This window comes from Mercenaria mercenaria, chromosome 12 (assembly GCF_021730395.1).
Source record: "Mercenaria mercenaria strain notata chromosome 12, MADL_Memer_1, whole genome shotgun sequence".
Lineage (NCBI taxonomy): Eukaryota > Metazoa > Mollusca > Bivalvia > Venerida > Veneridae > Mercenaria > Mercenaria mercenaria.
Genome location: NC_069372.1, coordinates 77,146,752 through 77,218,840, shown reverse-complemented (window position 1 = coordinate 77,218,840; position 72,089 = coordinate 77,146,752). Strand labels below are relative to the sequence as shown.

The following is a 72,089-nucleotide window of genomic DNA, read 5'->3' as shown; positions in this document are numbered from 1 at the left end:
TAAAAACAAAAAGCTTTGTGTTCCAAGTACTTCCATATTTGTATTTATTCTTACACTTTTTGGACCTTTTTATGTAAGTCGGGTCTCTATGCAAACTGTAATCATCCTACCATTTGCTTGCAGCAGACATCTAAATAACTAGATATTGATACCAACAACAAATGGTTAACACCAGTTTAAATGATAAATGTGATACGTAAAGATGTTCATAAGCAGTTGTATTTCGTTAATGACTCATTGTTTTTAAGAAAAAAACTTAAATCAACATAACAGTTACTAGTAACTCCTTTACTGTGGCTTTACTTTAAATGCAGGAATGTTGCATTCATTTGTCAATAACGAGTGTGTCCACCTCTAGCAAGACTCACCACCCGGCATCTGTTCGTAAAGCTGTTAATCAGCTTCGTGATGTCTGTGCGGGGAATCTGTCGCCGTTCGCCAATCAGCTTGTCTGCAAGCTCATCAAGCGCTGGTGGCTGATGAGTCCGAGAGGAAACGGCGCTGCAGCATGTCCAAGGCATGTTTTACTGGGCTGATGCCTGGTGACCTTGCCGGCTAGTTCTTGCGCTAAATGGTGTACACAATACGGCACACAATGGGCTCAAGTATCTTGTCTCTGTAACGTAGACCAGTCAGTGCTCCATTCCCGATGACGTTGAGGTCTGTGCGGTCGTCATAAGATATGCCCGCCCGGACCAGAATTGACCCCCCTCCAAAACAGTCGTGTCCTGCCACACAACAGTCACGGAAGCGCTCGTTCTTTTGCCTCCACACTCGCCTGCGGACGTCATAAATATCCAAACTGAAACGTTGTGCAATAGCCGACGTCCAAACCAAACATTTTGACGGACAAACTCTAGGCTGCATCTTCGATGGTGTGGGTTCAAGCGTGGCCTTACCACTGGTCTGCGAGCACGCAAGTTGGCAGAGTGGAGCCTATTCTTGATAGTCTGTGTTGAAATCCGGAGTCTATAGATACGTTCGAAGACTCTTTTAAACGCTATAGTCGAATCAAAACGGTGACGTTGCGCCATCAGTGATATCTGGTGGTCCTGTGCTGCCATAGTAACGTGGGAACGACCTTGACCTGGTCAGTGCGGCATATCCCCGTTGTCGAGATACAGTTGCTATAATCTTCCCAAGATGCTGTTGCTAACGTGAAATTACGCGGCGACGTAACGTTGTGTCTGTCCGGCAGAAGATATCACAATGCGCATTGTCGCTCATTTTGGGTCAAACGTCGTCTATGAGACATATTTCACGTGAACAGTGGATGTTTTCACGGAAAACCCAAAACTGAAACTGATTTCTTTAAAATGCTTATGATTAGATTACTCAAACATTACAGCAAAATGCCTTACTAAAATAATCACCAGAATGCCACGACCCAGGCTTCTATGACCAATAAAGACACAGAATGCCCTTATCTGTTCTTTGTAGAAATATCAGCTTAAAGTCCTGGTGCAACTAGTAAAATAAGCCAAAAAGGACACTTAAAATGCCACTAGAGTACTACGACCCGGGCTTTCAATGCCTTTCAATATATCTAGCTAAAGAATGCCTTCCTTTTGCTTTAAAATTGTTTACTTGGCACTGTCGTCCCAAAGTCCCAGCTTGACTAGTGCAACAAATAATTAATTAAATAATTAATTATTTTCGATGTGTCTCCTTCGAATACCAACAGCGAACTGAGAGTCATCTAAAGCGAAGCCAAGTCCTTTGACTTGCTTCTTGAACTGCGCATGCGCCAACTTACTTATCCAGTGGAGGTTCCTCTAGGAAATGCGTAGGGCTACTGAATATAACTATGTAAAATGTCAACTGATTGGATAAAATACTTACATTCATTTCAAAGAACACCGTCCTGACATTGACTGATTATACGTATACATATATATGCAAACAATAAGCGTTTATTGATACCTATAAAATAAAGCTTTCAACAACGAAAGTGCATCATAAACAGAAGAATTATAAATGATATAAATGCATCAATGCTTTAATTTACTTCAAATACGTATGACAAGTAATTGAACAGTATAATAAAGGGGAAAGAACTACATAGCACCTATCGAAGGCAGTTTTGTTAAAAGGCAGTAATTGTAAGGAACGATCTAATTAGAGTATCAGGGGCATTTTCTCATACTGAGAAAAGCAAAACAGCTTTTACATTGTACTTTTTCATTGACCCTAAACAAATCTGCTAAAGCGACAAATACTTTTTCTCTTGAAATTCGGGAAACGTAAAACATTTCTTGCAGATGTCATACAGAAATTTCAATAAGGTAAATTATATTAAATGAGAACTTTAATTTGTTTTATTATTTATTAATTTATATGTTGTAACTTTAGACAAAATGCGTTCCAAGGCGGTGCCCCTATTTTCAACTGGTTTTCCGTCAGTCTTGCATTGTCTGTTGCGTATATTGTCTTGTTTGTTGTAAGTTTTTTTCCTCCTCCTCACTCCCCCTATCGCCCCGCCCCACCCCCCCCCCCCCCCCACCCCCAACGTCCTTTCCCCTTGCATTTGCGCTCCTTTTTGCATCCCTCTCCCCCTTTACTTTGAGTTAGTTTTCGTGGCTCCCTTTTATTTTGGCTGCCGGAATCCTAAGGTGGTACACGATTGCTTTTTCCTGCTTATAGGGGTGCGTTTGTGTGCTTGTGAGTCTAAAGCGGTGCCCTACTGTGTTCTTGTATCTTACTTGTCTTATTTTCTATGTTAGTTAGTTGGGTGTGGTTGTGTGGTAATCTTTGGTACATGAATGTCTGCGCTATTTAGGTTTACGTTGTAGTGTAACTGTGATTAAGGATCGTAGCATTCCCTTTGTATATTCATCCTTGTTCTACTTTCCCCTTCAACTTCCTCCCTACCTCACTACCTTTTTAACCCTTACCACTTCCTCCCTCTCTATCTATATTTGGCATAAATTTATATGTACTTGTTAGATTTTTGAAACAACCCGTCTGTAATATTTTTCCATTACGGTTTCTTTTTGTTCTGGGCCTACTTTGCAAACGCGTTGCTATAAGGCTGTGTTTTTGGTGCTCTGTGCTTCCGAGAAATCTAGCCTTACCTAGTATCTTTTAGTGTATAAAAATAAATAAACCTTTGTGATTTAATAAGTCAGACTTGTTTTAATTTCTATGTAATTAGCAATAATCTTTTCTAAGCACGTAAATCATAAGTCAAATATGTTTTCATTATAATTAATTGAAAAGATATTGGCAAAAAGTATTGCGTTAGATGTTTTGTTCAAGATATTTTCATCAGGGAATAAGAATATTTTCCAAATAGTATGTACACAAAATGCATCAAAGATAAAGTAAGAGAATGTCTTAACTTTTAGTCTATATCACGGTCATTATTTGTTATTAGTCTTGATTTAATGAAAATAAAAGGTGACATCCGACTAACTTTATGCTAGAGGCTGGTGTATATGTAACCTGCTAGGTAAAACTGACAAGTCAATTCAGACTCTATTATTAGAAGAGGTAGGTGCTTTCCAATTCTGTTTTCGAGATTCATCTGCTTATGTTTGGAACGACAAAGCATAATTCAGTATTAAAATTGCAAGGTGTACATGTACGAGATATCTAAAAAGTTTATTTACATTAGTGTTTTTTACTTGGCTAAAACCCACTAAAAATCCAGTTGTTCTTATGCCATTTATAAGTGGCATGTGACAAGAACATGCAGACTTAGACAAAATACTGCATATACATACTGAACCCCAAATAGTGCGAAATGAAACAAGATGCTATTGCGAAAGGGAAGGAAAGAAGAAAGATGAGGACTATCTATATTTGGGCAACTTGTAATATACATGCACAAGCTTGCTTATGTTTGATTCGGTAGTGATCACCAAATATGAAAAATGCTTGAATGTTATTCTCAATGTTCATCCATTCTCACTATATGCCTATTTCATAATGTGTTTCTTGGTTTCTTCACAAAATAGTGAGAACATCTCAAGAAGTGAACATTTAATGCATGTCAACTCATTTGACTAAAATATGTAAAATATAGCCCTGGGTAAGCAACATCTTGCTATTTATTATTATCTATTATTCATGCATTTTTTATTCAGGAGCCATTTTATCGTCAAAATATTTGTTATTTCCAATCAAAACCATGCTAATTTCAATAACATCAAGTCATTGGCGATGCTAAAACGTGAGAAAAAGCACTTGTCACATTCTAAAATCTACAAAAGTAGGTCCATCTGGTTGAATATTGAGCCTTTATTTAAAAAAATGAATATAAGAGTTTTAAGCCATTAAATATAAGCCATTTAGCATCATTTCATACTATCCGAAATAGATTAGTGGCTCTTTGATTGATTTCCGAGGATTAAAACAAAACAAAACAAACAAACAAAAAAAAAAATAAATAAATAAAAAAAATAAAAAACAACAGTAGCGCTCCTTATGAATACATTGCATTCAAAGAGAATGTAGAGGACCTTCCGCCAACAGGCGAATGTCTAATTGTATAACGCAGACAGCTTCTCGGAAGGAACATACAGCTATTGTTCCGTGATAACAGAAGTGACTGCATACTCATATTTACCATGATTAATATTGAAATTGAAAGGTTCCCACATGGATAGTAATCGAGGTCATTAACCGAAATTAATATCTGTTTTGTGAACCCGGATATTTTAACTAAGACCATGATAAAAATGATAACGAACTAGTTTACATTAGTTTTCACTGTAATTTAAGTATTCATTCCGCGTTTGAACACTAGGAGAATGTTACTACTCAAGAGTCAAACGTATTTATGTTCAGATTGAAGACATGCATTTTGTTGAAAGTAACATCTCCATTTTATAATAATTATTATTCATCAAAACAATTTCATAACGGGGCATCCGTAGCCGAGTGGTTAAGGCCGCTGACTTCAAATCACTTGCCTCTCATCAATGTGGGTTCGAGCCTCACTCTGGGCGTTGAATTCTTCATGTGAGGAAGCTATCCAGATGACTTACGGAAGGTCGGTGGTTCTACCCAGGTGCCCGCTCGTGATGAAATAATGCACGGAGGGGCACCTGGGGGTCTTCCTCCACCATTAAAGCTGGAAAGTCGCCATATAACCTATCATGTGTCGGTGCGACGTTAACTCCAACAATTTCATAACTATAGTCAAAGCAGTGATAAGGATCACATGTGAACAGGGACCACAAGGATCTAAAAACCATAGGACCATTTCCATATTAACACATATCATTTTATTTTAATCAGTTTTCCCAAGCATGGTTAACTGGTGTCATTTTGTTAATGTTCATTATATTTTTAACTTTTCAATACATGTATTAGTCATAAAAAATAACAACAGGAACGTATGTTACTTCAGTATAATTGCCTATTAACTAGCATATTCTGGTGTCTTTAAATACGCAGCATAAACAATATATTATATTGCTAAAATGTCGAATAAGAGTAATGATGTATGCAAAACAGTTTTGCTACATATGAACACAGTGATCCTTGGTTCAAGCCTATTCTAATAAATGGCAACTTCACCGCATGAATTAGAGGTAGGAGACGAATGATTTTATGCACAGTGCCTTTTATTAAATCGCCATTAAGAACATACGCATCACCCGGGGATCGAACTTACAACCCCAGGATCCGTAGTTAAATGCTTTGCCTATTGAGCAGGGACGTGCTATAAAAAATTAAGAAGGGAGATAAGGGTATTAATATAATAACATACAAAATACGATGCAAAATATATACAGCTATTTAGTATAAACACTTGAAACAGTATTTAAGGACATCAATGTGCACACAAAAACAAGCCTAAGTGTCATTTTGATATTTACCCTATTTTGACATTTACTATCAGCGTTTCAATATAATTAATTCTCTAATCACTATAGTACGTACCTGACCCTAAAATTAGCCTGTCAAGAATACAATCAGCTGTTTAATACATGTACAAAGACTGATCTGTTACTAAGTATAAATAAGAGAAAATAGGTTATCTGGTGTTAATTGAGAAAGGGGAAGTTAAATTTTGCTACACGTCATAATTGATAGCCCAATCAGCTTACTTCTGAACTGTGATACAGACTACATAAAGTATAGATAACGATATGTGAACAATAACCGAGTTTTAGATAAAAGCTAATGGTAGATTTCCCGGAAGCACTGAGCACCCCAAACACAGCTATAGAGTCACGAATATGCAAAGTAGGCCCACAACAAAAACGGAACAGAAAAAATAATATAGACGGGTTGCTCTAAAAAATCCTACAATTACATTTTTATTTCATGCAAAATACAGAAAAAGGAGGGGGGCTAGGTGTAGAAAAAGGGAGGAGAGTGGAGGGGGAAAGGGGAAAAGTTGAACAAGGATGAACGGCATACGCCACACAAAATACAAGACGAACGGAAAACAAGTTGAAAATAGGGGCATCGCCTTGGAACGGTCTGTAACCTATATAAAAGAAACTAGGAGCTTAAACGCGTTTAGGACATGCCAACCTCGCACTTACCTTATATTCAACAAGTTAGAAAACACAATGTAAATAAAATCAAACCCCGCTGAGAAAGGTTCTAACTTTAGTGACATAACACCAGATCATATAAAGTAAAACATAAATTAGGGTCAATCTAATGTATAATTACACCAATGTACGCAACAACTTGTCTGAAGTCAGAGCACCAAGAGCCTAACGTAGGGACACGACTAAGAAAGCTACAAGACAAAATTCCACTACGTCCGTCCGTTTTATTTTTGTAGGATTTAGAGAAAAAAAAACATCAAGGAATCTTGAACTTTATTAGTCAGCGCAACATCAAATAGGTAAGCGTAGCGATTAACTGTAGAGGGGTCAATCACCAAACATGCACTGTGCTTCACGATTTTCGCATTGTATCCTCTTTTGATAAACTTTTTTAACACAATTTACAAATATCTGATTAAAATAAGGACTTTTTTTTAATTTTCCGAATTTTATAAACTACATCTCTATAGTATTCCGGGTGTGGCAGGCCAAGTTTTAAAAGTGTTTTAAGGTTAGTATTGTATTTCTTAACAGTTCGGACGATCTATAGTAAAATTAAGTGTAAGTCTTTTGTAGTTTATGATAATGGTAACCCTGTTTTAATAATTTATTGGTGATATGAAAAGTTCTATTATTAAAATCCTCTAACTTTGAGCAAGCTCTTGCAAAACAAATAATTGTGAAATATAGACACCGTATGATGAAGCTCGAGGGACATCTCCATCAAGGTGGGAGAAGTTGACAATTTCAAATTTAAATCGCCTCTTCGTTCCTAGATTGTTATTCACAATTATTAAATTTAAGTCCAAAAATTACGCTTCTCTATCTGAAGATTAACCGTGTTAAGCTGTAATTCTTTGGATAAATATCTTTCACCATTTCTGTAAAATATAGGTTGTCCATATTCAAAATATCACCAATGTACCTCGAGGTTCCATTAAACGCTTCAATATTTTCAAAGTGAGTCTCAGTGGACAAACTAAGCATAAAAATCCCGTTCATAACAGTACATCAGTAAATCAGCAATGCATGTGGCGCAGTTAGTCCTCATCGGGATACCAATTACTTGTCTGTAAGTTTTATTGCCAAATTTGATAAATATGTTATCAAATAGAAACCTTAGAGCTTCAAAAGCCAGATCACAACTCCATAGGGTGTATCTCCTAAATTTACTGTTAAAAAAGAATGATATAGTTTCATTACATGCCAGATGATTAACGTTTTCTCTTGCAAATGTTTTCTCATTTAAAGCTACCAGTTTTTCTTTTATGAGATTATGCGGTAAATTAGTATAAAGAGTAGAAAACATCATAAGTACTTATAGTCGAACATTTGAAGTGTTTGTTAATTAGCTTTCTGATATATCAAAGCTTGAGAGAAATGCTCTTAAGAATTTGATGCACGATGATGTCATAATGATAAAGGAGGAGTCGCTGACTTCAAATCACTTGCCCCTCACCGATGTGGGTTTGAGCCACACTCGGGGCGTTGTATTCTTCATATGAAGAAACCACCCAGCTGGCTTACGGATGGTCTGTGGTTCTACCCGGGTGACCAATCGTGATGAAATAATGCACGGAGGGGCACCTGGGATCTTCCTCCATTATCAAGGCTGGAAAGTCGCTATATGACCGTTAATTGAGTCGGTGCGATGTTAAACATAACAAAAAGGATGATGATAAAAGAGGTGCTTCTGCAATAATGGACAAAGGTCACTATGAACAAATGATTATAAAAACTACTAAATTATTTAGCTTATTATGAGAAATTTAATGGTGATCTTTCAAAATCTGACAGAATGAAATACAGTAAACTGATCATCGAATTTTAAGACTGGCTGCCTTGCAGATTAGGAAATAGATTATCTCTAAAACTTTAAAATGAAGACTTTTACGGTCTACCAAAGGTCCATAAAAGTATATAAGTAAGTGAGTTGTGTACAAAGTTCGCAACTGAATATATTGGAGTCACAAATGGTACAGGCTTGAAATTAGGACCAATTGTTTCTGGTCCAGCGTACCAAACACAGAGACTCAGTAATATTTTAGATATTTTACTAAGACCATCTACAAAATTTGTTCCTAGCTATTTACGTGATGGTACAGATTTTATAATTTTCCTTTCAGAAAGGATTACAGCAGGAACACTTTTAGTGACTTTTCATGTTGAACCTCTGTATTCTAATACACCGCAAGTGTAAGGAACAGAGGCAATACACTCCTGTTTAAATCTACATCCAGAAAAAATGCCTATACGAAAGCAGCAAAATTAATACCACACTTATGAACAATATATTCTACCTTAACGAGGTATTAGGCAAATAAAAGGTACGGCCATGGGGACACTATGTGACTCAGTCTATGCCACACTAGTTATTGGTTATCTTGAAAACAAATTATGTAACAACATTTCTTCTGAATTTGGTGAATAATTCAAAGAAATATTTCAAAGCTCGCTGGAAACGATTTTTGGATGATATCTTCATTTTATGGACCCAGAAATTCAGGAAAAGCTGTTAAACAATCTTGATGAAAATCTAAAACTTGCGATGGAGAAAAGCACCACAGAATTACCCTTTTTTGATGTTCTTGCAATAAGACCAGGCACTTGCTTAGAAATAGATGTTTACTATAAACCAGAACTGTTACATGTCTTCGTTCTGGTGCATTTGCAATAATGTCCCAGTGCTGAAATCTCGCCGCATAACTGGGTTTAACATCGTTTTAAACAGTTTTGAAAATTGTTTATTTTTATTTCGTTACATATGGCATTCGTTTTAAAGGAGGGACATCTTTTTGAGTAAATTTTAAGTATTGATTAGTACGGAAAAAAGGACAGCACGGTAAAACATGTAATGGACAGGTACATTTTAATAAAGATGTGGCTTGTTTACCAGCAATTGTTGGAAGTTCATTTTACGATTAATATTCGTTTTTATTAATGAATCATGTCGAGTTCATATAAGTTATCATTTTAATTTCTTTATACTAGATGTTTCCGTTAGATTTTACTACAATTTATCAAAAATGCATAAAAAGGACGCATTGAAACGATGTCTTGAAGCGTAAGGAGTAGCTGGCTTTCGGTTAAACTCTTCTTCCAGAACCTATACTATTATTGTGACAGAAAGTGGTGGGTAGCTAGATGTTCATTATCTATTACTTGACTGTGAATGATGTGCTTAGTCATCTTAATGCGATCTGATGTAACTGTGATGTGTTTGTATTTTGCAGGATTGTTGTGGTTATCATTTTCGAATATAGTGTTAACTTCGGCTCCCCTCCATTCTGGTGCCTATTTGTACCAGAGTTACGGCGTCTGTGTAGTCATTCAGATATCTTGTTTTAATGTTACCTGGGCCAGCAACTTTGTGTGTCTCAGTTCTTTACTCCATGTACAATGTATAAAGGTAGTGCATGTCAGGTCTTGAGGTACAATGCATGGACGGAATGCAGGGTGGTGTACTCTTTTGTATCTCTCTAAACTGATTGCTTAGGATGTTTGCATTCAGTCGTTATTGACTGTGTGCTATACTTTCTGCTGTTATACCGTTTTCCCTTAACGTAAGAGTGATCAGAAATGTAGACTTCGCCACATATTCGACTTCAGAAGGCTCATATAGAAGCTGTATCATTAGCGTTTGACAATACAAATTTTCGGATAACAGCTAGCGTCAGGTAATATTTTCCTGTTCATTTTAGAGATATAAAATGTAACCGTATAAAGTGTCACTTTAGTAGTAGTTGAAATAGTGCCTCTCACAAAATTGAAAATTTACTTTGTGTTTAACTTGTTACAATTCAGATATAGCATTTATTTTGGTGTTGTTTGATTCCAGAATTTTCGGCACTATGGCAACCGAAGAACAAAAAAGTTTCAAAGTAACATTCAACGACCGAAAAGTATTGATACGATTTCTTTCAGCTGAGCAGTTTATTAAGAAATGTAAGTATTTAATTTGTAGGAAATTAATCTCTCTGGTACGGAGTTCCGTGCATTAACAATCATCAATGCGTTTAAGGTAAGTCGGGAAGGGGAACACAGACAAAGATTAGGATTAAAAGCCAGTTACTCTATAAATATGTATTCAATTCAGTGATTATTTTTGTTATACTGTAATCTTAACTGAATAGAGCATAGTCGGTTATTATGGCCAAGGGGTATTGAAGGCAATATACAGACTGTTTACTTTTTTTGTGTGTGTTCGGGTTGTGCGTCTCTTTTAACAATTTTTCAGTTATATAAACGACGGTGTCTACTTGTCGCAGTGAGCACAATGTCCAACTTTATAGTGCTGCCTCACAGGAGTATCACGCTGATACTGAGCGCCAAGTGAGGAAGCTACTAGTACCATTTTTTACGTCTTTGGTATGGCGCGGCCAGGGATCGAACCCACGACCTCCCAGACTCGAAGCGGACGCTCTATCACTAGTCTACCGAGGCGGTCTGTTTACTCTGAAACGAAAGAATAAACAGACTGTGATGTTAGAAATTCAACACATGTTGAACCAAACAGTATTAGATCTATATAATATTGAATTATGAATAATCAGCATATCTCTTGGACATAAAATGCATTTTTGTAAAAGTCTGTATTTCCTCTGCAGAATACAAACAAAAAATAGTGCTTTAAACATTTATGTAGTAACCTTTTCAAGTAACCAGACATTTTATATTTCTAACAGGTAGGGAAAAATTTAAGATACAGAATGCTACTGGAGTTATTTTCCTGGATAGTGACGGTACTGAAGTAGACGAAGATTGTTTAAGCATATATTCAGACAAAACAGAGTTCAAATTAATCGTACATGAAGGTACTCAATAATTGTCTTTCCTTACAGGGGCCACTCGATAAAATACTGTTTTATAACAGGTTTTTTAGTAAATCAATGAAATATACAAGTTTGGTAGTTTCAGAGTTGAAAAATATCAAGTACCCTTTCTCAGTGGTTCGGAATGACAAATTTTGTAAAAATCAGTTATGAACATTATGAAAAGAAATAAACATGAAATATGTTTGTTGACATGCAAAGTAAAAAAAAATGTCTTGAAGTTATAAACACAAGATTGAAATTTTCACTCCATTCCCAATGTTTCGTTTGTTTGATTAAAAAAATATTTCGATCTTGCACTGAAACAAATAAAGGTACAATATATCTTTTGATATCATATGAAATATCTTTTTCTAAAATCTAAACTTCTAGAACAATTTTATTTCATGAGCAAATACAAAGTCCTGTATCTTTTTACATAGGCCTTATTTTAATGGACATCCGGCTTCTTTCCATGTGCCATATTTATGTCATATTGGCGAATAATACAGTTTATACTAGATGACAAACCGTATCAGTTCATACGAATTTCTATCTATCGTAAAGAACTGTAACTTGGTTTTCATTTTGTTGAAACCTTGTTTAAATAATGATCTTCCAAAGGCATTTTCTCTCGTGTAGTGCATCGTCAGACGCAATTAATAGACACTGGAGAACTTAAAGTTTCTGTTGAGAAAACTCAAAGTTGTACATGTATATATTACAGGGAAATGTAAAAATAATCACAATTGCATATCAAAATCGTATATATTCTAACGGTGTTTTACAAAAAAAGTTTATCTATGAAATATGTTATATTTTCCCATCCTTGATTACCATATTTTTCAGAAAACATGATTATCGCAGATTCAGAGACTGAAGTTGCCACAATTGATGCTGGAACAGCAAACAAGCACTGTAAACCATACAGTTTTTACTACTTTTATATTTCAGATACTTATTTTAATATGCCTTTAATACAAGATAAATACCCTTAATACAAAAAATTACAAGTTTATATCTAATGTCAGTTATGTGAATAGACCTTTATAATATTAAATACATGAGCTTGATGAACAGTGAATCTATTTAGGTACGAACCTGGTCCAGGACTTGATGGACACCATCAGTATCAAAGACGGTAAGAAAATGAAGTATTCTAGTTTCTCTTTAAATACTTAACATATACATATACTATCGGCAATATTCATTATTCTTAAGAACTCCGACGGTTATGGGAACATTTTTAATTTAAAAGTATCTTTATTCTTCTGAGTTAATCGTCAAACAAGTTTGACGGGGGCATACGCAAAATTTTCAAGGAAATATTTTTGAAATTCAAATTTTGTTTTGGAGAAAATAATGTTGTTTGTCTAAGTTAAGTTTTTTATGTAAGGTAGTATCATTTGTGAAAATGGATTAAAAATTCACACACACTTATTCACTATGATAATCTGACTTATACTGCACAGGATCCATAACTCTATTTTACGTTCTTAAGCGTTCTTTAACAAAATTATGCTCCTTTTCTACTTTTGGTTAAGGTTGTGTATGTAGTCATACACGTGTCCACTGTTATGAGCTGATATGCACCGCCCCTTTTTCTACTTTTGGTTAAGTTTTTGTATATATGCTGGTATCTCAGTACCCACTAATAGTGGGAATGGATTAAAAGGATTAAATCTAAAAAAACAATTGTCTACTGTAATGAGCTGTAATGGACTGTACAAGGTCCATAACTGTGTTTTATAATTTTGCAAAACTAAGTCTAATATTCAATTTTATACTCATTCGATTGTTGATGTCCTCCGACTGCTCTTGTTTGTGCAACTAGTAAACGTTTAAAACATTCATGTCTTTTGCTGTCACCATACAGAAAAGACATTTCTTTTACGATAGGTGACATGCAATACATGAATTAACAAAGGACCTCGGACATTTTCCTATTCAGATTGCCTATCCGATTAAGGAAAACGTGACATAGGGATAGACTTCTGAAACTGCATAGTTCTGATAGTTGAAGACCATTTCTTGATAAATGCGACTTCATTTTACAAGTTTATGAACAAAAAAGAAGACTTTGTAGCCATTTCTCATTCTCTTTTCTATTAAAATATGAACATAAATCCTTTTTATGTTTTAAACATCTTTCCCACCAGTGACGCAACAAAATAGTTCACATGCCTTTGTAAATAATTATTATATACGTATGCTGCAAAAATGGCACTTGGTCACAGGTGGGAAAGTGTTTAAAATTGAAAAAAACTATGTACAGGGTGTCAGCAAATAAATTTTTACATAAATATTTGACACTTATTGCATGTGTTTCCTAAACCTTACATATATACAGCTTTATTCATTTTTGTAAATATTTCAAGCACAGAAAACACTACACTAAATAAATAGGGGACACAGAGTGAAGCTAGAAAGCAGACAGATCCTTATAAGTATATCTTATGAATTTTTCAATCAGATCTGTTACCTCTTAACACTCTAAGTCCGTCGATTGAGTGTTATCAGGATTGAGACAACTGCATCTGTCATAAGCCAAGAACCAAGCAAGTGGCTTCGACATATTACATATGTGTCTTCAACGTAAACATGACAAAGAAATACAGACGCACTTCTATGGGAATAGTGCCACTTAGGTGCAATTTTTTACCGTTTGTAGGACACAGTTGAAGCGAACCTAGAATGCATTTTAAGAGCAACATTTGCTTTTATTCGATCCAGCATCCTATACCCTAACAGAACTACACCAGACACCATCTCATTAACTAACCTAATTGCTTCCAGAACTTACACTGACACCCATAGAACTAATACTGACTCGCACATAACTAACACTGACACCCCCAGAATTAACATCAATTCGCTCACACGTCTGAAACTTATTTCGAAGCCAACCGAAATACTAGTAAGGACCTCAAAGAACTAACACAGACACCCCAAGAATATCTATATAAATGTTGATACTAGCTAGTGAAGTTCCACTGATATAAAATGCTAAAAGTAAGGCATCCCTGAACCCGCAGTGGAATAGGCAGTCTCCTGCACCCCTCCGTTTCAACTGAAAAAGGCCAACTACGCCAATGTATGGCTAACTACACCACTGCATGTATTCAATTATAATCCTCCACATAATGCCCGGTCAGTATTGTACATGTGTATAAATACAGTATAGCAATAGATGTATAGAAAACAAACAATAGGATATGATCAATGCATCAGTGTTATCATGGGCACTCGGGTGGAAATAACTGAAGTACAGTTAGGGACCAAATGTTTTGTTCCACTTTTATTTTTTCCGTTTCGTTTATTTTCAAAAATGTCCATAAAACTGATAATCTGCATGGTATCAGTTTATTTATTGTGTTAAAATATTTCATAGTAGACATACCTTAAATACCAATGCTTATTTTAACTAAAAATACACATTTTAAATTTTTCAAAAATATGACACTTAGTTACAAACTGTTCGAATTTCAAGAAAACGAATATAAAATAAAACTATTTTTTGTGACAGTTTGATAGGAATATAACTTATTTCTCAGTATTTGAAGCTGTTATATAAAACTATCAGCTACTGAAGTCAAGAAATAGCATTGAACTTAGGGCAAAATCCCTAGCATAATGTCCGATGTCCTATGACAAACAAAATATATGTGATCTTCATTGTTAAGCAAATTCTCTGCTGGCATGATTCACTATACATAGTAAAACGTAATTACGATGTTACAGTTTAGGTAAGTAACTACCATTATCATTGTATTTTCTCTGCAAACTAATGTGTGTTTCATACTTATAAACACTTTATTGATTTGACTTTTTGGAAGACAAGTTCAAATTGCGTCAAATCAAACAACTTCAGCAAATGCAAACCAACATACCGTTAGTTTAGTATTACTTTATTGATAAATGTGTTAACAACTAACATAATGTCAATGCATAACAAAACATTTGCAAATAGACTGGACCGCAAGCTATCTACAGTATTAGTAAACGGCTCTCTGAAAAGTAAGCTGTCCTCTAAGTAGCGTTCAGAATGATCCAATCTAGTCCATTTTGTCGGTTTTTTATGTTTAGACAATGTCTTTTCCAACCCTCTAATTACAGTTTTGATTTTCAGAAAACCTGAATGCCGCCGATTCAGAAACTGAGATTGAAACCATTGATGCTGGAAAAGCAGAGATAAACCGTAAGTCATGCAGTTTTTATACTGTAAGTTGCATATCACAGAGGTATTTAAAAAACACTAATTACAACATTTTAGTGTAAGATGTGTATGATAAACAAATATAACGTGTTGACTACGTTATTCATTTTTGCTTGTTTCAAGCCCAATATATATATTATACGAATATATGACCTGATTGGAGGAAATACCAAGTGGAAATGAGACGGAATGAGCCTATTCTTACTTTTGTTAGTACTCCTTAAATACGAAGATAAAAAGTTGATATGAAACGTATCTATTGCGCACGAAATATACTTGGTGGCAGTGCAGACAATTAAGCATGTTCTTTTCTTCTTTTTCAAGAGGTACACTTCCTTGCATTAAAAGGAGATCAGCATCCTCCATATTTATCTTTTTTTACGGGCAGGTTTAAAAATATTTCTTTCCTTCTATTCTGATGGCCCATTTCAGACCAAAACAGTTCTATAGCACGGCCATATACTCACCGACGTATAAAGTCTAAAACTGTAACTATAGAACGATAAATATGCCAGTTGCCATATCTTTGTTTATATTAACATAAGGCAATTTTTTGTCTGAGCTCTCTGTAAGGACAAAATATACCTTATCATTATTGCAAAGTTTCATTACTATAATGTGCTAATACAACAGTAATAGAGCAGAAATATAACTTAGCATTTTAAAATCTATGTCCATGTTTCAGTCTTAAAACACTGATGAATACAGGCTAACTCTCTTCTTCTATTCAGATTACTCAGTTCAGATTAAAACAGAAAGTTCCAAATTTATTATATCCTATTATGATTAAGATTTACAGATACTACTCTTTCTATTCAGAGGAGGACTCAGTTCCGGCCAGAACTGAAAATGCGGAGTTGACTGATGTAGGATCTGACGAAGCCGGTAAGTGCTTCTATGTGTTAAACACTGCTGAAACACGCTGAAAGCGATGCATGCTCGGGTCCGTAAATAACGATAAAAACAAAAACTAAATAATATTGACTTCCCACTGAAATTCCGTGAAACGGGATATAACAGTATGAGTATATATGTTATATATAGACTTGTATATCGGACAATATGAATTGCCCAGCCTTAAAGCAATGTAAATATTTGACTAGGACAATATAACCTCCGGAAAGGCCAAAAATGACATATCAATCATAATTGTATAATGATGACTTCAGCTATAATCTCACAGTCATGTCTAACCTCATGTTTGGTAAGAGGCGTGGAGGAAAATAAAACAAAAGTTGATTTGTTAAAAAGGAACAAAGCTTTTGATCATTTCCTACATATATGTCATTTGAAAATAGCATATTGAAACGTCTTTAATTGATATCGATTAATAACACGTGTTTTGAAAATCACAAGTGTGCTATTATTACGCAGTATTATTTCTACCGATGGAAATTGGTAAACAGACTTCTTTTTCCCAGGTCAATTGGCCAATCTTCAGGTGGCTCGCAGCCATGAATAACTTGATCAATTTTTTGTTAGTACGCAGAAAGCAAATTGTATTTTCTAATGTATGACGCACAAGGTTGTTACTAATAAACAAACTAATTCAAATACTGGACTGTTGATTCTTTATTAATTCATGAAAGCACACATGTCTTATATGGTCACAAAATGTAGTTATATAAAATAAGTTCTACTAATAGGAACTGTTTGACAGAATGATGGACATGTTTTGATACGTCTTACTAATCATATGTTAATTAGTCCGTAATACGGACCGGCCGAATAGTATATAAGGCCAGTGATTTAGCTTTACGAGAGGAGGTTTTGATCGGACGTTGAGCCGGTGACATGTCTCTTCGGTGCAGTCACGAGAGTAATCCGAGGCACGAGAGATGCAGCATGTCGATTTCATTTTATTGAAACTAGATGAATTTATGTCGTAGATATTGAAGAACTATATAAAGAAAAACTTATGAAATAAAATTGTAGAAAATATAGACTGGTTGTTGGCTTTGACTTTTACTGCGGCCAAGTTTATGTGACAATTAAAGCAGGGCAAAGTAAACAATATTGCAAAGTTTCATTACTAATTGTGCAAACACTATAATACGTTTTTTAACATAGATTCAGGTTAACATATACTTCTCTTTTTTATTCAGAGGAGGATTCAGTTCCGGCGAGAACTGAAAATGCAGGGTTGACTGATTTAGGATCTAATGAAGCCAGCAAGTATTAAACTATATACTGTAAAATCATTTAATTTCGTGGGCAGAAAATTTTGTGGTTATGGTCAAAACGGCAATTTCGTGGGATATTAATTCGTAGATTTCAACTTTTGAACATAAAATGATTGGGAATTTTACTTTTTCGTTTGGATTAGATTTCGTGGATTGACTCAACCACGAAATCCACGAGAAGTAGTCCTCCACGAATATTAATGATTTTACAGTACGCTAGTATGTGTTTATACCTAGATAAAACACACTGAATTGATAAGCTGAAAGCGATGAATGCACGAGTCCTTAAAAACGATACTTTGAAACAAAAGCGAAATTCCCACTGTAATTTTCTTGATGTGAAACGGGATATTACATTATGAGTATATAATAAAATTTTATTATGTCATAATTGTAGACTTATGTTTCAAACAGTGTGTAGTTAAATTGTCTAGCCTTCAAGCAGTGTAAATTAGTCACTGTTAAGATTGCTGGAAGCCATGAATAACTTGATCATTTTTGGTTCATTCTCTTGCGTCCTCGGAGTTTGTTTTGCTGTACAATATGTATGATCACAGATAAAGTATGTATGTCAATGCAGCCCATGTATGTATATATGTATGTATGTATGTATGCCATTTCTAACCCATCACTTTTTAAATTCTGTTCATGCCATGAATTCCCAGTCCAATACTACCACTTTATATTTCCCGCGTAGCGTACTATAACAAGTCTATATCTGCATGTAGTTCTCGTGTGGCTATCAATGTGTACTATTATCGCATTCGCATTAACCGTTAATTAGACCACGATAATCCGTAAATAGCCAATCGCAAAGCAGACTTGTACCCGTCTATATTTCATATACAACAGTAGCGTTGTATATATATCGGGGGAAACTAGGGCAAAAAACACGTGAATTTCGTGTCAATTTACCATCTAACAATAGAGGCTAACGCCGGAGTTAAATGACCTTGCAATATTCTCACCAGTTATCAATGGGATAAAAAATAAGACTGACATGGAGGTAAATTCAGTTGACAACGTCTAAATATTAATATTGTAAAAATGGCCCATGTTATTAGATATCAATAAAATTGAATTACAATAAACTACATATTTGTAGTGTAGAACCAACTGGGTAAAAACGTAATTTACACATTCACTGAAACGTTTCCAACAGTTGTAACTTTTTATGTTCACTTGTTATAAAAAAGACATGTCAGCACGATCCTCACATTTGCAATCAACTGGATCCAGTTGTTCGAAACTTTAACAGGCGATCGAGTTAACGGTCGATTAACTTTATCAGTAGATTTTCGACAGTTTAAAAAACATAGAAAATCAAATGTACTTTGTTAAGGATTTTAAACACTAAACCATCTTTACAATAAAATTAAAACATCATACTAGTGTTTCCAACCCACCAAGACTAGTATCTTGAATAGAAATTTAACAGGCGGTTAGTTTAACAGCTTAATGAAGTGATCGTGGGTTCGAGCATCATTGGGGTCACGACAATGACTTCTCATATGACCCCAGTACTAGTTTTCATAGGAAACGGACTCGAGAGTGGTTACAATAAGCTTAAACAGTTAAAGCTTTCATCACAATCGAGCTAAAACAAATTAGTATAAAATAAATTAAACTAAATTACAGCCCGTTAAAGTTTCGAACAACTTGGCCCAGTTAGAAAGTAAAACAACTACATCATTCTTACAAGAAGGGCACGATATAGTAAAAGGTATTCGTAGTCCTACGAGCATCTACGCACTAACTATATCCTGATAAACAAAGTAAACAAATAAAAAAATAACTAACTAACTAACTAACTAACTAACTAAATAAATAACCTGGCTATCTTCTTGAATCAACGAATCAACGTATCTGTCACCGTGTTTCGCCAACATGCAAACTCCTCACAAAACCTAATTGTTCAGCATGCAGTCCAATTTTGAGTATTTCTGAGAAATCCATATTTAACTGTTTAGCATTAATTTTGTATTAATGAACGTTAAATCTTAGTAAATCCGGTATTTGAGTAAAACTGAATTTATACAAATAACCTGCATTCTTTCATTTGCCCCACTGACAATTAAGCGCTAACGGTACAAAGATGATACTACTCTTATAAAAACACGTTAATCCTAATTTCTATAGAACGCGTGGGAGAGTTTTCAATAATTGCAGTTTTTATGTCACGTGGTCTAAGTCGGATAGACAACTCGTGCCGTTGTCTACGGGATATATACAACTCGCTTTGCTCGTTGTATATATCCCGTAGACAACGGCACTCGTTGTCTATCCTATACTAAATATGCTATAGTATTTATTTTTAACCACCGGTATTCAAGAATTTACTAGAAGTGTTAAAGACCCACCACGACCTAGTTACCTACTTTTTTCACGCACAAAATCTTCATGAAAATCATTCTTTTAATACAGGTGATATACAGCTATACAACAAGTTTTCAGGTGGACAATTTAGGCCCTTCCTGGATAAATGTGTTTTGACAACTTCATCTGTAAACTAATTCAGTAAATCTCTTTTCGGAATAGTTTCAAAAATATATATGAATAACTATCTCACACTATAGAAACAAAATGTGATTGAAATTTAACTAAATACATTGATTTCTGTACATATTGCTACTGTTATTCAATAAAATGTTAAGACATTACACACATTATCTTGGCCTAATATATGTTACTGTCAATTTGTAACTAGATGCTTGTTATTTTTTATTTTCTTCATGCAAAGCATGTATAATTTCCATCATGGAAATACAAAGGAATACAGTTATTTTGTGGTGCCTCTTTAAAGACCCACCACGACCTAGTGACCTACTTTTTCCTCCCATATGAGCTTGGTGCAAATAATTCTGGTAATACTGGTATAATACAGCTATTCGGTGGACAATTTAGGCTCTGTTTTCACAACTTCATCTGCAAATATAAGAAATCAATGCAAACTGAAAACCGAAACCTCTTGTCCTCTTGTTAAAAGCATATTTCAGACTATATGTTGCATCGTTGAATTTTAAGAATTTATTACTCCGAAACAATATCACTTCGACCTACCTCATAGCAATGTTTTATGCTTTCAGAAGTATACAGGTGAACTATGCTTCAGTAGAAACACATGAGATATGTACAGTGATGTGCTGAATGCTTTAGCAGTAAGAATTTAATTTACATAGGCCTGTCATAGAATTAAACTATGTCAAGCTAATCAAAATGTTCGATGATATTTGTTCCCTTTTGAACATCATTGAGAAAACCTGAAACATGTATCAGACACTTTTGTCCGAGTTAAATCATTACTTTTATTAATTATATATTACTATTTGTTATTGAATAATGATAATAGCAAATATGACCGTTCTGAACAATTTCAAGTGCAATAAGTCTGAAATGCTTCATTGATTTTAACAACTTTTGCTGGGAAGCAGCTATGAGTGAAAACAAATGTCAACTGAAAGTAACTAGCTACGTCAATGATACGGATCTTGAAGGAAATATTAATCAAAGGACAAGTAGTTTATGAAGGTTCTGACTGCATTTGCATCCTCTAGTTAATAAGACGAATTACATAAAAATTTATACTTTGACAGAATAATAAGCACAAATGAGCAATTCTTAAACAAATCAGGGACAATAACTATTGTCAGGCTAAGTTTATTTTCACACAACTCTTGCAGGGAAGGACGTACGTTTGAATAGAAACAGTTCCATTAAGAACAATTCACTGTGACTAATCATAATACAAAAATAGCCCTAGATGGACAGAACATCGTTTTTAGGGCACGCGGATCTGTATATTAGCCCCTACATATTCTACAAGAAGGGACAATTTTCACAGGGCTGCCACACATACATGTAACTAGACCCATTTCAGATTACTAATTCTATCATATTTTAAAGAATTATCTTAAAATGGACAACAAATGAAGAGCAAACTTGGGTTCAAGTATTACTATTCATACTAAAACACTAAAACTGAGTTTTACTTCATCAAATACAACCTTCTCTCCCATTCTTATCCACCAAAATGTCAAAAATACATCTACAGTGAAATTTAACAAAAAATAGCTGTACTTATGACCTCTGTGGCCACCCATAGTGCCAATAACCTGTCCGCCATTAAGCGACTAGCCCATATGTCTCCTGCGCTGATTCCTGTAAATGAATTAAACCACTGAGTGAGTACTTTATGATGTATTTGCTAAACTATATGATTCTGTTGTCTGGTCGGTTATAAATTATATTACCACTGTTTGCTGCCACTGAACCTTCTTCTATCGAAGTCGTAGATAATAGATAATAGTGTTTCTTTGTTTCGGTTGATATGGAGTCGACGCCTCCTTTTATTTGTCACAAAGTGAAAGTTTTAACTCGCACAATATCCGCGATGCAATTTCATTGATTATGAAACAAGCTCTTTATTTATGGGGACAAAGGTTCATCTTTATATGGCCTTAAAAACAATTTATTTGTTACCTGTCATTGTGTCTTACTGTTTATGGCGTAAACTGTTATGATGTTTTGTTGGTATTTTTATTAAAGAAGGCAGTATGAATATTTGCTATATTCATTATACGGGTTCATGTTTTAAACAAGTAACCACAAGATGTCTGATCCAAAGTTTACGTTTGAAGAATGTATTTTACCTAAATGCATGTAGAACATACAATCATCTCTAAATTGCATTTTATAATAGGTTTATCTTAAAAACGATGTAGGTATATTTTCATCTTAATAAAATTGAAAAATTCCACTGTGAAATAACAGTTTTTACATGACAAGTTTTTCATGACAAGTTTTACAGGTTTGATTTCATTTCTTCCAGAAGGCCAGAGAATCATGAGGAATAACAAAGCATGTATAAAAATATGGCGATACAATAAATATGATATAATAGAAAACCATCATATCATGTGATTATATAATTAAATAATCACTTTTAGGCATGTGTTCTTATGAGCGTCTAATATAATAACAGTGTCAGGAAATTAACATATACATCGTATTTACTATAGCTACAAGTTCTTTATATGTCTCCTTCTATAAATCTCAAGTCCATAGTTTATGCCATTGACCAGTCTACAGTTCAACACAAGGTTACTCTGCTAAAACCTGAGAGAGAAAATACCTGATGTCATGTTACAAAACACTTATCGGATGACTTACAGGTCATATGAATTTGCTACCTGTCCATCGGAACTCTGGCAAATGGTGTTGACTATTGATCGGTAAGCCATTCAATAAGTGTGTAAAAGTTAATTGTCGTATTTCAGAATTCGACTGAAAAACATGTAAAAAGAAATAAACACAAAATATTGTCAAAAATTGTTTTAAAAATTATTTTGACTTTTAAAGTATCAAGTTGAACATAATACAGTCACGACGAAACAGTTATTGTCAAAGTGTTAAATATATGTTAAATTTAAACACATTTTCGAACCATAAACAAAATTTTGTGAAAATTATAAAATATGTTTTGAATTATTAACAAATTTTTGTGACATTGATACAATATATTTTGTTCTTATTACGCATAAAAAAAGATAAACATACATATGCATGGTGAATATATGTTGCATGATAAATCAAAATATATAATTTTTATACAAAGAAACAAATGCAGTGATCGCATATGAATAATCACAACATGTGAATGATCATTATTTATATCAGTTGTATACAAGTAAAACAATTCAATAGCAGACGTCACTTTAGTTCTTGGCTCTAAACAGACAAATAGGTAACTAGCGAATTAACAAAATGATAAGTAGCAAAAGTTGTTCATGACCAACCAAATATCTCTGGTCATAAACTGTAATACAACTATAAATTCCAATAAGATGTACAAATCATGTCAACTCCATCCTTAGTCTGAAGGATTTGAGCAGAAACAAAATACTACAAAGGTCTAGACAGACAGACAGACAAACATACAGATTCATAGCAATTACTTGTCTAAAACCTCCTCCCACTTCTCATAACAGAGGATGACTGTCAAAATCAACAAAATGCTGCTTAAGAATTTTGTAGAAAACAGTGTTTCTAAAAGTACAACAGTTGGGACACTTTAACCAAAATTACAGCAGGAGTGAAGAAATCTTGATCATACTCTTGGAATTCTGAGAAAAAAATTATAATGAGTACTGTAGCTATTGATATTCTGAATGACTCTCAGATGCAAACAGTTTTAAGTATAAAACTGGCACGTGAACATACATCTACATACATCTACATACAAAAAGAGACATAAAATAATAGTTCCGCTTCAATAGGCGTGATTCACATTTCATTACTTCTCATGAACAGACTCAATCACACCAAGTTTGCTATTTCGCTTGCTAGTGTTCTATGCTTCCAATGGCTCTTCTAATGGATTATTTATTATAGTAAGTTTCGTTCCCTAAAGGTAAGTAATATCACAAATTTGACCTCGAATATAATCGTAACCTATGCCGATGCCAGGAAATAGCTTCCGTGACATTCAAGCCAACATGCAACACAATAACATGTTACTGTCTATCACAGTCTTTACATTTCCGTCTACAACAGACGAACCATGACAATATATGTGTTATTCAAGTGAGGTGAACCAGTGCTTGAGAATGTTTCATACCACGAACTGCCACAAATTAAGTTCTATAATCGATCCTTACTCTTGAACGACAGTTATAACTTTTCAATAAAAAGAACAATGTATATAGCAATTGCCAGAACGACACCTGTGACATTTTCGAGTACTCTTGCACTTCTAGAAGTTGTGTTATCTGGAAAAGGAAAAACATATTTTATTCAAATGTACCGTTTTCGTCAATATTTTTTAAAATATAAAATCATGATATTACAACTCTTCCATATACATCAATGAGCAAAGAATATCTAGAATAAATACAAAAAGAAACAGTGAAGAAACTGTGTTTTTGTCTGTGACGTTGCTACTGGAAAAGCTAAAGAATCTTTATCCTTGATGCATGTTTATTACAAATAAAACAACATATAGAGTCATAGGTTTTGACACTGTCATGAGGGGATTAGGCAAATAAAGTTTTCCTACCTTCGACACAAGTAGGAGGTTTCGCAGACCACTTTCTGGTAGACAAACACTTTAAAACGGCAGAACCTTTCAATTTAAAACCAGCGTTGCATTTGAATGTGACGTCATATCCATAGGCAAAAGTCAAACCGCTTAGATGCATTGTTCCATTTGTAGGGGCTTTAAGCGGGTCGCATTCTAAATTCAATAATAAAGAAAAATATATCACATGACGTGAAATAAACAAGGTGATCAAGAAGACTGTATTGCTATAATACCTAAGTAAAGAACATACAAATGTTGTGAATTGGTTTCGTGTGGGTCTATGAAAAAACGCAATATCATGCGCATTGAAACGAGTTCCTTACAACCAGTCTTTTACTCTCAGATACTCAATATATAATATGACCTAAAATTTATCAAGACAACGACTCTGACCAAGTTTTATGTAGTACAGATGGTAGTTAGGCCTCCACAGTTTAAATAAAGTATTATCTGTGTATAGACTCAGTAATCTAGTTTTCGAGCCAACATGAATTAATCGACACAAAGTTTTCCAAGACGCAGGTTTCTTTTCAAGAATCAGACCATGCAACCTTGTCTTTGATCCCAGGAGAAAAGTTTTACAATTATTATAGATTTTATTACTACAAACATTTTGGTCAGGATTCGGCTAGGTAATGTAGAAAATGTGACCACAAAGTTGGAACTAGAGGGCGTGGGCGTCATCAAGACAAACATTTTGAAACAACTTCGTGTAAATGAGGTATACAAAATGTGAGTGTTTCTTCGATTTAATCTGGTGACAGAACCTTTGACGGGAAATAAACTCGTTTCAGACATGACCTGTATTAGACAAATATTCTGACTTGACTTAATGCGGTCTCTAAATTGTAAACAAAGATTTCCTACGATTTAACCCAATAGCATTTTTTTTATCTGATTGTAGACCAAATTCCAAATATTTGACCATGTTTCATGTAAAGCAAGTACAAAATGCAACCTATGGAGTGAAAGTAGATTTTTTTACAGGATTGGACTCGGTAATCTAGTTTTTAATTCCAGACGACCCACTTCTAAACATTATTTTATCAAGACAAAAAAAAATCTGATCAAGTTTTATTTATCTATTTATTTATTTATTTGGGTTTTACGGCGCACCAACACAGTATAGGTTACATGGCGCCAAACAGGACTACAAATTTTGGTTTCACATCTCATTTACATCGAAATAAAAACATGATGTATGGAATCAAAATTTGCATACCTGCTGGAATCACAGAGTTACAGCAAAACCAAGTGTTAAGACCCTATTAGTCGCCTCTTACGATCATGCAAGGGTAAGGCAGTGGTTCCAATTCTTTTCATACACAGATCATCCCAGAACCACATGGGGCTGATCAAGTTTTATGGAGATCAAACTAAAGCATCGCCGGGTGCTATCGTTCGTCTGAGGTGCTCGGCGCAAGAGAATAAGCAAGGAAAGAGTTATAGTTCTTGGCCTTCTTACTCAACTCCTGATGACAAACAATGTATAAAGTTTCAAAAATATAGTATTCAAGAAAAGCGAATCTAAACAAAATAGCACATAGAAATGATAACTTTTCAAGTTCAAAACGGCTTATAATTCTGACAAAATGCAAGAAAGGTTTACAGTTCTTGACCTACTAATTACCTTAATGATAATAAACAAGTGTATAAAGTTTCAGAGCTAAATTTTGACCAAGATATTCCATTTTTCTAAGTACAAAAAGGGTCATAATATAAACGATCGAGAGTTACGGTTATTGGCCAATTGATGATAAACAAGTTGTATAGTACTCAAGTATAGTACTCAAGTATATTGGACCTAAACAAAACAAAATCACACAAGAAAATTGCTATTATTTTGACAAAATGTATGCTCGGCAAATTTACTAAACTAATGATGATAAACAGGTGACCTAGCTTGTTTATAGGTCCTAGATTTCTTTCTGCGTATCATTTTGACGTAGTTTTATTAGAATTTCGCAAAACTTAACGAATGTAAATAATGGAAGATGCATGACGGCGACACATATAGACGAGTTCATACTGAACGCATTAGCTTAATTTGATCACTGTGCTCAGGGGAGTTTACGTGCAGTGAATGTTTAGAATATTGTAAAAACCATACATTTCGATAACACAGTAAGCAAATTGTAGTTTGATCAAATGATATTCGATATAGAAATATTATGTCTGAATTCAGTCATAAAGTTTCAAGCTTTGTATCTGGTCTTAATGAATGTGCATAATTTCAATGAAACCGCCTTTAAAACCTGGAAAAATTTTACAACCACACAGACGAATTATGAAAACAGTAGCGGCAAATTTAACATCTGGCCTATGTTTTCAAAGACAGTTCTGAAACACGAGATCAAGAAAGAAGCACACTTACTTACAAGGTTGGATCTAAAATGACAGCATAAAACAAACTGTTTCTTTCTGTAAACCTGTTCGACTTAGTTTTGCTAAATATGACGGAGAAAAAACAATCCGTACCAAAGAAAATGACATATGGTAAATCAGACAGCTGCAGTTTAGACAGAATTATTGGCACCCAAATGGACTTGATTTTAGTTTCGAAAGTACTGAATGAACCGACTGGCCAAAACCAAAATAAAGTCATATGGCAATGTCAATCTGTAAGTGAATGGTTATATGTAGAAGTAGTCCGTAAATAATCACAATCTGTGAAAATATCTTTCTGAGAATTGCTCGAAATATATATGAAATACAACATATAGCAATGTTACAGAAATATAATCAAACTATAAGCCACATGAAGCTAGACGAGTAACCATTTACTTAAACGCTACGGCTTTTCACATTTCATTGCCTTTCATAAACAGACTTAACAGGTTTTGTTACTACTTTACATCACTTCGCATGACCACCTTTTTTAATTACAGAGATTTTAGTAGTCATAAGATTTTCAGGCCAAACTTTCTTTACGCAAATACAGAAAAAATAATACAGAAAGCAGTATACCAGCATTGGCTCAAAGTTTATAAACTGAGCCTTCGGGTCAAACTCTTTCAAATGGTTACTGAATTCAGAACAAGCTGCAATGTGTATGTTGCTGAATTTTAAGACTGGTCTCCTAGCTAAGTACGATAAACATAAAACCTGGTTTTATATTAAAAGGAAAACAAACGAGAATGACTGACCGACTGGAATACACTTTGTTTGCACTTCCCATTCCAAATCCCGTTGACATAGTGGCATGTTATATGTAGGCCGGTATCCATCATTACATTCCATCACGGCCACTGCACCCAGTTCAGTCCCACTCAATGTTGTGTTTATATATCCATTCTCTACTTCAGGTGGAGTGCCACAATCTTAAACGGAGAAATTCTGTTGATCTCCAATAGATACGATTTTACTAGACATGACTACTACGTAAGATTTCATATACAATACTCGGTGATAAATAAGTTAAAACCATGAGACCAGTATAGAACGTTGTGCTATGTGAGATTTGATATACAATACTCGGTGATAAATAAGTTAAAGTCATGAGACCAGTAAAGAACGTTAGCATTGTCAAGGCAATGGTTTTTCATGCTTTATAGAGTAAACCTATCGAAAGAAGTTTTCTGTACTGTATGCTGTGTCACTCAACGTTTGTACCCACACGATTGAGTATTTCTAACACGTGTAAACATCTAAAATGTTTACCTGCATTTATCCAGCTGTATATAATTCCAATTCCATTGAAAGCAGCGTCAGAATACTGACCACCTCCAAACGAATCTGGTATACATACTAAAGCTCCTAAAATAAAGATTCTAACTGATAATGATATGAACCAAAATAAATTTATATTTCGCCTGCTGAAAAACGATTTGTCGTATCTCCATTTTTTCACAACTGAGATATTGGTGCAGTTGAATCAAATCTAAAATGCCGTATATCTTTAAAGCACTGGCCGCTCACCGATATTGCTTCAAATCCAAGATTAGACTGATAATGCCATCCGGCCGGTTTACGGAAGGGCAGTAGTACTAACAATGTACCTGCCTATACCTAAAATAATGCCGGATGAATGTAAAATGCCGCCAACACTTTGTGCCGGTTCCTATAATGATGCACTGAACGGCAACAAATCCTGGAAAATTATTATGCTTTTGTGACTTTTAACCTCACAGCGTGAAAGAATGGTTCTAATTAAATGATAATTCTAAGAAATCCCAATTTTATGAAGTACTAGTTTCTAAATATGTATTTTATTAAACGAGGAAGAATCTATGTAATTCAATGCCTTTTAACAATTGCAAGAAAATAAAACAGGGACGGACGCAATACAGACATAACCGAAGCTATGGTATTATGCTATCCGTTTTAAAAGCAAAATCACGGCTAGGTGCAACAATAATAACGACTATTAATAAAAACGGAACAGAATATGATAAAATAACATGTGGCATAATTTCATGAATGGATATTTTAAAGACATCCTAGCGACGAGTAGAAAATGTTAGGAAACAATGTCTCTACTTGCACAATGTAAGAGTACTTCGCTTTATTCATCTTCGCTAAAATTCACAAAACTGCAACATGTATGAAATTGTCCGGACATCACGCATGTATTCACTCACCTGCTTGCACGTATGTATTCGCTCACCTGCTTGCACGTATGTATTCACTCACCTGCTTACACGTATGTATACACTCACCTGTTTGCACGTATGTATTCGCTCACCTGCTTGCACGCATGTATACACTCACCTGTTTGCACGTATGTATTCACTCACCTGCTTGCACGCATGTATTCACTCACCTGTTTGCACGCATGTATTCACTCACCTGTTTGCACGCATGTATTCACTCACCTGCTTACACGTATATATATATGCACTCAACTGTTTGCACGTATGTATTCGCTCACCTGTTTGCACGCATGTATTTACTCACCTGCTTACACGTATGTATACACTCACCTGCTTGCACGTATGTATACACTCACCTGCTTGCACGTATGTATACACTCACCTGCTTACACGTATGTATACACTCACCTGCTTGCACGCATGTATTCACTCACCTGCTTGCACGTATGTATTCGCTCACCTGTTTGCACGTATGTATTCACTCACCTGTGTGATGGTGCGGTATAACGACGTGCTTTGGTTTATACAACATCATCGTCCGGCCTGAATCTTTCGAAAATGGAAAGGTAGTCCAGTGCCTGTTATAACCGTACGTGAAGCCCCCAAATATACAAGCCCTTGAGTCCTCATCTTCGCGAGTTCTATTCCTGTCGGCAAGGTACGGCGAACTAACAAACCGGAAGCCTTGATTATGACTAGTAGGATCTTTAACCTGTGCCTGTAATTGTATATGTTTAGATATCTTCAGTAAATTTAAGGAACAGATTATTTGCCAATGATCTGGACAGGTTAAAAGTGTTCATTTAGAAATCAATTCAAACTGTATATTAAAATAGAGAAAAGTGAAAACTTCACAGGTCGCTCAACACGACAAAAATAAAAATGTTGCAGGCTCGGTTTGATTGAGCCTGTTCATGGACGGTAGTGGAAATGCACGTTTCCGTCCACGCCCTCTAGCCCCGGGTTGAGCAGAACTCAACATTTACACATGTTAAAAGTACAAAAAACAATTTAGAGACATCCGCAGATGTATTCAAACGGCGGTGAACATGGAACCTTCAATGATACACGTGTTGAGGCGTGTAATTCCATGAAGAGCGGTGTTTGGTCCCCAGATAAAGTAAAGGGTTTGCCCCAAACGAGAAAACAATGGGCAGAAATAAACAAACTGGAATTCAGGAAGGGGATCTGAGGTTATGGAGCCTGCGTATCACAGGAACTGTCAAAAGACAAAATTAAAAAGCAGGCACCATATCCAAGGGGTGATTAAACAATACCCAAGGCTATGAAAGCGGGAGTATTGGAACCACCCAGGCCGAGATGGTCATGTTGAGAAACTAAACAGTACCAATAACACGACATAAAAGTCGTGCTGAACGATCTGAGAAGATCGAAATATAACAGCCCTGATTGAATGTACGGGGAGACTTTTTACGGCCGCCACACGGCACAAACAACGCTGCTGTGATAATAAAATAGAGAAAAATGAAAACTTCACAGGTCGCTCAACACGACAAAAATGAAAATGTTGCAGGCTCGGTTTGACTTAGCCTGTTCATGGACGGTAGTGGAAATGCACGCTACCGTCCACGCCCTCTAGCCCCGGGTTGAGCAGAACTCAACATTTACACATGCTAAAAGTACAAAAAACAATTTAGAGACATCCGCAGATGTATTCAAACGGCGGTGAACATGGAACCTTCAATGATACACGTGTTGAGGCGTGTAATTCCATGAAGAGCGGTGTTTGGTCCCCAGATAAAGTAAAGGGTTTGCCCCAAACGAGAAAACAATGGGCAGAAATAAACAAACTGGAATTCAGGAAGGGGATCTGAGGTTATGGAGCCTGCGTATCACAGGAACTGTCAAAAGACAAAATTAAAAAGCAGGCACCATATCCAAGGGGTGATTTAACAATACCCAAGGCTAAGAAAGCGGGAGTATTGGAACCTCCCAGGCCGAGATGGTCATGTTGAGAAACTAAACAGTACCAATAACACGACATAAAAGTCGTGCTGAACAATCTGAGAAGATCGAAATATGACAGCCTAAACCCTAATTTTAAAAACATACCTCAGCCTACATGTTGTATTGTTAAATTTTAAGAACTGAAACACACCGAATACACAATACCACTTCGACGCACCTTATAGCAATATTTAAGGTTTTCAAAAGTATATAGGTGAACTATGGTTCAGTACAAACACATGAGATGTTTACAGTAATGTGCTGAATGTTTTAGCAGTGAGAATTCAATTTAATAAGACCTGTTATAAAATTAAACTATGTCAAGCTTATCACAATGTTCGACGAGAAATTTGCTTCCATTTATCATCAAGAAAACGTATATATTAGACACTTTTGTCAGAATTAAAATCGTTGCTTTTAAATTGCAGCTCCAATCCTAAATATGAGAGATGAGTCAATATACCGAGAAAATGTCAATGTTTCTTTAGCTAGGTATGGGGCTTTTCTGCTTAGTTTTGATATTATTTTATGAATGGACTTGCAAAACATTCTACTGCTAAACCTTATGCAGGTTAACGAACTGTTATGAACCATCATTGGCTAACCTCTATATTATTTGTGCTTGCAACATTGCTACACAAAACAGAGAGGCTCCCGAATAACAAAGATTGCTGCAGGTTACCCTGTATCTACAAAGCTATGTGCAGTTCATCATAATGTTCGTCTATATTATGACATACAAATTCAGAGGCAAATTGTTTTACTCATTTTATCCACTATCATTTTGCTACATCTTATTTGATCTAATCCAATATGGCCGCCATTCGAAAATAATATTTACGGATAAGAAACTTTCCATAGTTTATGCATAGCTTTCCAACGTGTATGCGTAACTTAGCATAGTTCATACGTAATTTTGCATAGTTTATGCGTAACTTTACATAGCCTTTAACATGTTTGTCTTACCACAGCTACGTTGAGTGCACTACTTAGGTACAGGTTCACTGCAAAATCAAAATAGTCTGGCATTCTGTCGTCCTCAAGTGAAAACATATACGTCAAAAATGGGGTCAATGTTGATAGTTTCCAAGCATAAATTTCAACGGTTGCTTCAGTGACAACAATGTCAAATATCGTGTGTTTCCTGCCGTCAAATATTGCTAAAATATACAAAACATTTTATAACGCCCTTTCGTCTATCTTCTACAATTTTTGGTTTATTTCCTTCAAAATCTGGCCTTAAAAGTCAGGGAAATACTTTCTTTTAGTTTGTTTTTAGAACAAAGGCAAGTAGGATATAATCATTTAAGTAGGAATTACTTTCAAATGCGTGTTGTTTGAACACTTAAACAAATGAGTTGTCAAAGACTGGTTCCAAAAGTCAGTGTCACATTTTTGGTTGTTCAACAAGACCACTGCGTTTGGGCGCCAACGCTCGTCTGTAAGTGCTTGACAGAAGACAATACGCAAGAAAATAGTTATGATCCATGGCCTTTTTCTCTTTACTGCTAATGACAAAAACGAATTGTTTTAAGACTACAGTATTCAAAAGAAGCGTACCTTAACAAAACACAAATAACCAAGACATACCAATTTTCTAAGACAACTAGAATTATGCTCTTTGGACACACTGAGCCTTCCTCTAAATAGCAAAGGTTTTAGGACAGGCCATCTTCATATGAAGTTTGTTCGACTAAAGGTTTGAAGCAAATTGTATTCAGATAAGGTTGTGCATCTGAGTAACTTTGAATCCATTCCATCAAAAAGTGTATGAGGTGTTGAACACACACAAATTTTTCAATATGGCCTATTTTGTGAAATTATGAAAGGACCATAATTCTAGAAAAAATAGTGTGAGAAAAATGTCCATCATTTATAGTCATCTTCACATCAAGGTCCTACATCTGTGAAACTTCTAAGCATATCCTTTAAATAGTGTTTGAAATGTTGGACACGTAAGATTATATAGCAAAACTATCAAAGGGCCATAACTGCGGTAAAAATAGTCACAGAAATAAACCCTTCCCTTATGGTCAACTGTAAATCAAGCTTGTCCAACTGTGAATGTTTGAAGCAAATCAGGCTATAAGGACTATGGACAGCAGCAACACTATATGACCCACGCCCTTCCCCCCGTAAATATGGGGGCATAAATAGGGCCATCCTTCTGACACAATGCAAAGGAATGATATGGTTCTTGACCTAACTTTCTAATTTAACGGCAATAAACTCAATAATAAAATACATGTATGTGTACAAAATATCAAAGCTATAATCTATTACAGTATTCAAGAAAAGTGGAACAAAAGACATTCCGTTTTTAGTACATAAAGGGCCATATATTTCCTAGTGATGACAAAACCTCGTAAATTTTTTTTTTTTTTTCAAAATATTCAGGATTGCTAATAAATATGTTAGTATTGTACAGGGCATCATAATTATTTGATACCATTTTGAAAGTGAGTATTGCCTATAAACATCTAACATACAAGTGGTAATCAGACAAAGATGTTATATGTATGTTAACAATATTCTCTCAGAAAAACATTTGGAATCAGGCAAGTCTTAGTGAGAAAGGTAACTGATGCCAACATTTGTCATGACATTTCGCGAGTACAAAAGAACTTTCGCTGATTATCAATAATAAACATTTACAAGAAATACCTTAAGAATATTTATACTGCCAAGTTGAAAAAGTGCCATAGAGCAATCGCAATCATACCAAAATAAAATGTCCTATTCGTATTTTCCTAAAATATTAGCAAATATAGCACAGGGACTCGTAACATTGTATTATGTATTTTAATTCCAACGAAACCTAAAGCGTAATATGATGGATTCTGTCAACCAACTTTACATACGTAGTGTATTTTGATTACATGAAAATGGTACATAAAGTAAGGTTTCCTTTACATTATTTGGTCCAGCAGATTCTAAGATATTCTATTATGTTTAGTACAAATAAAAACACTTTCTTAACCGAACAAAAAGATTCAGCCTCTTTATACATTGTTTTATATAGTTTATATGCAGATCTTTTCACCATGTTTTCATACGATGTATTCAATATATTTATGTTTATTCCATATTATACTATGTCACAACATGTAAGACATCTTAAGATAAATTAATGATAACGCTTCTAAATATCTGGGTTTTTCAATTCAAATTTATTCAGGCATAAGATCATAAAACATTATATATAACATATACAGTAAAATACTTGTATACAATAATCAATATATTTAAAATGTTTTGATTAAAATTTATAAAAATCTTAGTATATATATGCTGATTAATACATGAAAGATTTAGTGAGGTATATTTTAGCTTATAACATTGAAAAAAATGATATGATTTTAATGCCTGGGATAACCTATTAAAGTAAAACTAACCACTTACTTCCGATGGGTTCACAAGTGCTTTCTGGAGTCAGGTCAACCAGTGAGTGAAATTTGGTGGGAAGGAATATTATACATATTAATAACATTTTTTTTCTTATTTTTATTATACTGTAAGAAAAAATCTGCTGTACAATTTTCTATAACAATATTTTACAATGAAAATATATTACATTTTTTTAGTTTCTGATATTTCGCAGGTCAGAACATCTCCTAAAGCTAAGCTACGTTACACCGAATGAGAAATGCTAAACATATTCCAATAAGCACCGCCCTCCACGGGCGGTACTGGCACTTACCTCCGTTTATAGAAGAATCTACCCATGTGCGCACGCTCTTGTCGTTAAATCCATACACGAGAAATGCGTTTGTCATGTTAGGTCTGTTGTACACATTTAGAGCGGATCCTGAAATAGGAAAAGAAAACAATGATACGAGTATCACAGCTGAATATTAGATTTATGTCCACAGGACAGGGGTACACCAACTCCTGTCACTGTACATTGTTTAATGACTAGGTGATATATGTTTTAAGATGTATTCAACACAAACGTTTAAGCACTTTATGCGTATTTTTCACTAAGTGAAGGATCATTATTGTGGCCTAGCTGAGTGAAATCCCAAAGAGAACACCAGGTGCACAACTTCACATGCTACATGTCAATCCTTTAATGTTTTATTACTCTGAGTCGAGTACATCTGAGATATATTTTATTTTTGAATTCTGATTAAGTCAAGGGCCGTAACTCTGGTCTTGCAAAGTGAAATAAACAAACTCAGGTGCACAAATTCACATCCTGGATAATATTCCTACATGGTTTCATGACTCTAGGTGAAATGTTTTTTAAGATATTTGCAACACAAACATTTAAGCACTTCATTTGTATATTTCAATAAGTCAAGGACTATCACTCCGGGCTTGAGTAGTGTTTTTAAGGGTATATTTCCTTTATCCATATCTCTAGATGATTTAGACAATAATTTTACTAAGAACAGTATACGACAAAAATAGATAGATATGCACGAAAAAGCTGTATCTCCCACCACTTAACACGCATACACTGTACAATGTCACATATTAAATGCTAACTCCAATGGAAATAAGTGAACCATAACATTTCAAGGATATAAACAACTTGGCCAGGCAATGATCACTCCTGTGAAGTTTGGTAGAATTTCAACCAGTGGTATAAGTGAAATAGAAAGAAATCATAGAAATTGACAAATCAAGGGTCATAAAAATTAAACCTGAACATGCCAAGGATATGCACTAAGGCTTAGCACTGATCACTCCTGTAAGGTTTGGTGGAAATACACCCAATAATAAAAGAGAAGCGACCGGATAATGATTCGGATGAAAATCATCGAACCGGAATATGCCGACGACATGCACTATGCTTAGGAATAAATTTGGTGTACTTTCTCCTGGTGGTATCGGGGTAGTTGTGTGGACAAGGTAAAAATACGAAAACTAAAGGGCCGTAACTCCACTGAATACCAATGAAACAGAACATGGCGATATTATGCATGAGGCTTTGTAAGAATCGCTCTCGTAAGGTTTGGTGGATATCCGTCCAATAGTAGCAGAAAAGTAGTCAAAACACATCTTAAAAGTTGACGAATAGAGGGCTATATAGCTCCGCTGAAAATCTCCAAACCAGCACATGTTACTAAGCATGCCAAGAACACTTTCGTGCATATTGATGTAAATCCGTCAAGTGATGTCCGAAGAGTTGCGCAGAAAATTTTGTGACAGCCGGACCGACATCAAGACGGACAACACTAAATAATTATATGTCTCCCGCATGTGGAAGAAATAATACATGACTTATGCTTTGGACCAATCTATACTAATGAAACACGAACATCTGCAATAGTTTTTACTACTGACCGGCAAGCTGTTCAATAAATGTATACTTTCAACCATTTTTAAACAAACCATTGGTTAACAGAAACATTTTATGTCTAAAAATTCTGCAACTTATAGTGATTATATCATTATCACTATATGTACGACCGTTGTGTCATTTTCGGAAGCAAATTTCAAGCAATGCAATATAAATACGTAATTGTACACATTTATTCTTAACATATCTCTGAATTATTTGATAAACTATATTGCCACTTTCATGTGTTAAAACCTCATTTGCGCATTTTTCCGTACTAAAATTGAAAACACTTATCATACCTGACAACTATACCACAGATAATAAAGTTGTCGCTTTAGAAATCCGTTTACGCTGAACCATGTTAGAACTGTTTTGTTTGCGAAAAGACGGAGGTAGAAAGGAAGCAAGATTTGCATTTATAGATTAGAGCAATTGGGTATAAAATTTCATTGTGTTATTTTTTTCCACAAAAATGATACAGCGCAGCTTTCAGTTAATTAATCATTGTGTCTATTTTATCTACGATTGTTTAGAGTAGAAAATTCATATACTTCTCAGAAAATATTAACCATTTTGTTTACATGATTAGGTCGTAGTTGATATTTACTACTGCAGCAAATTTCGTAACAGTGGAATGTTTTATCCATTCAGTTTGGACTAAATGACTATGTTTACTATTGTCACCGGTCAGGTATGGTGAAGTTATCAAACAAACTGATTTGGTTGACCTTAACTTTTTTATTATTGTTTTCGGTGGAATTTTCATTAACTGATTAGAAATGTTAATAACTGTGTGAATCATAGTCGAATGTTTTGTCTATTAGATTTGACCTTAACTATCAATACCTAAAAAAATTGCTTGAAAAGATGGAATCAGGAGGAAGGACTTATAGGAAAGGAAATGTTTAAAAAAAAATGGAATAGGATCATGAACAAAACGAGATCAGAATAGCGAGAGGGTTTAGTAGTATGGAAGAGGAGTGGTTAGCTCAATGTAAGATGGAGCTTTTCGGCTTAGAATTATAAATCATTTAAAAATTTGGCGTGGGACAAACAACAGTTATTTATGTGAAGCTGTTGTATTTATACCTGGATCGATTATTAGTATAATTCATCTTATGTGTTAAAATCTGCCGACTTTCTTAATCTGTGCAACATACAAGGAGGCGTGTAGTTTACAATTCATTATACACGTTTCTGACAGTTGGTAATTTCTTGATCAACCCTAATACGTTCTACTAATTGGCCATCTTAAATATTACATAAGGGGCAATACAGGCCTAATTTTCATACGTACCCACTCCATTTGCGTAGAAATTACTTCCGTTGTACACCATTTTAGCTCGAACAACAACAAGACCGGGGTATTCTCCTAGATTGTGTTCTAGTTCATAAAAAGAGTCACTGGCTGAAAAGAAACGCGTACTTATAGCTGCTAGAAACATTTGCGCGTATGCAAGTTGTAAATGTAATATTCAGTGTATACAAAGCAATATGTGTTTATGAATTATGTTTAAATACTACCAATTCAGTTCTAAATTAATTTACCAATATTCAGATATTCAAAGTCTTTTACCTGAATCTCAAATTGCCTTCTCCAATACTTACAGTCTATATATACTATTTTTTTGCAAAAGTGTAAAAATTAAATGTTACACTTAAAGAGCAATTACCATACTGCTGAAGGTCATGTACGCCATGGCATTCTGTTTGGTGAAAACAATGTTTAAAGTACATGAAATATTACTGACTTTTACGAGAGAAAAATTGCATTTAGACGATATATTACCTGTAGACGTATTTGCACGGAGTACTCGTGTGTCGTCTAATAAATCTGGAGTTGGAAGTGATTCGAGCTTCCAAGCTCGTGCTCTTACCGAACCATAACCATACCATTCGTATTGATAACCATACCACATGTTGTGGACTAATTTAAGAGTAAATAAACCATAGTTAAAGCCTATCATTTCAAACATAGTTTTATTCATAGTTTGTAGGTTAAACATACGACTGTTTTATATTTCAACACGAAATTGCAAAATAACTTTGTTCTTTGTTTGTTTCAGTACATGGCTGAAACATTTGCAAGAGTTGCACGACTTACTATCGACTCAATCATATCAATTTCCATAAAAATGATACTTAAAGGGAAAAATGGTTTCAGGTTTTGCAGGTCACGTAAGTTAGTCGCCAGATCCCTTGCTAATGTTTAACACAGACAATGGCCCATACAATATCAGCTAGAGCTATCACTAAAGGTGATGAATGTACCCCCACCCACACCCCTCCCCGCATGCACTGACACAGTATATTGCAATCTGACGCACACAAGATTACATAATCATGTGGAATGTATGTATATAGACTGTATGTATACAGAATAGTAACAAAACCAAAGTCCCATAACTATGCAGAATATTATCTATTAGTAAAACACGTAACATGCACCATGCGAAACAAGGGTTTGTACTGATCACTTGTGTGAAGTTTCATTTAATTGTGTGCAAGGATTTGGAAGATTAGGCGCGCACAAGATTGCATATGCAGACTGTATGTACATAGTATGTTAACAAAAAAAAACAAAGTCCCATAACTCTGCAATTTTTTAAGGAACCTAACATACCCCATGCACAACTATTGTTGTTACTGATCACTTGTGTGAAGTTTCGTTAAATTGTGTCAAGGGGATGAGGGGAGATGGTGCGCATAAGATTGTGTCTACGGACATACGGACAGACAGACAGACGAACAAACGGACGGACGGACAGACAGACAGACAGACAGACAACCTGAAACCAGTATACCCACCTTACAACTTTGTTGTTCGTGGTGAGGGAGGGGGGCGGGGGTGGCGGGGGGTAAAAAATCAAAAGCGCTTTCTTGATGAATTTTACTGCTTTCATTGTTGGCTTTTTTTTAGGAAATTAAAAAAAAAAACTATATATATCCTTAAAACAAGTTTTACAAAAACGAAGACACTGGGCATGTTTCTTTCTTTGTCCTGTCCGGTACTTAATGAACAAGGCAGTCTGAAAGACAGCTAAATCCCCCGCCACTACTATGGATAGTGAAAGAGTAAACGTTTGACCTTTAGCTGTGACCTTGACCTTGAATTGACATGGCTGACTCATTAATTCTGCATAACGTCTTGATGAGGTGATCATTTGACCCAAGTTTCATGAAAATCCTTCAAGGGGTTTAGAGATACAGAACTCAAACCTTTGACTTTCAGTTGTGACCTAGACCTTGAGCTGACATGGCTGACTCATGAATTCTTGATGAGGTGATCATTTGACCCATGTTTGATGAAAATCCTTCAAGGGGTTTAGGAGATACAGAGTGGACACAAAATGGAAGACTCAAACCTTTGACCCTAAGTTGCGACCTTGACCTTGAGCCGGCATGGCTGACTCATGATTTCTGCACATTGTTTTGATGAGTTGATCATTTGACCCAAGTTTTATAAAATTCCTTTAAGGGGTTTGGGAGATATAGAGCGGAGACAAAATGGAAGGCTCAACCTTTGACCTTCAGTTGTGACCTTGACCTTGAGCCGACATGGCTGACTTATAAGTTCTGCACATCGCCTTGATGAGGTGATCATTTGACCCAAGTTTCATGAAAACCCTTCAAGGGGTTTAGGAGATATAGAGCGGCACAAAATCAAACCTTTCACCCTAAGTTGTGGCCTTGACCTTGAGTCGGAATGGCTGACTCAAGAGTTCTGCACATCGTGACTTTGGTGGTCATTTGATCCAAGTTTCATGAAAATCCTTCAAGGGGCTTAGGAGATATGGAACGGACACAAAAGTGTTACGGACAGACGGACGGAAAGACGGACGAAAGGAGACCATTCCTATAACCCCCACCACTTGTGGCCTGGGATTAACAACGCATAAAACTATTTAAAAGGACTCAGTATTTTCATCTATGACCTCCGTTAATTTATAATTGGCACAAATATACTTTTGCGAGAGGAAAAACGAGCAATAATGTACAAGTAAGCTCAACATAATAGCAAAACAAGCATTTTGACAAATAATTAAAAATAGCAGATCAGGTATTTTCGTGTTCTCTGCCATGACCCTCAACATCTATGTGCATTATCCTTGTGTAAACTGGCATCAACTTCTTTTAGATCTTTACTGTCTGCTTACTTGCATAATTTTAACCAAGAAATTGCTCATTGACTTCAGTTTTTGTTATTTTATGAATCAATGTCAATGTGCCTTGGAACGAGGTCTTCATTATTATAGAAAATTGTTCCAAAAACAAGGATTAAAAGTGAAATAGGAAAAGCTCCAAGAGAGAGGGTAGACTCACCAAAACGAAACCCTTCAACAGTGTACACCATGTCGTGTAAATGAGGGACGGTAAAATCCCTACCGGGGAGTTTGAACCAGTTAATGGGGTCCAACAAATCTCCACCATCATATTCCATAGTTATAACACAGTGCGAATTAAAGTTATCCCTGCTAGATGCATCCCTTACAAACGTAATGGGAACAGTAGGCACAAAACTGTTCGCGGACATTTATATAAGAAAAAAGATTGTTAAAACATAATACTATACGCAAATACCCAATGCCTGTGCAGAAGGCAGAACAATAAGAAAACACCATTACGGGCCCGAGTAAACAGGCCAGAAGACAAACAGCTCAAGAGGACTTCTAGAATTACCTATCATGGAGCCTTCCACCTGTTCGGCAAGACACAATCAAAGAGGATTCCGAATGTAAAAAAAGCTGAACATAGAACATGCGTTGCCTTTATAACTTGTGAGTACTTTTTCTATTTCGTTAACCAATATATTTTATATTACATTTTCGTTCAGCCAAATCTATGTCCAGCTGGTAATTAAGCGAAGCGAAAATAAAAACTAACGGAATACTGATACTTACTTATAGAAATGAGATTATCCGCAGCGGTATCCCGGAATAAAGATACATTAATGTACCTGTCATCATAAATATACACCACTGCTGTACTGAAATAACTGTTTTCGTCTTGATCCGGCGGAAAACCTGAAACAACACTATATTAGTTCATACTTCATATTCTTTCGTTTATATTTTCAAACGGGCATATATACCAGACGATAAATATCCACTTTACGGTATTTCAAGTGTAAACATTACATTAGTTCTGCTTCCAGTATCAAGCAAGGTACAACTGGATGCCATCTATTATTTATCCGGGACCTTTGTGTCATGTGGTTAAGGTTATTTGCTCTCGCCACTATTGGTTCGGACGTATGCTTCGGTTGAAGCTCTCGCCACTATTGGTTCGGACGTATGCTTCGGTTGAAGCATTCTCTCGTGTGTGAAGGCCACACAGCCGGCTTACAGAATGTCGGCTGATTTACCCATATGACCTTCCACGCCTAAAATAATGCATAGACGATCACCTTGGATTATTTTTCATCATATTTCTAGTGGGTGAATAAAGCTCCAGACAACTTCAATGTACCCTTATTTGTAGGTTTTATATATAACAATATTAATAGCCTCATCTTAAATTCAGATGTTACTTAGCGTACGTAGAACCATGGAAGGTTTGAGCACAAAATAACAGATATAGCCTGAAAATAATATACTTGAAAACGGCGACATCGTATCTGAACAGTCAGTTAGTGTTCTCATTAAACGTTAGAGACAAACAGACAGTGTCATTAAAACTTACAGACTATCAGCCAATGTAGACCCATTACAGACAGACAAACAACAAGTGTAATAAAGTCAATGTAGACCCATTACAGACAGACAAACAACAAGTGTAATAAAGTCTTGAATACATTCAGCTTGTGCTATAAAACCTTAAAGGCAAACATAATGTAGTTATTAAAATTAAATAAATTAACACCTTACAATCAGCCATCGTATCAAAACGGTACATACAATCAGCTGCTGAAAATTAATAACGTCTAATTTTTTAACCATAGAATGTAACACGTTCACAGCAGAGATATTTGACTAAATATTTAGGATAGCTTATGATATTTTACCACCTAGTTACACCTCCTAGCATCGACGAATTTTAAAATAACATATAATAAATTCCACGACCATCAAGAATAAGGTACAATGAACACAATAAGTACACGGCCTATAGAGATGTTTTGCGAAGGCTAATTAAATCTATCACAAAACAATTTACATGGAACACAAACAAGAAAAAGCAGAGTAGATCTGACTGAATTAACGAAATATGCAACACTTTTCAACCTTGCCCCCAGCGAATACTGATAAAGAATAATACTGATTAACTTAACGGTCGCCAATGACCTAAAATAGTTACAATGCTGTGCTTTTTACCTAATGCTTGGAATATATGGCCCCTTATTTCCACTTGTACATCGACTAACATCGGCACCGAGTCTAGGCCATGTTCCAGTACTACGTACCACTCGGGTCCCTCCCTACGGATTCGCACCCACTCACTCTCAAAATCTGGTTTTGGTAAGTATTTGCCTCGTGCTGTAAGCAAAAAAACAATGTCACTATTTGAAATTTATTTGCATTATATAAAAAGCTATAAACATATTATATTTATATATTTATATTTGAAACAACATACTTAAACAATAAAAAATAGTCCTGTTGATAGTTGGCTATCGTATATACAAATGTATCCGTTGATAACTATGAGAAAAAATATGCCGGGTTACTGTCAAAGCAACGTATTTACCATAAACTCAAACGGAAGGAAGATTACTGTAAGTCTCATCTGTATTGCGTCCAAAAATCATCTCTGTTCATTGACCGAAAATACAATTTATTTCTTACGTTTGCAGCGCCCATTGTCATATCTGTATCCATTATTGCACGTGCATTTATACACGTCCCTTTCCGGCACAAGTGTACACATGGCGTGAATATCCCGGCATTTATCAACAGCAGGGTTACACTCATTGTTCACTTCCTTTTCTGCAGATAGAAAAACAGAATGATTTCATAACGTGTTCATTGCTTCAAGCTAGCATTGGTCTTCAAGGTGATTAATTCACTAGAAAGTTTGTCCATTGTTCAATAAGTGGCTATCAGAATAATCTTAAAATTGGTACATTTTTATACTCCCTTGAGTGATGATGTATACTGGACTTGACCTCATATACCATGGATCTATTTGTTAATATTTCACAACATGTGCGAAGGCATAATTTGTGAAATAATACTTAGGACTAATTCTTCATTCTGATCAATTTAAAGATGTTTAAACTGCTCGTAAGTTATTTAATATTAAAACATTATGCAGATTTGTCACAAGAGCACAGACTCGTTTATTTCTTTATTGTTTTGCTGTTTCAATGCCTTTTTCAGATGATAATATTGAATATAGGAGAAAACATTTTTATCGCTAAAACCAGATACTGTAACCGTTGGGTCAAATTTATTGATTTTTTATTTCTTTCAGTTTGTTACGTTTCTTTACCATTTAGGCATACAATATTATAAACGAGGCCGCTTAGCTCTATAGAGAGAGAGCGCGAATCTACGGATTGAGGGGTCGTGAGTTCGAACTCCTAAGGCGTTTGTTATCCATTACGATTTGATACTCCACCTATAGTTTGTAGTTACGTGAGGAGAACAGGTAAGCTTTGGTACAAATACAGGAATACTTGCTGAATTTACTCTCCTCCGTTAAATAACCGAAATAGTGCTTGAAAACCGGCGCTAAACCCAAAACAAACAAACAAACTACCTTAATTAATTATGACAGACGAAGAAGACCAAGAATAGAATATCTTATTGACTTAAACTGTACACAGTTTCTCGTCATGCATATGTACATACAATAAACATAACTTAACAATCAGGTCATATATAGTTACTGTAAAATATAGCGATTACAATACACCTATATACCAGTTGTTTGCTCACAAGTTTTACCCCATCTGGATGGGGATGTACCTCAGGCTACATCTTATGGGGTATATATTTCTCAATTAATTCGGTTTGCCAGAGCGTGTAGTCATGTCAAGCATTTCAATGAACGTAATCTATATATTGCAAGTAAACTTCTTCAGCACGGCTACCGTTATTACAAATTGCGTAAATATTTTGCTAAATTTTACTATCGTAATTCTGATTTAGTTTTGAAATTCGATAGTAATTTAAAGACACTTCTGCGAGAAGGTATTTCTAAACCCGTTTTTATGGGGATGTGGTTTACAAACTTCGTAAGATCTTGGGTCATGGTAATTTTCCAAATGTATTTGGTAAAATTATTAAACGTTTTATTAAAAGAGGTTACGACCCAGCTGTTTTGAGACATACCGCATGTTTAGTGTTCAACCGGTTTACAGTTGGACACTACGCTTCCCTCTTTGATTGTGTCTGACGGAAGAGGGGAGGACTCTATGATAAGCAGTTTTTAAATCCTACCAGGACTGAACCGTTTTGATATCTGTTTCGTCGGGCCCTTAAGGGTGGTTCTCTTGTTGCTCTGTCTTCTGAAAAGGCATCGAGTACATACGTTTTTGGTTCTAAAGGTTTGCTTTTTATATATTTATACACGAGCATTTTTGTGTTTTACATGCCATGCCTTTTTGTTTCCATTACGTGTGTTAGAGATTCACCTGGAGGGGATTACTTTTATTTACACTGTCCCGTGTCTTTGGAACATGGTGGGGGTAAGAGTGAGGTTGGGTGCACACCATAAACCGGTTTAAGCTCCCCAGTGGTGTTTTTGCCACTGACCGTTCCAAGGCGGTGCCCCACTGTGTTCCTTTGTTTGTTCGTTTTGTCCTCGTGTGTTGGCTTTGTGTGTGTGCGCGTGTATGTGTATGTGTGTGTGTGTGTGTGTTTGTGGTGTGCACGTCTGCGTGCCGTAGGTTTCGTTTTTGGGAGGCTGCGATTTTGGTACGTGGCATTCCCTGTTTGATTTACAGCGCTATTAGGTGGCCTTACTTAAATTATTATATTAATATATTAACACTTTTTGTCCATCATCAAAAATCTAACTTTCTAGCGTCTATATATCTACATAACTAACTAACTAGCAAAATGTTATCAATACAGATGCTCGATCAGCAACCTAGACCATTTATCATTTGCAAGTCAATATATAAGCAAGCAACTTCGATGAATTGGTATCACCCGCCGAAAGGTATTGTGGTGAGGAATGGCAAAAAAATTATAAATCAGGCAAAAAGTTAAGGATGTTACTAAGAAGCAAATAATTTCATTAGTCAAAATCACTTTAACAGAAAATGAATGCTTTTTTTTGGGGGGGGGGGGGGGCAGGGGGGGTGACCGGGTGAGGGTACAAAACTTCACATGTTGATTATAAATATTGATGGAAAATTAAAAATGAAAAGAATGGGGTGGGGGATGCACGATCGGGGTAGTGGACATGACTGAGTGGAGGAGCGAGGTGGAGGAATGGTACAACTTTGCATGTTGATAAATATATGCTATGAGCATCACAAACAAAAAGTCCACTATTTTGGCTATTTCAAGGGCCATAACTCTCTGTAATAAGAGCTAAGATTCTCAAGAAGAATGCCAAGTGTGCAAGGTCACATCACGATAAAGACTCCAGCAAGGTTTCCTGAATTTACATCTAATACGTTTTGACTTTTTGAGCTAGGCACATAATTAGGTGAAAAAGTGCATATTTTTACTATTTCAGGGGCCATAACTTTAAAAATAGGGGATGGAGCCTGCCAAAATATTAGAGGTGTGCAAGTTTATATCGTGATAAAGACTTATGCAAGTTTTCAACCATTTATATTAAATACTTTTTGAGCTAGGTGCGTCACAAGGTGAAAATGTACATTTTTGACTATTTCAGGGGCCATTACTCTAAAAACAGGGGGCCGACCCAAATGAAAAATAAAAGGTGCGCAAGTTCATATCATGATTAAGACTCATGCAAGGTTTCATGAATCTATATCAAATACTTTTTGAGCTAGGCGTGTCACAAGGTAAAAATGTGCATTTTTGACTATTTCAGGGGCCATAACTCTGAAATTGGGGGCAAGGCCAGACGAAAAATAGTAGGTGTGCGAGTTCATATCATGATAAAGACTCGTGCACGGTTTCATCAATTATATCAAATACTTTTCGAGCTAGGCGCGTCACGAACTTCGGACGCACGGACGTGCATGCGTGCGTCCGTCCGCATCCATTTCTCAGTAACTAGCAGGTAGAATTTGAAACTTGAAATAAGAACATGAACCATCATACTGCGATGATGCCCGTCAATTTTGTTTTGGATTGGTCAATTTCCCTTAGAGTTTGGTCAATTTCCCTTAGAGTTATTGCCCTTGACTTAATGAAAAATGACCAAAAATGTCCGTCCGCAGCCATTTCTCAGTAAATAGCAGGTAGAATTTCATGAAACTTGAAATAAACATAACCCAACATACTGCGATGATGCCCGTCAATTTTTTTTATTCAATTTCCCTAGAGTTATTGCCCTTTAATTGTTTGAAAATCCACAGATTTGTACATAACAAACCAACCAAGTGGTAGAATTTCATTAAACTTCTTTCATTCTTTTCCATGAATATTTATTATAAACATGTGAAGTTGTGTACCCACACCTGGTCACCACCTTGCCTTGGTCACACCCCAACCCCTCTCAACCCCCACCAAAAAAATCATTCTTTTTATTTATTTCTTTTTGTGCCCCCCCCTCCCCCCACCCCCCATGAGTGGTGGGGGCATATAGGTTTGGTCTTGTCCGTGCGGACGGACGGACGCACGCACGCACGGACGGACAACGCCATTTCAATACCCGTCTCCAGATTTTATCAGCGGGGGATAACAACATACATCGTCAGTCAATAATCTGTGTCGTAAATCGAGTCATTCATTTCAAAAACGGTTTCGTAGTAACACCTCCATATAAGGAAATCCGACATCACGGTTCATACATATTCAGGCATGCGTAGACAAACAAAAATATAAATAGAAGATATGTGTGTAATTTACCTTTGGGCATACATCTGGGAAGATTCTCCCAGTATCCAAACTTATTGCAAGTTATTGTTAACTTTTCGTCGTAAAAGTTAAACGTATCTTCCGGTGAAAGCATAAATTCCTCCTCACAACGTACTTCTGCACGTGCGCCAGTTGACGTTCCGTTGACTGGCATGTCTACAATTCCGTTTGGAATGACCGGTGCCGGACATCCACCATTTTCTGTTATAAATGTTTAGTATATTCAATTTAAATTCTCCTTTATTCATAATCACATTCAGAAATGGAAAAAGACCAAACAAAAATATGTAGAATTTATGAATTTACATACATTACATATAAAGTGGGAGTCTCTTTATGCATCGTAAATTGTGCAAAGTATCCGGCCTTGTTCGAGCCCTACGGCCAGACGATATACCAATATTATACACAGGGTCCCGTGGCTAAAGTTTAAAACAAACATCCAGTTTTTATAAATGCTCTAGATGATAAGGTAGTTCAGACATGTAAGAATGAGAGTGTATTGTAAAGTATATATAGACATTATGTTACGCTGTGACCCTCGTTCGAGTACCTGCATGTTAGGTACCTACTACTACCTATCAGTGTCATATACGAATGTGAAGGCAGATGCATCTATTTTTAGAGTCAGTAAAATACCTTCCTGACGCAGACGTTTAAATGTATTCATGGGAAGCTTATTCATTTTAACCTCATTGGCATTTTACAGACGAACGTGTAAAAATCTGAGAATAAAACGGCAAGACACAAATTGAAATTTTGAAAAAAATAGTCGCAATTTTGGAAAGTATATAAATCTTTTATTGTTAATGAATCCCCCTGGCAATAAATGAGCCGCGCCATGAGAAAATCAACATAGTGGGTTTGCGACAAGCATGGATCCAGACCAGCCTGCGCATCCGCAGTCTGGTCTGGATCCATGCTGTTCGCTAATGGTTTCTCTAATTGCAGTAGGCTTTAAAAGCGAACAGCATGGATCCTGACCATGCTGGTCGCAAACCCATTATGTTGGTTTTCTCGAGGCACATATCAAATGTTCTCTCGTACTTAAGTTGTTATAATTGTAGTAAAAATTCATTATTTAACATAATCGACAAATCCACTTTTCTGACTTTAAAAAGATTAAAACTATGATATATTTATTGAATTTAAAGATATTCTAATGCATGGATCTCTTAGGTTCTCTATCTAAAGGTTGTACAGACCTACAGCCTTGGTATTTTTTTTTTTGAAATTCTGTTACTCATGGAAAAAAATCTGTTACTCCTAGAAGAAACGCCTTATTTCCTATCATTAACCAGATGGCCACTAATGTGAGCTCTTCTTGTCTAAACATACGCGGGACAAAATTCAGTTCCTAATCGAAAACATTTTCATACTGACAATCAGACATTCGATGCCGTCTTACCGTCGTGATCCAGCTATAGATGTAGACCGACTTACCGTCGTAGATCCAGCTATAGATGTAGACTGACTTACCGTCGTAGATCCAGCTATAGATGTAGAATGACTTACCATCGTGGATCCAGCTATAGATGTAGACTGACTTACCGTCGTGGATCCAGCTATAGATGTAGACTGACTTACCGTCGTAGATCCAGCTATAGATGTAGACTGACTTACCGTCGTGGATCCAGCTATAGATGTAGACTGACTTAACGTCGTGGACACAGCTTTAGATGTAGAATGACTTACCGTCGTGGATCCAGCTATAGATGTAGACTGACTTACCGTGGTGGATCCAGCTATAGATGTAGACTGACCTACCGTCGTAGATCCAGCTATAGGTGTAGACTGACTTACCGTCGTAGATCCAGCTATAGATGTAGACTGACTTACCGTCGTGGATCCAGCTATAGATGTAGACTGACTTACCGTCGTAGATCCAGCTATTTACCGTCGTAGATCCAGTTATAGATGTAGACTGACTTACCGTCGTGGATCCAGCTATAGATGTAGACTGACTAACCGTCGTAGATCCAGCTACAGTGTAGACTGACTTACCGTCGTAGATCCAGCTATAGATGTAGACTGACTTACCGTCGTAGACCACGCTATAGATGTAGACTCACTTACCGTCGTGGATCCAGCTATAGATGTAGACTGGCTTACCGTCGTAGATCCAGCTATAGATGTAGAATGACTTACCGTCGTGGATCCAGCTATAGATGTGGACTGACTTACCGTCGTGGACCCAGCTATAGATGTAGACTGACTTACCGTCGTAGATCCAGCTATAGATGTAGACTGACTTACCGTCCTAGATCCAGCTATAGATGTAGACTGACTTACCGTCGTGGATCTAGCTTTAGATGTAGACTGACTTACCGTCGTGGATCCAGCTTTAGATGCAGACTGACTTACCGTCGTAGATCCAGCTATAGATGTAGACTGACTTACCGTCATAGATCCAGCTATAGATGTAGACTGACTTACCGTCGTGGATCAAGCCATAGATGTAGACTGACTTACTGTTGTAGATCCAGCTATAGATGTAGACTGACTCGCTCTTAGATATTTCAGTATTTGTTCCGCCGCCAAACGATTCCGCGATAAATATAGTGGATTTATCGTGGACATCATACATCGGCTGCCAAAAATGAACATTTCTCTTCCTGTAGGTATATGAAAGACCACCAACAGTCGGATGTTTTACGGAATTTCCTGTTTCTAGCGGAACAGTATACCCGAGATTCATTCCACCAGGAAACCTGAAACCCATATTGGCGCCGCTGGGCTCTTCTGCTTGAACCTGAGAGAAAATGCGGGTATAAAATCAGAAGATGGGAGGCACTGGCATACTCCATAGAACCTTAAAAGCATGCAGTCAGTCGTGCAGGACCTAAGTTGTAAATTATTTTACAAAAGGGTTGTTTTGTTGGGTTTAACGTCACACCGACACGTTTGTAGGTCATTTGGCAACTTTCCAGTCTTGGTGGTGGAGACCCGAAGTACATTATTTCATCACAGGCGGGCGTCTGACTAGAACCACCGATCTTCTGTAAGCAAGCTTGATGGCTTCTTCGCTTGAAAAATGCATCGACCCGAGTGAGGCTCGAACCAACATCGTTGAGAGGCACGTGATCTGAAGCCTGAGGCCTTAAAATCACTCGGTTATAGAGGCCTCTTTTAATATCAAGATCTTCTATGATAAATAAATTGAAAAAAGTATGGTAAAAGAAATGGTAGTTAAATAAATTATTGAAGTTATCTGTAAATCTCAGAGAAAATGTGTTGAAGATACATCAAGTGAACTTCTCTACAATGTGACAAACAATTATCTAATGACAGCCCGACTATTTGAAATTGAATGATCAAGTTCAAGGTCAAACTGAGGTCAGGTGATGTTTGAAGATGAGGAATGGTCACAGGTTACATCTGCATTAGTATCAAGTCATTCTAGTAAGGGGTATTAATGCTAGACGAAACGGTCCCATTTGGTTAACCAAGAGATGGCCAATATAAAGCAACCTAAGTCCAAAATGAGGTCAAGGTCAAGGTCAAACTGGGGTCAGGTGATGTCTGAAGATGAGGAATGGTCACAGGTTATATCTGCATTAGTATCAAGTCATTCTAGTGAGGGGTATTGATGATAGACGAAACGGTTTGTTTAACCTCGTACGGACGGACGAACGAACGAACGGAAAGATGGACGGACAGGACAATCACTATATGCCTCCCGCATCAGTAGATGCCGGGGGCATAAAAATGAAAGCCAAAGATATGAAACCTGTACTATGAGGTCGTATTAGGTTGTCTGATGTGAAGAATGTGAAAACATTTAGTCTAAGAGGTTTCTGAGAAACGTGTTTGCTCGCAAAACTTTTACAAAATACCTTTGTTAAAATAGGGCATACATTTATAATCAATTTAAATCAAAGTTATGGAATCTACTCTGTGAGGTCATTTCATGATGACAAGGAGAAACAGATTTTGTAGTTTCTGAGAAAGGGCCTGCTAATATGTATAACTTTCACCTATGTTTACGTTTCTATGTACAAAGAGGGGCATATTTTGATAAAATGTTATGCAGTTTTGTAACCTGTCCTGTGGTGTCACCCACTTGGAATTTATATCCATCTGTCCGAGAATCTGCTTATAAGCAAAACTTTCACAAAATGCCAGTGTTTAAAGGGGGCAAATATCAACGAAGTATTAGAGACATGATACTGGGAAGTTATTTATTTATGTCACAGACCAGCTTATAAGGAGTTTGAAAGCAACCAATACAGTAAGCTTTGTTTCTTAGAAGCACGCATTACATGAACATATTCACCAAACTTGTAAAGAAGTGAAGAATGATTGAATAGAATGTTACCCACAGTTATGTAAAAACTTGATGCGAAGGACATATGAGTCGTGCCATGAGAAAACCAACATCCGCGCAGTCTGGTCAGGATCCGTGCTGTTCGCTTTTAAAGCCTACTGCAATTAGAGAAACCATTAGCGAACAGCATGGATCCTGACCAGACTGCGCGGATGCGCAGGCTGGTCTGGATCCATGCTGGTCGCAAAGCCACTATGTTGGTTTTCCCACGGCACGGCTCATATGTGGAATCTGAAAGCATTTAATATATAGTTCTGTGAAACCTGCTAACATGCACAACTCCTGGTACGGGGACACCGAGGCAGACTACAATACCTTTTTCTGTTTGTTAAAGTTCAAATAGTCCAGATAGAAAATATATTTGTTTCATATTTTCTTAAGTCAGAAACAAGTAAAGAAGTCTCAAGTCGTAGTTACCGAAACACGAATAAGCGAGGGCTCGAGATCAAAATCAACACCCAGACTCCACAGTTCCGGTAGCTGGTCCATAGAATTTCTTGTTACAACACGCTGGTTGTATTGGGGTGTTACAGTTGAACATTTCCATGCGTAGATCTCGGCCTCACCCTCGGATATAACCATATCAAACCATGTATGTTTTCTGCCGTCAAATATTGCTGAAATCAATGTACATTGCTATTATGATATTTTATTCATACAAAATTATTTAATGCAGCTTGTTCAGGTAGAGGACATGCTTTTAAACTACAGACAGAGAGCCTCCAGCATGTCAACACAAAATGGTTATCATAATAATACATTGCCATTTTGTATTCTGCTCGAGTGGTATTTGTCAAGCCTGGACACAATAATGCGCCCCCGCCGTGTGTGTTCTGGCCTGTCAAAATCCACTTGCGCCGAATGCATTGTTGCAGGTCAAGGAACTGTTTGTTACTACCTAATTCTAGCGTTATATCAACCAAAATTGACTATTATTTTAGACACATAAAACGTAAATACTTTTTTGATGTATGGAACTTCAAGGCAAAATCAGTACATCATATCAACGTCATATTTGACGCCATGGCTTAAACAAGAACTTATACCATTGAAGACTTTTCCGAATCCGATGTGAGTTGAATACAGTATTTTGTATTCGTTTGTGAAATGCAAACTATATCTGAGACATTGTGTACACTACGGTAGCGCTTTCATACTGTCGCACTGACCTGTGTACTTTCGCTCGGGGCATTATGGGTAAGAACTATTTTCAACATGGAGTCGTAAACAAGGAAGTGAAAGTGTGCTTTGCATTTTTAGTTGAATATTCACCATTGTTGTTTCCAGAGTATGATTAATTCTAGTGTATCCATTTTAGTATCATTTGAAATGATGAATTTAAGTTATCTGCAGTTGTGCAAATCAATTCATACATGAAAACGGCATCGTTTAGCATGTTTACCTGCAAAATTGTACATGTATATTTCTGTACAGCTTTTTGATTGTTTGTTTTGGGTTTAAAGCCGTTTTTCAACAGTATTTCAGTCATGTTACGTCGGGGAGTTAACCTAACCAGTGTTCCTGATTTCTGTACCAGTACAAACCTGTTCTCTACAAGTAACTGCAAACTTCTCCACATGAATCGGAGGTGGAGGACAAATTTTTTCAAACACAAATATTGTTTATCAAATAGCCGCAAAGAACATTAGCCCCGCCCGAGGATCGAACTCACGATCCGTAGATCTACGCGCTACCTACTGAGCTGTACATGTACATCATTCATTGGACGAATGTACAAAAGTATTGAACGTACCATTTTCGAATTGAGTATAACTATAAATTGAAATAATGTCAATCATACATTTTTTTTTTTTTTTTGCAGGACTAATTTCCAAAGTATCAGTTCGATGTAGTCCAGTAAGGCTAAATGTACAGTCTAGTCAGAAATGGTCCAGACTTAAAAGGCTAATTACCAGATGCACACTTTGTTTTCTTGTATTGTATTCTTGTTTTGTTAATTGATATTTTTTCTATACAAATTTGAATAAACAGTTGATAATTAGTACGAGTTTATATGATATCGGAATAGTAAAAATCTTTTTCAATAAAGATTTCTCAGCTTGCTTCAAAATTGTAAAAAATCTCAGAATTTATTTCCCGGTGAGGACAGTCAGTGACAGGTAGCTCAGTTGGTTAGAGCACCCCAGACATAGAAGTACAATGTCATGGGGAGGTCTCAGGTTCGAACCCTGACCTGGCACTTGTCCACCTTATTACCTCCAATTATGTCAATTTACACTTCCAAATTTTAACACATAAATCTTCAATTCTTCATGTATGTACATTTGGTCTTATGATATTTTTCATAACACAGCACATTTAGAAAGTGTTTCAAGCATTTTGCCATGGAAAACTTATGAGACTGATGCTTTAATTTATTGTTGTAAATTTTGTTGTTGAATACAATATCCTATTAACTTTGATATAATGTTACAGTTTAGATACATGAAATGGTAGGTATATACTAATGTAACATTTACATTTTTTCAACTGAGAAACAGGCATGTCCCATGTTTTATAACTGCAGGTCAATAGGTAATACAAACTAGGACATTTTTGTTTATTTAGTAAAAATTGACTAGATGAATACTGACCAAGATACTAGTAACAGTATATTACATTACATATTTGTAAAGGTCACTATAAAAAATCCTTGCATATTTCATAATCTGCTGCATGAACTGTCAGAAAGGTGACGTGATAGAAATAATGGAATCTTTTGAAACTAAGTGACATTCTTATTTTTGTATCTGAATAAATTATGAATAAAATCCATTTCAGAAGAAAGGGACTTGATTTAAACATATTGCTTTGTGTTTTAAATGGTATGGTTGACATAATATTTACTAAAAGTTTTGGTTGGAAGATGTAAAAAAGATGGAGAGAATCTTTGGTCAAATATTGGAAATTAAACCTACTTTCTGAGAGAAGAATGAACCAAATATTTTACAACTAGCCTGGGAAATAGAATTTTTGTGTGAAATACTATCAAATTAAAACATTGAACAGAATCTAGAAACATTTTAAACATCTTTTATTGACTGTATATATATACACATTGTTAACATTTTAGTTAATATTTTCATTTAAGTTATGAGTGTATTACCCTTTTACCTCTTACTGATTTGATAAAATGTTTTAATGTGTGTACCAGTAATAATATTAATAATCATTAGTAATATTGCATGATTTCTTACATAAATATCTGGTCCATAGTTTGTGTTTTGTGACATGTCTAATATTTGAGAATAATAGTTAATATTAATGTCTAAAGTCATGTTATATCCCACTTATTGAATGGCTTGCCAGTCAGTATTCATGACTTAGCCCTTTTTAACTATTGATCAGCAAATACTTCCATTAATAATTATATTGTATTGAAGTTGTCTGTGCTTAGGATTTTATATGTTTACCTTAAGTGTATTTGTTTGATATGTTCCCCATGTTTAAAAGGCCTGTTAATTAATAAAAAAAATAGACTGCAAAATAATGTGTATGAACTTTAATATATGTACAAATAAAACTGGAATTTACAAAGGTGGTTGTTTTTCACTCATGATAGTGATGTTGAAAACTGAAATTCTGTCAGTATTACATTGTCCATGATTCATACGTTAACAACAAGTACTTTTTAGCATTTCCAGTTAGTAATAGCAGAGAAATTATTCTCTCTTTTGTCTGTCAGTGGTGCACCAAGGGAAGGACTAGACTATCAGAACTGCAATATGTAAACTTTGAGTAAGTGTTTGATTATTAACACTTTGAACAGAATATGAATTATGATATACATGTACATTGACATGGGGTGCCAGCTGGTATATCAGGCCACACAGTATTCCTTCTTGATGACATGACTTAAGCACTCTATTTGTGCATCATTTAGACGTTTAGGACATTGATCTTATGGTATCTAAGTCTCCAGATCAAAATTGAATATACCATAATTGCGTTGCAATACTATAGTTATATAGTATAGGAAAGTGAAAGTAGATTTTCCTTTTTGTCAAAAAATAATTCTATGACACGAGTCAGAGAACGATAACGGTTTAAAAAAGTTTAAGTAATCATAATTACGCATATTTCTTGTAATAACATGCAAAAAATAAGTAGATTCTGAACATTTACCGTCCTCCGCGGGACTATGTTTTAGTGTATGTACAATTATCCAAAATCGGCTAGTTATCAGTTCCTAGTATAGAAGTTAGACGGAATGTGTGACGTCACGCTCTATGTATAGAATGATATCTGAGACAGGTAATTCATATGTATATAATGAAATATTACTTACATTACGACTTTCATAATTATTACTATTATTATTTTTTTTTTTTTTTTTGGATTTAACGTCGCACCGACATATGATAGGTCATATGGCGACTTTCCAGCTTTAATGGTGGAGGAAGACCCCAGGTGCCCCTCCGTGCATTATTTCATCACGAGCGGGCACCTGGGTAGAACCACCGACCTTCCGTAAGCCAGCAGGATGGCTTCCTCACATGAAGAATTCAACGCCCCGTGTGAGGCTCGAACTCACATCGATGATGGGCAAGTGAACTTTCATAATTAGCCGGTAATTAGTTTGTGTTATATGGTCATGCAACATATCGTTTCTAGGAAAGTTATGTGTACATTATAATCATGACAGGTTCATTTTCAACAAATGTACACCAGGCTGTACAGTAAAAACTTGAAACAAATATTTGAAAATGTATTTCTGATAGCATGTAAAGCTTAGGAGAAAATTGTCAACAGCAAGTCTTTCAGTAAGTGTATACTGATCAGATGTCAATATCAACTACTGGGGATCTTTGTTATATGTTTAGCCAAAACAGATATTAAATGCTGTGCAAGCCATATCGTATTAATGTTAAGACAGAAATTACCACTATAAATGTACTTGGTCGACTTACTGTATTCGTGTAATAACAACCATGTCTGTGTGGGTTTTTTTCATATCACACGTATTTATATAATCTTTTTGAAACAGGACAGTTGATATCAGTAAAAATACAAAATTAAAATGATGCAAAGATTTGAAAGATTTTTGTGCAAACAAATGTACTTTTTAAAGTAATATCTCGTTATGATACGGGGACCTTACCTCCATAAACTGAAGAGTCCACCCACAATCTGAATGTGGTATCGCTGTAACCATATACAAGATAGGCATTCGTTTTGTCTGGTACATCGGCAAATACCTGCATACAGGAGCCTGCAACACAACATATTTGATATAAAACACTTGTCGTTATACCGGTATTTAACATGTGAAACAAGTGATGTTACATTTGATATGTAGCAGTGTGTATATAATGTATATAATTATTCTATGATTTCGATTGTCCGAATAGCTCAGTTGGTAGAGTATCTGACTTGCAAGCAGAAGGTCGAGGGGCTGCACATTTTTCCTCTCCTCTTACAGACATATAAAACAGCTGATGTTACATTAGATATATAAAACACGTGATGTAACATCTGACATGTGAAATACGTGATGTTACATCTGACATGTAAAACACGTGATGTAACATCTGACATGTAAAACTCGTGATGTTATATTTGGCATGTGAAACACGTGATGTTACTGTTGCATTTGATATATAAAATAGCTTCTGTTATATTTGATACATAAAACACGTGATGTTACATTTGACATGTGAAACACGTGATGTTACATTTGATATATATAAAACACGTGAAGTTCCATTTGACATTTGAAACACGTGATGTTACATCTGACATGTGAAACATTTGATATTACATTTGATATATTAAATATCTGACGTTACATTTGTAATATACAGAACACGCGATGATACAATTGATACATAAAACACATGATGTCATACGCATATATTATATTTATAAGGTTAATCTGTCTAAACCTTTAGCAATGTACTTTGGGATGATTTTATACATGATAAAATTCTCACAAAACAACTGGAAAATACCTTTTTTTAATATACAAAATTCATTTTATAATAGCTTGTAATACGTCACGTTAGACATACAAATTATTATCATAGAAATAAACATTTTGAAATCAAAAGTATGACAAGACAGTAAAATATATAGAAGTAAATGGAGGTACGAGTAATATATTTTCGTAGCATTTTGTTGTCAACTTCAAGTTACACTGCGGTCACTTTTGCATTCGCATCTGTTACTCTTAGGAGAATCGATAAAACTCGACAATCTGACTTACCAACACCATCAGCCATAAGCGCATGACCGCCCTGGAGCATTTTCATTCGAACAACCACGAGACATGGCATTTCACCAAGGTTATGATTCACTTCAGCGTAAGAATCAGAAACTGTAAGAAGAATTACCATAGAAACAACAACAGTTTAACAAAAGACACAGCGAGAGTTCATCGGGTTAAACACAAACAAATATTTTATGAAAAGTCAGTTTTAATCTAAGCTGTGAATTCTATAAAACACATCGTTTGTGCAAAAGTGACCTTGACCTTTGACCTACAAGCACAAGTCATGTACGTGCATAATCTACATATTGCCATCTATTTACCTAACAAGTTTTATTAACCTAGCTTGAACACTGTATGAGTTATCGCAGGATCTGGTTTAACAGACGCACAAACGGACGGACGAGCAAACGAGAGAGCATTTGTTGGGTATTGAGAACAATAGGCAATGGTAAATTATATTCATTCCGTACTGCTTATTGGGTAATTTCTACTTACTAACAACAGAAATACCCAATAAAGGTCCGTTCCTAAGATGTCTAAATGTAAAATGTCTATATAGTGTATTATCTTAACCCTTATGATGCCGGACACGATTGGTTTTGCCTTTGCGACCAGTGTAGATCATGATCAGCCTGCACATCAGTCTGATCAAGAACTGCACTTTTCGCCATTCAGTCTGTATCCTTTTTGGTAAACACCCTTTTTTACAGTTAAAGATACTGTCCAAACTGAAAGAAGGACAAGTTCATTATAGAGATTTAGCAGGGTGAGGGTTAAACTTATTGCTCTATACCTTTTGAAGTATTCGCTTTTAACATTATTCCTGACTGCCTGAAGTCCTCTGTCGGAAGTGACGACAGTTTCCAAGCTCGTAATCGCACCACTGCATCTCCCAGGATATTTGGTTTTGCTCCGCTATAGCGCGATGGTACTGCAAATATTTATTCATATTTTAAATTCTAAAACAGTCTCTAAAAATCAAAATGTACGTGAAAAAAACTGTTCCCATACTTTACACGTTATGTATAGTCAGGATAACTCTCATTCAGTTGACAATGGGGGCGATATGTTTAGAGAAAATGTAAAATACATTATATGATGTTCAGAAGTGAAATATATTTTATCTTACATGACATTGTAAATGCATACAATGTTTTCTTTTTATTTTATGTTTTAAATAAATTTTACCCATTTGAAATGGTCTCACAAGTGAAAAATATATTTGATATTTTTCTTTGTGAAAATATCTGATAAAGTTTACTTTGATGTTCAAATAATGCATCGATAATATGAAATAAATAATAAAAAAATCATTCTCACAAATTTTCCTATCAGCATGTGAAAGTGTGCAGATTTTGTCAAAAAGTTCATTTTGTGCTATACGACTCCTAGACGAAAACCAAACTACCTGCACATGCCAGCATCCAAACCAAATCGGAACGTTTCTTTCGAATCTTAGTTAACTTAATTAATGGCTTAGTGGTGTAACGTTATGCTCGAAGATATCACGATTTCTTAATTGAGCGTAAATTCTTGTGCAGTCGAACTTTCTATCATTATAAGGACCATAAATTGTTGGCCAACATGCACGAGCAATGTACAGATCAAAGTTCTTCGTATAAAACGGACCTTAATGAAATTTCTAAGGATGTCTAATAACCTAATTATTATATTAACATAGGTGACAAAGCACGTAGTAACGCTCAATAATATACTCTTACCTCTAGGAAATATTCTGTACAGTGGATCTTCTACCGGAGACGTTGATACATTGACATACATGTCATCATATATATAAACAACTGGTCCAGATCTTTCTTTCGGGTGATCAGGTCGAAATCCTGTGAAATGCAGATACTGGATGGATATTTAGGAAGAACAACAAAAATACCTTTAAAAGTTAATTGTGCCTGATACCTCTGCAAAGAAGCATTTTATGAGCAGTATGATATACAGAACTATCACGTAAAAGCAAAACGCCAAACTGTGATCTATTCTATAGTTGCAAGTTTTATAACATTTTAAAGATATACACTATTTCATATCATGTAATTCTTTGTTTAACGACACTAGTTTTAAACGCATCCGGTTTCTTTTAATGACATTCTATAGCGGTAAGATATATATACCTGAGGCCGGAAATATATTTTCCTTGATCTTTACCGACACATCAACCAGAACAGGAATTTCTCCTAAACCATGGTTAATGTTAAGTCGGGCAACATGTTCGAGGCCGTTTATAATAGGCAACCATCCACTCTCGAAATCTGGCCATGGTAAACCTGCACCTTGAAAAAATAATTATATAATGTAATGTGAATACCACGACTTCCAATCCACGACTTACATTATCTGATATAATATCAATACAGGCAAGGAAAACTAACTAATATGCAAAAATACATTAGGAAGAATCTGTGTGAAAAAATGAAAGACTAAAATAATATTTTAGCATTCATGCCATGAGGCCAGGCTGTATTCAATGTATGAATCCAACGAGTCTCTTTCAAGAGCCTAAACCAGTCATTTTTTACCAAGTCGATTGGCATGAAAGAAAAATCACTAACAGAGTGATTTTCAAAATTGAAATGTTCAGATACATTTGTAGGAGTATCAGGAAAATGTCTGATATCAAATTTATGGCTGTTCATTCTTTGAGAACATTTCTGATGTGTTTGTCCCACATATTGTAACTTACACTTTTTACATGTGATTAAATAGATAACATTTTCAGACATGCAGTTAAGATTTTGTTTAACATCGTAAGTTTTTAAAGTTTGAGAGCTTGTAAACTGTACAGATTCAGTGATATTAGCGCAATGAGAACACCGTGTTCTATTACATTTAAGAACACCACCATTTACATCCGAAGACATCAGGCTACTGTGAACCAAGATATCACTAAGATTTGTAGGTCGCTTGTAAGCAATAATTGGTTTGCATTTAACCAGGTTGCGTACACTGCTTTTCTCAGATAGTTCAAAAAGCCCCCAATATTTATTAAGGATCTGACCAATGTTTGGTAGGGATGGGTTGTATACGCAAACAAAGGGGATAATATCATCTGTGTTCTGCCTGTGATTGGTCATGGCTTCTTCGGTTGACAATGCTGATGCTTTAGCTAAAGCATCATCAAGGATATGACTTGGATAATTACGATTTTGGAAATACATTCGCAATTTCTCCAACTCATTTGTGAACAAATCATCATTAGAAGTGAGACGCCTGTATCGCTTAGCTTGGCTATACGGGATCCCTTTCTTGCATGAAAGAGGGTGACAGGATGAAAATTCAATGTATTGATGTGTATTGGTTGCTCTTTCATGAACAGAAAAATCAAATTTACCATCTCCTGTTCTACCAATATTAACATCAAGAAATGTAGCTGTATCTCTTGAATAACTGTGGGTGAATTTTATATTGGGATGGACATTGTTTAAACTGTCAATAAATTTAAGTAGGTCTGCTTCACTGTGTTCCCATATAAAAAAATGACATCGAGGAAACGTAACCAAAGCGATGGCTTAACAGTAGTATTAGCTAGGAAATCGCTTTCCAGTTTACCCATAAAAAGTGAAGCATAAGTAGGAGCCATACGTGAACCCATAGCAGTACCTAAAATTTGAACATAATTTTCATTATTGAACTGAAAATGGTTTTTAGTCAAGACTAGTTCAATAAGCTGGCAAATATCATTGACTGACTGATGTGACAAGTATGAATGAGCTTTGTTCAAATATTCACGGCAAGCCTCAATCCCATCATCATGCGGAATATTAGCGTATACGGATGAAACATCCAATTATTGCTTACAAGCGACCTACAAATCTTAGTGATATCTTGGTTCACAGTAGCCTGATGTCTTCGGATGTAAATGGTGGTGTTCTTAAATGTAATAGAACACGGTGTTCTCATTGCGCTATTATCACTGAATCTGTACAGTTTACAAGCTCTCAAACTTTAAAAACTTACGATGTTAAACAAAATCTTAACTGCATGTCTGAAAATGTTATCTATTTAATCACATGCAAAAAGTGTAAGTTACAATATGTGGGACAAACACATCAGAAATGTTCTCAAAGAATGAACAGCCATAAATTTGATACCAGACATTTTCCTGATACTCCTACAAATGTATCTGAACATTTCAATTCTGAAAATCACTCTGTTAGTGATTTTTCTTTCATGTCAATCGACTTGGTAAAAATGACTGGTTTAGGCTCTTGATAGAGACTTGTTGGATTCATACATTGAATACAGCCTGGCCTCATGGCATGAATGCTAAAATATTATTTTAGTCTTTCATTTTTTCACACAGATTCTTCCTAATGTATTTTTGCATATTAGTTAGTTTTCTTTGCCTGTATTAATTTTATTTTTGCTTTGCAATTTTTGCAGGGAATAAGTATCTATTTTTGATCCTATACTATATGTGAATATTACGCCAAAATGGGTAACGTCTTTTGACGTCGTCATTGACGTCGTACTTTCCTGTGACGTCATACTATTTTGTTATTATACTCTGATGAAGTCCAATGGAGTTTTGAAGTAAAAAGTATATGTCTGGAGTTAGTTCTTCGCTTTATCTATTATCTGATATACACATATAATACACAAACTACTCCATCGAATCGGTGTTTCTTTTGGTTCGTCATAATGTGTTCGATTCCCTTGGCTTCATTTTTTTTTTAAATTTTACTAATGTGATAGATTCTATGTCAGAATAAAATGTATATTATGTCATAATTGATATAGATACGATTATGTTTAGAAACGTTGTTTTATACGATTAAATGTATAGTGCATGTGTAACTTGCTGGACTCCCTCGTGTACCTGAAACACCGAGCTTGATTTATAAAAGCAAACTGATTGAAATAAGCACCAACTTCATCTAAGATTTTTTCTGTAAAGTTGACGAAAGCATTAAAATATTCGGAGTGTCTCTGTGATAAGAAATATTGAGGTAATGTGTGCATGATGGAAGATAAATTACTACTTGTGCGATACGAATAGTACAATGTACACATTTACCGCACTGCGCGTTTGAGGTGAGAAATGCACGATTGAAATAGGTGAGTATATTTTCCAGTTCATGACCATGGCTCTTATTGTATAGTGGGGCATAGCATGTACAGTGTTTTTTTTTTCTTTCTGGTCTGGTTTCAGTGGTCAGCCTTAAGTGTGAGAGGTCCCGGGTGAACATTGTTTGTGACTTAAGGTAGTTCTGCACTTTTGATAAACCGGAAGTGATGGCGGAACGTCATTTATTCGGAAAACGTAGAATAATGCCTGGATCTGGCGTACGGAAACGTAAATCAGTTTGTGAATTAAGGACAGCCTGTGAGTAAATGTACTAAAATGTCACTGTTACTATCTTTCTAAAGTTAAAATATGATATTAAAACATCTTACACGCTAAATAATTCAAAATAATGTCTTAAAATTAGCTTGAAATATGTGGTTCCCTTTAATCATAGCCAAATATCTAAAAAATAAGCACACGGACCTATACATTTTATTTAACCATATTATAGGCCATATGTTAATTTACGACTGTGAGAAGTTTCATAAAAATCTACATTGTAGAAAACTTTCTATTCGCGAATATGTTATGTAAACTGCGTTTTTCCCGTAGACTCCCTTCATGAAAAAATGCGTGAGGTCGAAATTTTTCAAATCAATCTAGCAAAAAATCAAGCACACGACCCTATCTTTTTTATTTGCTGTATTTCTTAGTATATTTCGAAGTTTTGAAAAATCAGAGTTTAATCAAATTCTACATTGTAGAAAAAAATCCGATCCTAACGTGCAGAACTACCTTAAAACCGATTTGAACAAACACCAAGCTTCTCTATAAAGACGTTTGATTAAACTAAGCCCATGTGGGTGACCTATTGCACGCAAGCTTTGAATGCTTATCTGCACGCAGTTCAGAATTTAAATGTCAAAATAGCGTGAAGTACTTATACATTATAAATATTATCAATTCACATTTATATGTATTTCTGTTTAAGAAGATAAGTGAAAAGGCCTGAATCCAGAACTATGGCGAATGATGAGGTGTGTGTGTGAGGGGGGGGGGGGCACACACTGGGGCTAATACGAGAGGGGGTGATTCCCTCATGTACGTTAGGGTTGGCGAGACAAGAAAAGTTCCGCGCGTTCTGGGGCTAAGTAAGGGGCTGCCCAAAAATGTCTGAAGGAAACATCTTTTTTTTCCAAATCCCAAATGTAGAACCGCGACAAGTTGGAGCAAATATCGTGTGTAGAAATAAAAGGGGGCATCTGGATTCCTGATGAGATTCTACAATCTAACAATTACATGTTCACTTAAAGCCCAATAATTAGTACACGGACAAATAAACACAACTAATATGATTTCTGGGCATTTGTTTAAGGGGTACATACTACTTGCCTGCTTAGATTTTCAACAAGCCCCACAACTACTGCTGTACCTGTGGGCTTCAACGTTCTTTCTGTCACAAGCCATTATCCTTGGAAATATTCTGCTTGCTTAGCTCTCGAAAGGCCAGACATTTGAAAGGACAGACATTTCAAAGACAAAGATATACCGACCTTCTTTTTGTTACCTTTGGTCAATTATCCTTGTCATATATATGTCGCGATATCCCAAACCTTCACTTAGCAAAATAGGTTAAATATACGTCTACATCGTTGTAAAGTTCGAAATGTTTGAAAAATAATGAAATCTCTGCCAATGATATAAATCTTAATTTTAAAGTAACCCAAGTTTTTAAACCTATCAAAAACGAATGAAAACTGTATGCATAGATTAAACAATTACTTACAATTCACTATACAAACCACAAGTGAAAGTGAAATGGAACAGAGTCCAAGTTTCGTCGTGAAACTCATCTGAAATGTATAACAAGAAATATCTTTAAAAATATTTCAAAATAATGTCATAAAATTGTGAAATGTCCGGTTTACTTTAGTCATGGTCAAATATCTCACAAAAAAGCACACGGACAATACATTTTATTCCACCAAATTCTACATTGTAGAAAAAGTTCGATCCAGAACTACCTTAAAGTAAAATGTTAATGTCAATCTAGGAAACTTTGAGAAAATATAAGACTAAAAGGAGGGGCCGGAAAGTGGGGAACGAAATGACCATTTTTGAAATCGTCAAGTGATACGAATTGTCCATGATGGGGACGAGTTGATTTGAGGACTAGTTGACTGTAAATCGTTTACAGGAGATCACTCCGTATCAGATTGGCAGAGTTGGCAGGTTTGTAGTCGAACTCTGCCGCAGTTTCACTACTGAGGGGATTCAGGTCTTGCAACGGCTTATACTGTCTAACAATACAGTTGCAGCTAGAGCACTTGCACATCCCTTAAAATAATATAATAATAGTATCTGTTTCATTCGAAAACCTGTGGAATTTTTTATCCACCAATCAAAAGGTACAGTTTTTTAACACCAGCTGTTAATTTACCTACATGAAGTAAAGGTGAATCAATACCGGCCTGTGTGAAAACCTGACCACACGCTTAAATGCAGATTCCATAACACACGTTCAATAGTGTTATCGTTATTTTTATATTATATAAATTTTACCTTTGTTTACAGGTGTGTCGTTATTCCGCCAGTATTTTGATCAGTCATGTAACCTGTGTTAAGACTTTTATAATCCGAATAACAACAATGCTCAGCTTCGTTAAACATAATTTTTAGGACACGGTGTAAAATCTGTCGATACACGAACAGATGAAGGCAGGTCGTTCAGGTTTAAAGACAAATTAAATACACAGGTTAGCAGCAGTATACATGTATTGCCTTGCAGTTGTTTACTATTTATAGGTTATTAGCTTTGTATCGGAAAATATGCATGAGTTCTTCAGCGGAAATATTCCGATGCAAAGATAAAGTGTTTTATAGAACGTATGTCAACTGATTTTGCACCGTATATCTACAGAGCTTTAGAAAAGAAAGAAGAAATGAAAACTTTAACATATGTATCTATAAATGTAATGATAAAATATACTGTTATATAAATTTAGACATTAACTATTACATTAATATGTACAAGGTTTGTATCATATATGGAACGCCGTGGCTGTCTTATATGGACTCATTCGTTTTAAGAATATATAGGTTCATTCGCTCATTATATAAATTGGGGAAAGGAATATATGGAACCGTTTCGTCTTTATTTGGAATCAACTTTTCATTATATGATAGGAAAACATTATTATATAGATTCGATTTCCCTTTATATGCATTCAAAATGTAATATATTGAACCCTTCTGTCTTCATATGGAACCAATTTTTAATTATATGATAGCAAAACATTACTATATAAATTCGATGTCCCTTTTTATGTATTCAATATATATTATATGAAAGCGATTCGTCCTTTTACGGAACCCTTTTTTGGAATTCCATATATCAATCCAGGGCTCTCAAGTTTGATCCGTGGACAAGGCGATGTTCACTGCAACAATTATCTGAAGTAAATTTTTATTACGACTGATTTGAACAACCGTTGAGACTGAATGAAACGCAATACACTGAGAAAAGGTTTCCAACCGGCAACATGGGATTTATGTTGTAGAGAAAAAGAGACTAATGACCATTGACTGTGTTTTTTAAACATATTTTAATTCATTGCAAGCATAAATTTCCCTTAGAGCAAATGAATAGTTCACTTGTTATGACTGGTTAAATATTAATAAAAATAAATGCCTAGAATCCTCTACTTAAGCGATAAAATATGGAAAATGTAATGCCTTATTCCCAGTGAAATGTCATTTAAAATGTTACCGACACATCCAATGTATCTGCGTAATACACAAGTGCACAACAGGTCTAATGATAACATTATTGTTGCTTCCGAAATTTTATCAACAGGGACGTGACTTTATTTGAAAGGTCATATTTGAGTCGGATTAAACTTTCTATTTTGAATATTCATCCTTGTTCTACTTTCTCCTTCACCCTCCCCCCCCCCTCCCCAAGCCACCCACCCACTCCCTTTTAAAAAAATTTAAAACGTTGTTTATTTCTACTTTTGTTGTCCTATTAATGTTTACCTTTCCGGAGACGTAGCTTGGATGTAAAAAATTACATTCCAAGATTGTTGTGAATTTTTTGTTGCAAATAAAAAATGTGATTTCATTTGTAGTTTAATTGCTATTTCATACAAACATGACGGCGAAACGTCAACTTATCCCTGGCTTATATTTGCTCTAAAGATAAACTGTGTTACCTTCTACGATTTTAAAAAGTACAGTTGGACGATGAGTTGGTAGCTGAAACATTATCAGTTACAATGGTACCATTTTTATTATACTGCATATAACTTGAAGAAATTTGTATTGCCAGTCTATGTATTTTTAACACTCCTCTTACCTATATACCCGTCCATTCGTAACCCGTTTGCACCTTAGTTTACACGCATTATTTTCAGATATACAGAAAGGACCGATAAAATATGTTTGGAATCAGTTTCGTTACTTATAACCAATTTATCACTTAAATTATTCAAATAAAGTAAATAATTTTGACAGTTTTCATCCGTTTGTTAGTAAACAGAATGTAAACGAACACGAGTGCTCAAACATGTGTACGTGTATGTGGCGTATCTTCTGAACATATAAGCATACATGTAATGTATGTCATTCAAGGTAAGGCGTTTATACCTTTATTTCCAATTACATAAGTGCAATATTCTTTGAAATTGCAAAAAAATAGAGCAAATTTAACAAACAAGCAATCCTAACGATGTATTATTCATACTTTAGAAAGTGAACATAATTATAATGTAAAAAAATAAATATACTGAATTCAGCGATGATGTATTTCTGGCGTGACTTATTATTCAAACTGTGGATAGAACTACTAGTATTTATCCGCATAAGGGATGTCGGTCTCTCAAAGAAATGGTTTAGGACGAGGTGAGGAGGCAGTAAACAGTTTTTATCTGTGAGTCAAGTTAGTGTCGAATGGGCCAATGTCGAATTTACAAATAAGAGGCAATTTACGTATTGAAGTGCATATTTGTATAGTAATAATTGCCAGAATTGAAGTTTTAGTGGCAAGGATTGAGTTTCAGACATTGAGTTAAAATTAGATGTGTAGCCTTGACCTTGCAATTATGACGTAACTTGACTTGCAGAGAAGAATACATGCCTTCGTTGAGCTAGCTTAAAGTGGAGCTGTAATTTTGACAGGGGCCTCAGGTAAATTAAAATAGTGGAAAACAAACGGTACAGACAGCACATATATTTGAGCTTAGTTTCATATTTTACAGTGTAAGTGGAGTAAGTAACTGTGTAGTAGTTGGTGCTTTCATTTGCAGGGAATTTTGCTGCGATTTGAAATTTTACAACTTTAGCTTTTTTCCTTCATCAGATTTCGCGGCCGTGAGAGCACAAAATTCAGGGTTTGTAAACAGAAAACTAGATGTTAGACATTCTAAACAGTGAAAAGGTGATATTTTGGGGTTTTATCCTCATTTTCAACAAATTTGCAATACATTTGTCATTTTCTATCAAATTCTAATCAAACTAGCCCACATCCACCATCATCTGGCCAGATTTCAATTTTTACCAATGTCATCCTTTAGGTTATAACACACTAAATAAGTGTTGTTCTTTATTCTATATAAAATTGATCTATTTCCAATGGCCGCAGCACACATCAGGACCCATTTTAAATGTCTGTAAACTACATTTTCTTGAATAATATTGTCAGTGCTGAATAAAAAGTCAAAAGAAAAGTGGGGATCATGTTTGATGCAAGAAAAATAATTTCAGTTAAACACAAACTACAAAATCAGCTGAAAAATGTGACCCCAAATTATACTGGTGGTGTATGATCTAAGTTTCCATGAACAATTTTGTCATGGTGTTATTTCATGATCAAAATGCTATCTTCATGTCAAGCATAGATCTGTCATGTGATTTTACCCCAAAAAAAATTGCAAAGAAAATCTACACAGCGAGAAAACTTAGGACTATTCGTATCCGCCATTATGCCATTTTTTTCGCGCCATTTTTCTATTTAGTGTCTGTTTGCCTAGACGAAGCTATCCGCACCGTATGTGTGGCTGGGGTATTACTGAATCCAATATAATCGACAGGTTTGTGTGAATGTAACAATATACGTGATTATCTAGTCAGACATCCAAGCGCTTCGTTCTGCGCATTTTCGCATTCATCTGGAAAGTGCAGAAGGGATAACACCAATCCAGATAAAGGTAAAATAATACTATTATTATTGTTTTTGCGTTAAAAATATCTTATTTTTGAAATACTATTTACAAAGAACACAAGATGTTTTATTTCTACTATTCTTTTACTCTTAATTGTTTAGCATTAACAAAAATAATGAATATTTTGACTAAGACATAATGAAATGAAAGACTGTTCAAAATGCAAGTGCTGCAATGTAACGTTGGTGGTTCGCAAACTATTAGTATTTTCCATGCGTTCTATGGTTCCGTTCACCAAAATTACTGGAATACAAGTTCCTACAATATGTGTAGATGTATATTATCTTAAAGGTGGTTCATCACATTTGAACAACATTTTATAATATTTTTCTCTTTTCATTTATCTAATGAACAAAGAGACCAATAACATAGAGTTAAATCCATACTGAAAAGGTGTATTTTATTACTTTTCATGAAATATTCTAATTTCCCTCCCACTACGCCCAGTATGAACAATGAAACATGATAAAATAGACCTTATAAACAATATTAATTCATAATGAAATGTAATGGAAGAAAATATTTAAATTTGGTATATAGCAATCATTTTAGAAAAATTCAAATCAGTCTGCATTTGCTATAAAATATTAATAAACCAAAATTGAAGTAGTTTCTTGGTCTTTGGCATAAAAATGCTCAACACAGTTTCGGCTGTAATCGGTGTTCCGTTGGGGCCATCGCAGTTTCGCGTTGCCGTCCTAAGGGCGAAATCGCGAAAACACGATATTTTTACGCGAAAACGCGATACTTTGACGCGAAAACCCGATGCTATAACGCGAAAACACGAAGCTAAAAATATCGCGTTTTCGCGCTGTTGTTATCGTGTTTTCGCGATTTCGCCTTCGTTATTTCGTGTTTTCGCCTTCATGGTAAGTAGGGCGAAAACGCGAAAACACGATATTGATAGCGCGAAAACTCGATATTTTTGTATCGCGTTTTTCGCGATCTTGTATCGTGTTTTCGCGTTTTCGCCCTTTCAACTGCAAAGGCGAAAGTGCGAAAACACGATGTTTTAATATCGTAATCATGGCCAACATTCCAATACATTGCCAGTAGTTTCGGCACAAGTAGTCTCCCTTGAATATACACGGATCGCGGACCCGATAACGTTTATCGATAAACAGTTTTACTATAGGTTTGTATAGGAAAATATATTTCAAACATTAAAAACGTATTTTTATCGTTATTTAACAAAATTTTATAACCTCGTGAAGTAATCTTCATTTGTTGCCCTTTATTTCAATATATTTTTTATCGATGTGATACAAAAACTTATTGCTTCCATTTTTGTTTGAAGTTGATGACTATGGTTTCTATGTATTTCTGTATAAATTTTTTGAAAAGATCGGTTATGTCGGGTTTTAAAAGGCTATAAAAACATTTTCTATCAAAATGACATTATTTTATAACCTCGTGAAGTATTCTCCATTGTCTGAACATTGTCTGGGTATTTTTATTTTAAAACTGAGTAATGACAAATTGCTTCCATTTTAATTTGAAAATGAAGTAATCGCAATCTTGAGCACGCTTTTCACAAATATTTACTTGACGGTACGACGACACAAGGCAATGCTTATCAATGTGTTGCATATCTGTTTGAGCGATTTATTTATTTATTCATTTATTTATTATAACATATATAAATAACATGTACTTTATTTGGCATAAAATGACATTATAAAATGACATTAATTGGTATATTATGATTAAAGGTAAAATTTTTTGAATTGGCAAACTTTAAGTCGTATCTTTAATTGGAATTTTTTTCTTAAAAATTCCGCATTATATTAATTTAAAAAGGCAATTATAATTAATTCTATGTAACTGCTTTACAAACTGTGTGCCGGTATATTACTATAAACTGTTCTATAATTGAAACATTTCGCGAAAATTTTGATATATATGTGCCTAAAATATTACATACAACCATGGCTTCTTTACATTCACTGATCACTGCGTAAACGTAAAAGTATAAATTACAAATTAAAGAATGATGGTCATGTTAACTGTGGTGATAAGTTGAATTATTTACCCGTGCATGCATTTCAGTAGAAGATGAAAAAAAGGTGCACTTTACGAAACTTATTATTCAAGTTGAAAAGAAAAACAAGTATATATTTATCAAATACAATAATCACTTTCACCGGTATATGACCTGTTTCATTATCATGATATTGGCAGATATTTTTTATGAAAACAAAGACATTTTTATAACTATATTATTTTTCTACATTCCATAAAGGAAAATTAATTCCTACTCCACAAATCTTCATGGTCCGATGGGGACCCCTGTTGTGCAAAATTGCCCATCAATTAGCGGCTATTACATAATCGCTGATAAGCAGCAGATAAGACGGGGGTTTTAGATTACATTATCGTGGCGGACACCTCTTCGCAAATGTTTTATGGTCTTAGTGCGAATATTGTGAAACAGTGAAGTTTTATTGTAATACAATAATTTTTAATAGCAAATAGTTTATTTTAGGTTAATTATAAAATGTAAGATAGTATATGTTTTAGACAATTATAAAATGTGTTTTTAACAAATGTATATATAATATAAATGTGCACAAAGATGACTGAAATGAAATGTTGAACTTATATAGTAGTGGATCTAGGCATTTAAAAACACACATAACACTAGAAATTGCCAAAATTTATATATGCGTTTAATTCAGTTTAGGTTATGTTGTCCAGCTGTTCGA

General features: G+C 35.3%; 2 protein-coding genes across 2 annotated transcripts in view; one reads left to right on the top strand and one right to left on the bottom strand.

The window, feature by feature from the left end:
• The window catches only part of LOC128547142 (uncharacterized), a 20,187-nt gene extending 2,419 nt beyond the window's left edge, over window positions 1-17,768 (top strand). The window contains exons 2-8 of the mRNA XM_053518885.1: window positions 10,354-10,460; window positions 11,201-11,329; window positions 12,176-12,244; window positions 12,420-12,467; window positions 15,456-15,524; window positions 16,362-16,427; window positions 17,648-17,768. Of these exons, the coding sequence (XP_053374860.1) occupies window positions 10,367-10,460; window positions 11,201-11,329; window positions 12,176-12,244; window positions 12,420-12,467; window positions 15,456-15,524; window positions 16,362-16,427; window positions 17,648-17,724 (552 nt within the window). The 5' untranslated portion in view covers window positions 10,354-10,366 and the 3' untranslated portion in view covers window positions 17,725-17,768. The remainder of the gene's footprint in view (window positions 1-10,353; window positions 10,461-11,200; window positions 11,330-12,175; window positions 12,245-12,419; window positions 12,468-15,455; window positions 15,525-16,361; window positions 16,428-17,647) is intronic.
• Window positions 17,769-22,337: 4,569 nt separating this feature from the next.
• On the bottom strand, window positions 22,338-65,795 carry LOC123534397 (uncharacterized). Its single transcript, XM_045316628.2, has 22 exons — window positions 65,726-65,795; window positions 64,950-65,016; window positions 60,270-60,428; window positions 59,862-59,981; window positions 58,934-59,071; window positions 58,135-58,245; window positions 57,031-57,141; window positions 52,347-52,546; window positions 50,075-50,354; window positions 47,594-47,803; window positions 43,439-43,579; window positions 42,968-43,129; window positions 41,555-41,677; window positions 38,443-38,580; window positions 37,951-38,061; window positions 35,064-35,171; window positions 32,330-32,523; window positions 29,882-30,113; window positions 28,464-28,559; window positions 27,950-28,123; window positions 24,780-24,956; window positions 22,338-24,492 (listed from the first exon to the last, which is right to left on the bottom strand). The coding sequence occupies exons 2-22, from the start codon at window positions 65,014-65,016 to the stop codon at window positions 24,395-24,397; spliced, it is 3,150 nt and encodes a 1,049-aa protein (XP_045172563.2). The 5' UTR covers window positions 65,726-65,795; the 3' UTR covers window positions 22,338-24,394.
• Between the last annotated feature and the right edge of the window lie 6,294 nt (window positions 65,796-72,089).

Coding starts and splice junctions, on each gene's coding strand:
- LOC123534397 (XM_045316628.2), bottom strand. CDS start 65,016: ATGAGTTTCACGACGAAACTTGGACTCTGTTCCATTTCACTTTCACTT. Junction 47,804..50,074: donor CTATAGCTGGATCTACAACA/GTAAGTCAGTCT, acceptor CATTTATAACAG/AAAATGGTGGATGTCCGGCA. Junction 32,524..35,063: donor AGATTCTTCTATAAACGGAG/GTAAGTGCCAGT, acceptor TGTATATTTTAG/CAATATTTGACGGCAGGAAA.